Consider the following 51,198-nt stretch of genomic DNA (forward strand, 5'->3'; position numbering starts at 1 on the left):
TTTTAGGCATTTTATTCAGTTCCCTATCGACTATCAGTATCTAATATTATATTAATATTGGATAATAAGGTAGGAATTGATAAGTATTTATTCCCTCCTCGCACGCTTTTTTATCCTTGACAAAATTATCAACCTTAGTTACTTATTGTATAATCTTGTATTTCTATTAACCTTGGGTAGAAGTGAAGAGAGATGGAGAAGAGAAGAGGGGAAAGAAGGGAAAGGAGTTTATATTTTGGTCAAAAACAGTCTCTTAATGTCCTCAAAAGCCCAAAATAGAACGATAGGAAAATGCTTGGTTATTTTATACATCTACATGCTAAGTTTCAGACTGATCTGTTCGATTGTTTTGGATTCCATGTGTGATAACACCAAAAACATACTTATAAATATAGGTTCTAAGAGTATTAGCCTTGAACATGTTTACTTTTTACGTGTTTGCCTTCTATGTATTCGCCTTGAGGCGGGTTTGCCTTGTAACGCTTTGTCCTTGAGTAATTTTTGCCGTGCTACTCTTTGCCTTGTGTAATAATAGAGGGAATAGTTTTTATTCTTATTTATCTATTTGTTTTGAATTCTTACCGTTGTATTCAAGCTTTGAGAAATTAAAAACAAAAAATTAAACGAACTATACAATAACAATTCTTCAAACCTTAATTATATATAATACGTAGGTTTAAAAGCATTTGGATGGAATCACGGAATGCTAATGTTCCGTAGCAAAGATGTATTAACATTCATATGCAGACCATTTCTTCATCAAAATGCCATGAAGAGATATTGAATTCTCACTTACATCAAAATTGTACTAGAGTTATAGATCAAGATGGGGAACTCTTCCATGAAAGTCTAAATGTATTTGTGAATATGATATATTTATATTATACATAAACATACTTTATTAAATTATCAGTTATCACTGTACAGACCTCAAAATCGTATAAAATGAGTAATTGTGATGGTGTACAAGATATATAGATAGGGAGTCAGAAAATTGTATAATACAATTTTTTTTTATATATTTCACCTCTGTTTCTCTACTAAAAGAAACAGTATTGAATCATTTTAAGTAAATCAATCAATATTAACAATTTCATTAGTATATAGCTTGGGGCATGATTCAGAATAATTTATTGGTTCCAGTTTATTTTTATTCAACTTTCAATATATAGGAGGAAGATTGTATAAAAAGCAGTTCTCAATTTCAAGAGAGTTTCATTAAGGGCCTTTGAAATTGTTTTTGATGATGATTTGTCAAAGGAATCATTAAATCATATATGAACTTATATTGGTTAGATATAACTTACTGTTCACATCAAATCTTCAGACATATACCATGTGTCGAAAAAATCCTTCTGATAGATAAAAGCTGGAGTGAGGACTTTTACAATTCTTTATTAATTAATTGGAGGGTTGACTAGGAAGTATCTAGAAGATCTCTAAGATTTATTGTGCAATAGAGGATCTTGTTTGATAATTATTTATTATGGTGACTGAAAAGTAATTATCCACTTTGAAGTCTGATCCTTGCATCCTGTACGAAACAGTAGTAATGTTTTTTCAAGTATTAATGACTATAACAATCCGAAGTTAAATTATTTAAGATATAATTTATATTAAAAAAATTGAATGAAACTTTAAAAAAAAAAAACTTAACAGAAGTATATTTGTATATTTACTCTATAAACACTTCTATTTCAGCCATTGTCCCCAGCAGTCTTAGTTACCCTACTTAAACTAAAAGAACATGTACCAAAATGAAAAAGTACATCAAACAGCAGATTTAATACTTATATTAGGACAAAAAAAAGATTGGCATGAATAAGGTAATGTGAAACAACATTCTCTTACCTAGGAAAACTTATGTCAATATTTAAAAATGCTCATGAATATAATTTAGTAGAACCCACAAAAATAGACTTCTGTACTTTAAAAAAAAACAAGTTTTTATTAAAAATAGTATGTTTGTAAACGTTTTAATAACTGTATATAGTCGATTAATTGTAATAGATGTACTAAAATAACAAATAAAGAAGGGACATATAATCCACTCACTAATGATACATAACAATGATTTCATGAAAAAAAAAAATTTGAAACAACTATAAAAATAAATACATGATTCGAGTACTTTAAATCAACAAAAATCGAACTTAATACATCAATAATTAAAAAGGTTTTCGGTGATGTATCTGCAATCCATCTAAAAATATCAAAAACTATAGACAAATGAGATAGCTTATGCGATTTTGTTGTAAATATAATTATTGTTATATGTCTAAAGATCCCATGTTTTGGTCTTTATATTAGTCAGATGCCCTTCTCTCTATTTGAAGGAACTTAGTGAGACGGCTGGAAAGATAGAGATGCCAGATTATATTGTCCGACACAAGTTTATAAATTTTCGCCCATCAGAGATATCTCCGCTTCTAATATCCCAAAGAGAAGATTCTCTTGATTCTTCGATGTATTACCCGACCAATTGCGCGATTTTCTTAAGTTTCTTAGAATTTCATAGTCGTCGATGTCCATTGTCCCATCCTAGGCATGCACTCTCCGAGTTTCTATGAGTATGAAATTGACTGTGAAATAATAATTATAGTTTGCATTATATTAGTAAATTATATTCCAACTTTAAACCTCAAACTATGAAGGTATCCTTATACTATTCAATCCTCAAAGCTGGACAACTCTACAAATCCATCAGGCTCTTGTATTTACTATTTATCAACCACTAAAAAGGATGCTTTATAAGGTCTTGAAACTATGCTTTTCTTCCATTCGATTGGATCCAAAATCCTAATGGTAATAGGAATATGGTTAATTGCCACATAGAATCGCAAAATATGCATAAGATATAAACACACAAGATTGCAAGATGATTTACTCCCGAGGCACAGGGAGGGAAGCACAAGTGAAAGGTCGAAGCGAGTAGAGGCAAAATCTATTATTGTGATAACTGATAAGTTAACGAAGCATGTTGATATATAATATAAATATATCATATTCACAAATACATGTAGACTTTCATGGACGAGGTGCCCATCTTGATCTATAACTCTGATGCAATCATTGATGTAAGTAGAGATTTCAATATCTCTTCATGGCATTTTGATGAAGAAATGGACTGCATATCAATGTTAATACATCTTTGCCACGGAATGTAGCAGTAGCCTTCCTTGATTCTTCGCAACGGAATGTAGCAGTAGCATTCCAAATACTTTAAAACCTACGTATTATACATATATCATTAAGGTTTGAAGAATTGTTATTGTATAGCTTGTTTAACTCTTTGTTTCTAATTTATCAAAGCTGGATACAACGGTAAAAATTCAAAACAAATATTTAACTAAACAGAAGTAGTATTAGCTCTATTATTATTCAAGGCAAAAGGCTGCCAAGGGAAGATGTAGTAAGGTGAAAATGTCTCAGGCGAAAATGGCATATGTCAAAAACGTATCAATACGAAAACGTCACATGGCGAATACGTACAAGCAAAAATGTTTCAGGAGAATCCTCCTGACACGATAAATATATACTGGCGTTCTGCTATTTCGGCGTTCCATTCCATTCATATATATTTATTTATTTTCCTTCAGCATTCACCCATTATTTCCGTTTCGCGTTCCAATCATAAGGTAGTACCATATACACTGTACGACAGCAAATCGCGACTTCCACTTAGATATTGTCTGGGAGGCCTCATTTGAGAACTAGGTTTCAAGATTTTTTAACATAATAATTTGGTGAATATTAGGGTTCAAATGAGCTACAATTGACCAAAATCGGTTCATTCATTGTCGAGATGGAGGCCAAAAGGCAAAGTATTGCGGATTTGATTCGCACCCAACACAGCAACAAGACAAGAAAAACTGGACCGCGTACTAGTCGAGAAACTACAAGAACGACTGCTACCTCACCTACGCGGTCGATGATGTTCCGCCAGTTAACCAGATTTAGTTCCTAGCAGGCCACTGCCTCCCCCCCTCAAAGCTCAGAATCGTGGTTTATTGTTTTTCGGTTACATTTTCTCATATAACAATCAAAATAATGGCAATAGCTCCTTCTGAACACAAGGTCCACATTTTATTGATAACCAAATCTATTTGGATTTCTTTTTATGAATTACTTTGAACTGTATTTACGAAAATTGTGTGTTATATGTTCATCGATTGGTATGCATTCAAATGTAATCCTCCATATTCATTAAACAAATTACATAAGCTATGGAACATAGGAATGAATTTAAAATCCCAATCATTAGTTGGAGACATTAATTATGATTTACTAGATGGAGTTATTAAGTATAGGTAAAGTTTTTAGTATCTGACCAGGGAGGTCGTTAGCTCTTTTTTAGGGGGGCTCAAGCTAACACCTCGTAGACGAGAAAGCAGTCGTTCGTGGAGTTTCTCAACTAGTCCACGGACAAGTTTTTCTTTTCTTACTGTGTATGAGTCAAATCGGCTATACTTGGCCTTTTGGCCACTATCTATAATAAATGACATTTGATGAAAAAATGGAAAAAAAAAGGGAGAAAAAATTGAAAAATTATTCAGAAAATGACGGATATTTCAGTTAAACATCAATTTTTATGGCAAATTTATATGCAAACGAATCTCCAGACAAATTTCTACAAACTTTATTCAGTTTACTAATCCCATATTCCATTGGAAGTTCTTTTTTTTCCACCTGAAATGAACAAAATTGCAATTTTCGCCGATTTCTTTTTTTAGACCATAACTTTTTAGATTTTGAATAAATTTAGAAAACGTAGTAATTCGTAAATAACTCGAGCTCCTATTTAGTCTCCTTGAGCTGCAAAAAACGGTTTTTTGGGTATAGCATATAACCTCCCCGAAATTCGACACCCCCGTCGTAGTCTGTCTCAGCTCAAAAGAGGGACCCATGCAAAATTTCAGCCTCCTAGGTTCAATGGTATGAGAATATATAAGGGACATCTACACAAACACACATTCTTTTTATATATATATACAGAAGATGTTAATCTTTTGGACAACGTAATATCGTTACTTGTAAAGTAATAACGACAATAATATATTACGAAGTAATATACCCAACACTCCTTACTGAAGCATTTTTTCTATTTAACATAAATGAATATAAATTAAAATTATATAATAACCACAAAATATATAGTCTAAAAAGCTATTGGATTTCATCGTAGTTATGTACTTTAAGCATCAAAATCTGCAAAATAATGGAATGAGATATAGCTATAAATCATTTTTCAATGGCATGGATTTAAATTTTTGTTTAAAATTCCCGGTGTACTGGAAGGATGTGTTTAATTGGTTGAGTAGAGCGGCCTCTAGTGGTGTTACGTCTGATTCTGCTGTTCTTCAGCAGCATTTCAAATCCTTGATTTCTTCTCCTTCTTCTTTTTCTTTTTCCTTCTTCCTCTTTTATATTGATATATGTTCTAAAACAGAGCTAGAGAATCGTGACAAAATAGAAAAGAAATCAAAATATTAAATAAAATAGAAGTATTACTCCAAGCGAATTCTTTTAAACCCATAAAAGAAATGGCGGACGAAAGGAAAATGAACTTTAAAGCACTGAAGGGAGTGGATCCCTACATCGAGAGGATTGAGGATTTCGCAACTCAGGTAAGGGATTCTGATTGTCCATTGACCATCCTTTGATGTTTCCTCTTCTTTGCAGGTGGCACTCTACAAATACGCCTCATCCGAATGGGAAAAGCTGGATATCGAAGGAACGCTCTTTGTGAATAGGAGGCAAGATGACCCCAAATATGGTTTTATCATTCTGAATCGTCTTTCGGATAAGAATCTTGTGGAGCCTGTGACGAAAGAACTGGACTTTCAAGTCCATACTCCATTTCTCCTCTACAAAAACAAGGTGACCCCTCATTCCGCATTCCTTTCCTTTGACCTTGATTCATGCACATGTCTTGTTCATATCCCTTGGAACTCATTCTAATAAACTGTCTCAATATTTTATAGGAAGGATGTATATTTGGAATTTGGTTTTTTGATCCTAAAGAATGCGAAAGAATTCATAAGAAAATGGAGTCTTGCGTTAAAATTGTTGAGAAAAGGTTGTCATCACTTCAAGAGTCAAAAAGTCAAAATGGAGAGGAAAATATTATTGCATTGTTGCAAAAGGCCTCATTGGAAAATGAAGAAGAGGCTTCCTCCAAAAAGTCATCTGCTCCAGAGTCTCCTTGCAAAGAGGACGGTGATAAATTACTTCGTCTATTGAATGGTCCTAAAGCAGTAGTTGAGAATGGGAATGCATGCAAAAATGATGAATCTGGAGGAGGTAGGAACGAAGAGTCTCCACCTCCCACGACTGCGAATAGTGTAGCAGATTTCTTTGCAAAGGCTTCCAAAAATGGTAGTGCATTTTCGACTCCTTTGCTTACATCCTCCGCTGCTGCACCTCTGGGTGTTGCAACAACCTTTTCCCCTGCTGGAGTCATTCACCATCCTGCATTGATGCCGATGGCACCAGGGCCCATTCCTATGATACCTCTACAAGGTTTTCATGGTATGGGCGGAGCAGCTGGTCATCATCCAGTTCATGTGCCGGTTGCACTTCATCAATCCTGGCAACAACAACCTGAGAGCCATCCTTTGACAAGGAACGCCGAGAATGTCCCCCAGTCTCAGGAGCCCGGTCAAGATGAAAATCCCGTATGTGGTTATATAATATTTAGTCCCTTCTAATAATTATTTTTATATTAATTCCTACGATAGGCTACCCAAAGGTTGTTTTCCATCCCAGGATCTTACCCTGTCGAGTTTATTGAACGTTCTCAAAGGGGAGATAGCGGAACTGTAAGTTTTTATATCTTGTAAACTAATGAAATTTTTAAAATCAATACATTATTCTTGTATAATTGCTAATTAATAATGTTATGCCTCTAGGTTACAGTAAAAAATGCCTTTTTTCCTTTGCTTTTGTTATGCTTATTAAGATTTATAATAGGATGGATTATTTTTTGTGCGGGTGATTATGCTTCTGCATTTGTTCCCACATTTATATAATCTGTGAAATGATTATCCAAATATGTAGACTTGTATTTTTTACATATACTTTCGAAAAACATTGTGAAGTTTCGGTAATTATTCTAAATATTGGCGATTAATTTATTTTTAGTTTTTTTGGAAATTTTCTAAATGCCCATTTTTAATATCATAAGCTTTTCGAACAAAATTGATTGAAATGGTGATGCTCAAACAATATAACAAATGCATTTCGTCGCATATTGAAGGCCAAGTTCAATATTGGTTTTAAATTTACTCTGCAAAATATTTGATTACATTTGTCTTGAAACTTAAATAGTCAAAGAATAATGTTTCTTAACCTTTTAGTCGACTCCTCATTTCCAACCTATAACTCCGGGGAAGGGTCAGGTTCAACATAAACTAGTTAAAACCTCAAAAGGAACGGAACCTGAACTTATGAGTCCTATGGCTTTCGCTCATAACCCTGCTAAAAAGTCCATCTCAACTAACGTAATTTTTTGTTTTGTGAATAATTTTATTCCAGATATATATTTGTTTTTGTGTTATAGGAGACCGTCATCAATGGTGTTCATCTGAATGAAGGACAACTCGTTCAAGCAATGAAACATCTGTTGACTAACGACTCTACCTTTGTTACCAAGTTGCATAAGGCATATTTGGAAGTTGCAAAGTCACAATGATATACGAACTTACAACTTAATTTTTATCAGCTTACTACGTTTATAACAGTTTAAATATTAATATTTTAAAACTTGTTATATTTATTATTATATATTTAACTACTAAGATAAAGTTTATTATCTTATTTCGTTCAAGAAAAATATTTTTCTATTTAAGTTTTTCTTTCTTTTTTGCGTATTTTAAATGTATTTAAGATAGAAAATGTATAAACTTGTTCTTTCAAGCCTACATATGTAGTGAAAAATTTTAAAATTAAATTTAGCTTCATGCTGTCATTTATCCAACCTAATTATTGATTTATTCTTCTATATGTATATGCTGCGTATTCAGTCAATATTTGAATGATTTGTAATTTCAGTACTCAACATTAAAATTTAGTAAGAGTTATGTCAACAAACACTTTTTTTTTTAAACCGACAAAGATATTCAGTTCATCATAGATGCATGAAGTTTTATTATTCTAAGTAGTTATTTAGCAGGATAGTCATTGTTTCTGATAGAAATAGTTTTTATTTGAAATTCATATGTATTCATTTGAAAGTTTTTATTTGAAATTCATATGTATTCATTTGAAAGTTTTTATTATTGTAGTGCTTTGAAGTCGGGGTGAAGTCACTAGCTTGATAGCTAAAAACCATAATAAATTTACTCTTTGAATCAGTTATTTTCAATTAGTATTAAGGGGGGGAGGGGAATCGTGGAGGCGTTTTTGGTCACTATTATAATTTATAATGGGAGGGGTGTCAACAGATTCTGAGGTAGGCTATGTGTTATATTAAAAGAGTTTTTGAATACATAATTATTCTTATTGTATTTTTTTTATATGCAATGTGATGGGATTTGCGTTGTATTAACTATTTAGGAACGTTATTTCATTAATAAATATTATTTTTTTAAGTCACTAAAAATCTGATTGTGCAATCCCAAATTGGTTACAGTAAAAATAAAATTTGTCTTGATATACATGAGTTATACAAATTTATATAGAACTTAAACAGTTTAAAAACTGATAGTAAATGAAATTGGAGGATTTCAAATAATTTTTTTATAATTATCCAATTTAAGATTAAAAATATTAGGAGTAATTAAGGATAGATTATTGCCATTGAAGTTCAACCCTAATTATATACATATTTAAATGTATATAAATAAGGTCAGGGGGTACGTTATTAATACGTGGCATACCTTTATACGATGACATTTACGTTATTTCAAATGATAGAGTCTTGCATATTTCATACCATAAATGGTATAATATTAATATATAATTTAGGAGGAAATTGAATTAGTATTGTAAAGTTTTATATATACAACAATAAGGGGCAAAAAATACAATTGATATATATTATAATGAAAATCCAAATTAAGTCTTCGTTCTTTTTTAACTTCAATGTCATAAAACAAGTTTGTTCTCCGCTATTGAGAACGTTAGACATCCTGCATACGAATACTTCTAAAAAAAATAGGTAACAATGTTAAATTTCGAAATGATGATCAATTCTTAATGGATGTTTAAACTTTGTAGGAAATAAAAAAAATATATATATAAATCTTCCTTTTTTGTATGATCCAGTAATATCAAGATGGAATTTAGGAATACATTGAACAATCAATCAACAAAGACAATTGTGGAATAAGAAATTGAAAAACAAAAGTTATGATAATTCAAGGGCGGTTCAATGTCCGAAGGGGCTTGTTAATAACCACACCCAAGGTATTTAGAAATATGTAAAAAGGAGTCAACTAGTATATATATTGGGTACAAGTTACTCTTTCTACGTCTCACTACCTTTAGTTTCATTACAGCATATGTCATTTTTTTTAATTATTAACTAATAATGCTAATTAGATTATTATTTTATTAATTTATCATTATTAATCATTTTGATCATTAAAAATACTTGATAATTATTATTTTTTGAGTTGTAACTGTAAACATTTGAAAATTATAATGAGCGACAGAATACAAATCAGTTATTATTTTTTATTTAAAAAGTCAAAAATTACATTATTAATGTATTGGCCATTCATGGAATAATATTTCATTATTGCATTATCCTCATCGCAAGTACTATAAATTCTTCATTTGGTATGATGATTCATACCATTTTTAAGTTCTAACTTATACAAGTTACAACTTCTACATGACATATATATATTAGGTATAAAAGTGGGATAAACTATTATTTTAGAGTGATGAATACAACAGCTCTACAATGAAATGTCAATAATATACATTTAAAAAATTGCATCTCTTCTGTTCTAAAGGGTTATCCCCCATGTGATGATGGGATTCATGTACCTAAATAATATATATAGATTGAATTTACAATATATTATGTGCATAGGTTTGAAAACCAAACTTTTTGTTATTTCCGTCTTGACTTTGGCGTTAAAAATATGTAAATATTTAAAAAATCTGATTAACAATATAATTTTTATGCACATAACTCTTCCTATAGCTCAAGGTTTTATATATAGACTATAGAGAAAAAAGTACAAGTGATCCTCTTTTAAGGTCTTAATATACTAATTTTGACAAAAAATATATTTCACGAATAATGCGTTTTAGAAGACTTGTTTCTCTCTTGGTAGTCATTATCACATAGGTAATTTTATTATCATCACCCTCTGGAAAAGCTAATAAACGTTGAAGGTCACCAAATATAATGTATTAATTATTATATGCATTGTTTCTATATGTTATTTTTGTCGTACACACATATGCTAAGAGATAAATATATATAAATTAGATACCCGATAACATTAATTTATTTGACCATGATTTTTGAATGAGTTAATATTACCTTGATTGAGTTGATAATATATTATGATTTAGTACAACATGGACGACTTTTCTGCCTTCTTTCAAGTATCGAATGTTTACTGAATGACGATACTTACATCAATTTGAATATTCCAAAATCAAATAATGCTGTGTATTTAACTCAAGGTCAATGCTCCATTTATGATTTGTGGATTCACAAACGGGAGTAATTGTGATGATATTCGGCTTATTTTTTCATTAAATTGGTATGAAATGGATTTATATATTTTGGATTAATATACAAATCAGTCTCATGTCCTTTCAACAATAATATTTGTGTTTGTACAATATAATATATCCAACTTTCATTTTCAATTAAGGTTGGCTTTAGTAGTAGTTCTGCGTCAATAATGTCCGTAGCAACATTTTCTCTTTTTTTTATGAGTTTTCTCTTTTTGTCCTTAAATCATCTTATTGTACTCGAGGAAGGAAATGTTGCTAATAAAAGTTTATGTTTTTTATACACCATTTTGTGGTTCTCTCTATATTATACATTTATGATATGTTTATAACAAATCAAGATAAAACAATAACCTTATTGAGCAATTTAACGGGCTTATAATTAATTCAAGCTGACAAAATTATTTTGCTTTTTATTAAGTTTAATTTGGCTTACAACTAGTTAGTTTATAAAAGAAGCTCATACAATTACAGATTGAAACTTCTATTATTATATGTATACAAATTCGTTACTATATACCTGAAATAGAGAAGCCGGAAATAATCTAGTTTATTGAACACCTAACATTGTAAGAAAGATGTTGCAACCTTGAAGAACGAAACCAGGAATTATCTTTTCCTTCATACCTCCATTTGTAAGAAAGAAGAAAACACTAATACTAATGGGATATATATTCACAGGAATTTATTGATTTGTAAGCCACTATGAAAGCATTGGTTCGTTATAAAACAATGAGTAAATACTAAATAGGTATTTAATAACTGGATTTAAAGCAATTTGTTTTTCATACAATACTACAAAGAAAAATCAATCGACAGATTCTGAAGCTACGGAAGAAATAATTAACAATTCCTTAATCATCTTGAAGGACCTAAACGATTTTATTTGAGGTTTTCTGTAAACATACTTATTTCCCGTCGAAGGGCTAGAGGTACAGAATACTGTTCTGAGGCGTCATGGGAAGAGTAATGTCATATTGCTTAACATCTTAACTTCTGCTATTATATCTTTGTAGCGAATGTTCCACTAGCATGCACTGAATGAGAGTCGAAAAGTAAAAGTGGTGGTATCGTGATATCTTACCATTATACATACATAGAACCACTCAGTACTAATTACATATATCTCGTACATACACTTTTCGACTATCATTCACAAGTTGGTACAAGGGCTACCTGCTGCAAAATGCTGCCATGTGGAAAGGTTTTTTTTAGGAGCTCGCGCCGAATACATAATTCCCTTCCACGCCCTAACTAAGGATGTGAATGAAATACGTATACGGCATACCGTCATTCTGATATCAATGAATTTTTTCACCTTCACCAGTATGTTATTTTTTTATTCTTTCTGAGAGTGAAGATACTTGCCCGCTTACTTCAATGTAGATTTAAGATGTGATGTGATTCTAGCTGGAACCACGTCTTGAGTAGAACCAATTTATATCAAGGAAAGTGAACAAATACATATATTTATGTATAGTCACTGCATTGCAGTGTAGTGTTGTTGCTCATATTATTACTTTGTCATTATTTCTCACAAATGTCAAAGGTGATTTTATCTCCGGAACCTTTTCTGAGCTAGCAAAAATAAGAAAAATATTTTTCCAATATTAGTGCAATAGTGTATTCAACAAACCTCCAAACATTGCTCAAACATATTTTAGGATATGTGGGGACAGCTCCTTCTATTTCTTTCTCTCCTTGGATTATTAGAGGCTCAGTTCGGTTTTGAAGAGGAACATGAGGAATATAAAGGGAAGTTCATTGGCTCTTTCAACTCTTACCACCATCAAGTGAGTGGGAAAGTGTTTGCAGTGAATGAAAATACTCTCCTCATCACAGACTTTGTGTACGACGGCAATGGAAAAGATACTTTTTTCTGGGCTGGATCATCGAATCGACCCAGTCCAAAAGGGTTCCTTGTCCCGAACGAAAAAGGAAGAACCAACGTATTGGATCGGTAAGTTCAATTCATCATCATATATGAAAAAATTAAAATTCATTTGTCGTCACATGTTTTATTAATCATTAATACAATAGCTATTCCATTGTTTAGCTTTAACTTTTTGGTAGCTTAAGAAAAATAGCAGAATAGGAAAGTATTTTTCAAATATAAAGAATGAAAAACAAAACTTAATATAAAATAACTAGTTTCGTATGATTATAATCTACAAAAAAATGTATTAATCTTTGTAACCATGAGTCCTGCATTCAACTCTTCAAAAAGCAAACATCTTCATATTTTTTTTTTCAAGACCCTCCATAGATCATTACATTCACAAACCTTCATCCTCAAAATATTTCTGTTGTGATTTATTTAGTAGATGTGTAATATTATTTCAATAAATTTTTTTACAAAATTAATAATATTCCAAGTATATGAATTATGTTTAGAAATTGTTAAGGTTTTGTTAATTTCAAAATAAAGATATTTGGGAAATGTATTCCTCAAAAAGACGGATATGAATGATTTTGTAAACATACATGTTGCTCTTGTATGGAGAAAAACAAACAAGAAAAGTAAATGTATCCTAAAATGTAATTTTTAATATTAATCCATTAAAACTTAATATATAATAGGTATATATTTATAGACATGGGTGGTTTTAGCATTGTTTTTCTGGAGTAGTAGAAACTTAAGAATATGAACAGATATTTGAGAGAATACAATGTTTATCTTAATCTATTTTCAATATTTAATTTTGAATAATTTATTGACTAACATTATACAATTTGATGATTTATATTAGGACTTGACTGATATTGATTTTTTGGGGCTGATGTCATTGCCTATTTTTTGACGAGAAAAAAAGAATAGCCGCTCGATAGTTTTTTTCTCTTCTTCAAAATAACTCTTGAAAATCCAGTTACAATCATAGCCACACAAATGCGTCTAGTATTTTATGTTAATTTTTGAGTTTTATGACAGTAAATTATTGTCAAATAATCTTATTTAAACAATATAGCTCGTAAGGATTAATTATATTAGTTATAGGTGAGAAAAAAAGGAATGTTTACTCTTGACAAGTCTGGGGTTCCAAAAATTTAGTAGCTTAAAAACTATTGATATTCCTACTTTTATTTTTTTTTAAATAAAGATTTGGTATGTATATTTAGGGTGCAAATATCGTCAATATAATCGGTAACTTTTGGGCAATTACTTATTATTCTCAAACTGTCTATATAATCGAATTGCTGATGGTTGGCCTCGAATACATATATATGAAAGATTTTTTTTGGCATATGTCAAAATCTCCACCAAGTAATATCCAACCTATATATTCATAGATAATTTGAGAATAATCGATATTTGCCCAATATTTGCCAATTATTTCTGATATTTTTATCTAAAAAAACTGGAACAAAATTAACGAGGTATATCAAATCAAGCTTTTGATTTGATACATATGAAGCTTTTCTTAAGAGATCAGAAAAATTTGGAAAAGGAAAGGTAGTTTAAGTTACAATATGAATACAATAGATATAAAACAAAACAAAAAACAGAAATTAAATCTTTTTTTAAGGCATTATAATAAGCATAAGTTCAATTACCTTTATTTTGTTATACATTTTTGCGTGATAAAAAGATGATAACATCAAAGTATCAAATATTTGATACTTTGATGATGGTAATAATTGCATTGCATAAGCACTTAAACTTGAGTTTAAATATTTTTTCCCCTTTTTTTATTAACGATTTATATCTTACTTCAAGGTATTTAAATGAAGAATTCACGATCGTTTTACCAGACAAAAAGAAGATTACAGATATTAAATGGTTTGCAGTGTATGACTTAACAGTGCATGATCCTTTTGGAGATGTCTATATTCCAGAGGACTTTGAAGCTCCACAACAACAGATTTTGACAGATATCTTAGGAACTGGTTTAAGGTAATTACTACCTTTATGTGTAGGTATACGACCATACTTTCATTTGATGTTAATGAACGATAAAGCAAGCTGAAAAAAGTCTCCTTGAACTAAAATTAATCCTTGTATATTTTTACTCTTTTTCAGATCTGGTCCCGTTGTTATAATTGACTCTAAGACATTAAAATTGAATCAATTTACTTACGATGGACGAGGAAATGGTGTTCACTTTTGGGCAGGTGTTGGTCCTCAACCCTCATCAAAAGGTCATTTGGTGCCCGACGAGCAAGGATATATTACTTACTTGAGACGCTATGAAGATGAAGATATTATCCTCGAATTACCTGGAGATTTAACCATATTTGACATTCGTTGGTTTTCAATTTACAATAGAGAGTTGAAAAGGGATCTGGGACATATAATAATTCGAGATAATCTAAATGTACCTCCTTCATTATCTAAGGTCAGATTTTTTTGTTCTTGATATTGGGGAACAAATATTTATAATAACTTTAGTTCTTGATTATGATTGTTACAGGTTGTAGATTTAAAACCTCAGTATCCCAATTGTTTGATGCTCCATAAAAATCTTGCTATTTCATGGAGTGTTTTTGCTCCTGTCATTGCTATATCTATTTCTGCTTTGATGGACGAGGAAGATTACATGGCTTTCGGTGTCTCTGAACCAGGAAAATCCCAAATGGTAGGATCTGATGCTGCAATAGGTTATATTGATGGATATCTTGGTAAGATAGATGATTATGATATCACTGCGAAAACTCCTTGTTCTGATGTTTTGGGTGTAAAGAAAGGAGTTTGTTTGGACTCTGTTGCTGGAGGTATTGATGATGGTAATCAAATTCAAACTCATCAAAGAGTCGACGGTGTAACAACCATTGTTTATAGAAGAACTTTATTTCCAAGTGCTGATCCTAGTGATAAAGAAATTTTTCAAGACTTGCCAACATCAATAGTTTGGGCATTGGGTAGAATGGCTCAAAATGGACGTCGAAAAGAGCCTGCATTTCATTATGCTTATACCAAGCACCATACAGAAATTAACTTTGGAGCTAAAGAACCTATAAATGAGTGCTGGGCTTTTACTAGTCCAACAGGAAAAGCTAGACCTAAACCATGGGGACCATTTAGATTATTTGATCCAACACTTAGAACTTTTGATGCTCGTTTAGGACCATCAGGAAGTAGTAGAGGTTATTCTGGAATGACTAATCAGCCATCGACTGGTTTGGCTTGGTACATCAATGGATATATTGCTCCAGAGCTATATCTTAGAAGAGATTTAACCTATGCTTTTAGAGTTGAGGGAGGAAAAGATCCATACTCTCCAGAATACTACCACCCATTTGTTATCACTAGTGATCCTGTTGGCGGGTTTTCCCGTTTAAACGATGGTCAGAAGGAAGAAGTTCGTATTCTTGCAGGAGTCGAGTTTACTAGGCGAAGAGTAGCTCGACCCAAAGCTTCAGGCCGTTTATGCCTTTGGAAGCACAGAGAAGCAGATGATAGACGACTAGATGAGAGATTCAAGACCTTTGAGAGGTATCGAAATTCCCTTACCTTAGACTGCGAGCAAGGAGACTCTGCAATCTTGGAGGTTACTCCGAATATAACATGGCCTGATATTGTATACTACCAAAGTTTCACTCGACCATACATGGGCTGGAAAATTCACATCATTGATAGTTTCAATAGAAGATATATTCCTTCTAGCGCAGGTCCCTCTAGCAAGAACTATTCACTTAAAACTACATTTATGGCAACCCTCTCTTCATTATTCATTCATTATATAATATCATCCTTTTGAATCAAAATATGTTATCCCATAAAAAAGAAAGAACGAACGTAAAGACAAAGATTTAAAAGACTTTTAGTTATAAGATATATTTTATCCATAATATTAATAATAAAGACAACGATAAGTAATCACAGATTTTTCTTTCTTTTCTTTTTCTTAACTCATGAGAGAAACAAATTAATTATGATAATGATAAAAGTATGTAATTTAAAAGAATAAATGAAATTAACTTAAGAGGAGGGAGGTGATAAAGTAAGAAGTATAGAAAATAATAAACAAAATATATATATAAAGTTCAACAGTAATTACAGGTCTGAAGAAGAAGAAGAATAAATCAATAGCAATAATAATTATAATTAATGTATTTTCCTCCAAGTGCTCAATTCTAAGTGAAATCATTCAACAGATCATTAAATTCCCAAATATTGATAATCGTATCGCGTATGTATCAACGTGCAAATTATACGTACAAAGAATGCTTTTTTATCATCGTAAGAAAAGTGTTATAAGGAGTTTTTGTTGTAATGATAATGAATTTATTCATGAGGATCTGAAGTAGTTAAAGGACTTTTAGAGACATTTCTATCCTCGTTTTTCTCTTCAGGCACAAGGACACTACTGCTAGTATTATTATTATTTTCATTTTCATCACTTTCCTCGTGCTCATTATTGCTGATCGGGAGTGGAACAGCGACTTCTTTTTCTAAGAACTCCGGCTCCGATTCTACTTCTTCTATTTCCTCTGAGCTGCTATGGCCTCGAACAAGATGAGTATTAGGGATGACGGTTGCAGTTGGATTAGCAAGAATATTATTATTGTTGTTGTTAGAAGTGGTAGATGAGTTGTTGGTAGTTGTTGTATTGGTGGTGATTTCAGGAGCACCAAATGTAGCAGCAAGATCGTCAGATGAAGGTGAAGTGGGAGTTGGAGCAGTTCGAACAATTGTATCCTTACCTGCAGGAAAATGACGAGCCATGGCATGTGGAATATTTTGATGGGTTGAAAGGTGCTGCGGAATGGAGGCAGCACTATTAGAAGTGGAATAATTGGCTTGTGGATGCTGGCTCATACTCTTGCGCATTTTATCACTTTTTCTCCATAATACAATTTCCTTTAAAAAGTGAAATTTGAAGTACAATAATTTAAAAGGTAAGATGCTTCGAATATTTGAAATAAAAATGTGCATAAATAGAAGTTTAATGTATACAACATTACATTACGTATATCAAAGAGACTTGCCTGCTGTTTAAAATATCTTCTCTCTTCTTCATCAACAAGTACTAAGTTCAAAAAATATTTGACTGAAAATTTCTTATTAACTTCTCTCATTGTAGGGGTTAAATCATAGCCGGCCAAAAATACGCGAATGGGTATAGATTCCCCCTTTACTGGCGCGCCATCCATGATTTCATATTTTGCAATAGTATCCGTGTCACTAAATGAACTAGGACCTGATCCTGTCGATTCCCTCTTGATAATGGCGATTTCCATGTATTTTATTTTGATACGAACTAATAAAAAGTAAATCTTTCCAACTATGACATCCTTTAAGTGATACCTTGAAACATAAGTAAGATACAATCCCTTCAGTATATTTATTACTCAACTCAGGTCTTACTTTGACTTATTGTACTCAAACTCTATATGGAGACACTCCTCGATTCCGACTTCCATTTTTATAGGATTATTTGTTTCAGGGAAATGTGCTAATGTATGAACTAAAATGTTCATTTCCTTTGTAATGTCTGTTAATCTTCTTATTATTGTCACGCGTAGAAAGTATCTAAAAATAGAAGAGGATATAAATTTTGAGGTTGAAACTCCATTTAAAAGAAAATAATATTTAATAATTAATATCGTAATACATTTGACAAATTAATAATAATTAAAATTTGCATTAAGTCCGACTTTTTTTTAACACAACCGGAAAAAAAAATCAGGTGATAATATTTTAGGGTGCCAAAAAATAAATTCAAAATATATTTAAAACAGTCGACAAAAAAAAGTTGTTCTTTCTTTGATCACGTAGTCTGATTAAGACGGTTAGTGTCAGTATATATATCCTTTATTACAAAAGAGAGAAAAAGAAGTAATCCTAAAGTATGAATTCAAAGGAACGTAATATAAACCTAAGCCTAACATTGGCCCCAGTGTAACACTCATACGGTTTTTCGACCTTGCTGAATTCAAAGTCAAAACTATTATTTTGAGTAAGTTCTCCGGGACGAACGAGATCCTTGCATAGACTTAAAAACTCATGATGATTTCCCCGATCATAATACATTTCAATTTGCCCAATAAACTCAATTTTTATTCCCTGATGTTCCAACTTGTTCGTTTTTCGATGAAGAGTCACATTCACCTATAATAATAAATAAATAAAAAAAGATTACCACGAATCTTAAGAGTATATAGAGATTAAAATACCTTTCCTGCCACAGATTCTCCATCATAGAACAAGAAATATCGCTCTTTTCGGCCATTCTCGTCCTTTAATTCTCCTGTCTTGATCTTGTCTTGGTCATCCAAGATAATGTCAACTTCAGCACTTTGACCGAAATTTAAACCAAAAAAACTCTGAGGAGCAAAGGATTTAATCATAGAGAGATGAATATTTACCATGAGGAAGTCTTACCATATTTCACGGATTTATCAATGGGAGTTTCCTCCCCCTTCAAATTAATTGAGAAAATATTCTTTTTTGTGATGATGTTAATAAATGAGAACCAGAAGTCAATTACAGCTTGATTCAATACTTTGCACGTTTGGTCCACTGCGCATGCTGCTATATGGACCATTTTAGATACATCGTCAGCATACAGTTACAACTAGCATAACGCCAAAAGAGAAGATTGGCCGGGAAGTGTCGCTGTTCTTTTATCTAAGTATGTTAAAGCATTTCAAAAAATTTAGATTCGAAGGAGATAATTATAACCTCGTAATTTCACTGATGCCAGTATTTTAAATATTTACAATTGGACAAAAGGACAATTTGTTGCAAAATAATATAATTATGAAATATTTAATACATATTTGATATTATAATCATTAATTAATTTGAATTAATATAATATTTCATACATGTTATAATTATTAATTAATAAAAAATTGTTTATAATGTTATTATGTATTAAGATTTTAGATTAGTTACATTGTTCATTTTAAAAATTGAAACATTTTATAAATTAATAAAGTATATTTTATTTTAATTAAAATGATAATTATAAATTGTCAATAAGAATATGGAAATTTTAAGACTTAAGCTATCAACAATTGATTGGAAATCTTCAAGGTTAAATGTTTAAATGTCTATAATAAATGTATTTACATTCAGTTCCCACAGGTAATGTGCCCGAGTACACAAGGATTTGTTTGAAACCATGCTTCCAAAATCGAAGTAAATATGAATTTAATTGCCAACTCCACCCATTATAATCAATTGAAAATTACCAAGGAAGTTCTAAATGTTATGGAAAAAAATGGAATTAAATAATTCCGTAGTTATTAACCAACTACATGTACTAGGGTTAATTTGAAAACTATTTTTAGGGCCATGGGTGAAATAATTTTACACCTCCATTAATAACGCATTTGGAATGTAAATTGTATAAAAGTAAAAACATATAAAACTTTATTTTTTCAAATTATAAGCATTAATTATTGAAGCAATGAAGCAGCACCTAATTGATGAATATGCATTTCATAGTCAGTTGTATTCTTATACAATTCATTTGATGCCCAATAACCGATTATATATATTTATGTTTCTACATCCCAGTCTTCTATTTTAAAGTTTTATAGTTATTTTATATCAATTGCATTCCAAATGTGTGTACCACGCCTACCTATGTATCTACCATTTATTATGGAAATCAAATATTCCTTCATTGAATCACTAAGATCTGGGAGTTCAGGCATTACTGTTCTTAGATATATGTTTTTTAATTTACATGTATTATTAAAACTTCATATATATGTTATCTTAATAAATAAATCTGGAAGTACCATTTCAAACTACAGAATATATATTTAAACAAAAGAACTACTACGAAAATAAAACGATTATCCTTGACTAGAATTATTTATAATAATATTAATAATTAATTAACATAAATTGTTGCAGATACATTAAACTACATAAAATATATACACAAATATTAATAATTATCTACCAAAAATTATAATTAGTTAGAATTATAAAAGTTATTGTAACTAAGATTGTAAAAATAAAAAATTGGATAATTAAATTGCACAAATATAGTATGGCTTAGCTTCATGAAATTTTGTCAGGTGATATATGATAATTTCAATTGATTTGAGTTAAGTGGAAAAAAAGATTGAAAGTACCACTTCGGAAATATAAACAATTATCCGTGACTTGAATTAATAATTCCATAAAAATTCGGAATTTATTCCTATCTCATTTTTTTTTTAGTTTGTAGCGCCTCCTACAACGTTTTTAACATAGATACTTTTATACGGTCAGTTGTATGATTGTTCCCTAACTCATCATTATCTCATTCATCAGTATCTCACGCATTAGCTCCCTAAATTTTTCAGGAATGTTTGTCTAACGTTCGGCTCATACTAGACCATTCACTGTAACATTATAAATTCGGAATGTATGCACATTACAGGATTTAAACGTCATCCTTTCCCTTAATTATTTTTTAAATTAATAATTTATTTGTTTTAAAAAGTGCTCTGTGTACTACTCTATATACAAAGTTAATTAATATAATAATTAGAATTCTTTATGCATTTAATAAAAAAATATAAGTCATAAGGTATATTACAATTTAAAGAATTACAAATCTACATTATAGTTGGGATGAACAACAAGGATAGGATTAGATTCATCATCATTTTGGACGTCGGAGGATCCCTTTAGACCAGTTTTACTCAAAGGAATGAGCACTTGATCCTGATAAATTAACCGATCAATCACTTTTTCAACAATAAATTTCTTTTCAAGTAATTCTTCTTGGCTTGCAATATCGTTGGAAATTTCCTCGAGATACCAATTGATGACATCTAATTTACGTAAAGTTCCAGATGCTAGTTCTTCGTCATCACCTATTCTAGACTCAGTCTCTTCATATTCAGCTTCTTTCTTGCGAAGATAATGTATGATAATATTAGATAATGTGCGGTAATCCTCATAGGACAATCTAACTTGTTTCTTTTCAAGTCCACCGATTGTAGTGGTAGGACCCTCACTAGCCTGGGAACTTATTCCCCCACGACGTTCCTCTTCCTCTTCGTCAATGTCAACTTCCATTTCTTCGTCTTCATCATTTAGATGTATATCAGGTTGATCAACTCGGATGATGGATTTGTTAAGAAGCCGATAAGCCTCTTTGACGTGCTTGGTAAGAACATAGTCAGAACATGAAAGTCTAGCCATAGCTTCGGATAATCGAATCATAGATTCTAATTGCCGAACTGTTATTCGCCAAGAGGATTTCACTCCAGAACGTGTGTCTCTTTGACGTAAGTGTCTGTATTGCTCGACAAGGAAGATTCGAGATTCTTCTGTGATTTTGGGTTTAAATAAACGTGCAAAGTTGATATAACGAAGAATATCACGTGTTTCATACACCCGCTCGATTGATTGCTCAACTTTGGAGTGAAGATCGACAATTCTTCTTGCAATGGCATAGTCGGTCACCTCATTGCAATCATCTACAAGAATAAAGAAAAGATCAAATCTTGACATAATAGGCGCAGACATCATTATATTTTGTTGTAAAGATTTTGTACGATCATATCGACCATTAAGAGGGTTAGCAGCAGCTAAGATAGAACTCCTTGCATTAAGTGTGGCTTTAACACCAGCTTTTGTGATTGAAATTGTCTGTTGTTCCATAGCTTCGTGAATTGCAACCTGATCGTGGGGATCCATTTTATCGAACTCGTCAATACAGCAAACACCATTATCAGCTAACATTAAAGCACCTGCTTCAATAACAAATTCAGAACTCTCTTCGTCTCGAACAACAGCAGCCGTAAGACCTGCTGCAGAGCTAGCTTTTCCACTAGTATATACAGCCCTTGGTGAAAAATCTGTTACTTGTTTAAGTATTTGAGACTTAGCAGTGGACGGGTCACCCACGATACACACGTTCACATCACCTCTCAGAGTCGTTGATTCTAGTGTGCGCTTTGGTACTCCCCCAAATAGCATAAGAAGGACCCCTCTTTTGACCTCCTCATTTCCATGAATGGTAGGGAATAGACTGGAGATTAAATTTTGGTAAAGAGACTTGTCCTGCGACATTTTATAGATAACATCCCATTCTGCCGGTGTCATTTTATCCTTGATCATTTGAGGTGTAACTTCATCTTGCATTTCCCCACCTAGAGTTGCATTATTATGCACGTCTATAATTCCCTCTGTAGATGAAGATTGAACTGAACATCCCAAAAAGGAAAGACGATAATGTAAGTCCCTTACACCAAGGGACTTCAAACCCCTCACTCCTTCATCCTCGTTCTTATTACGAGATGAGTTATCCGCTCGTGCAACACCTGGAATACTCATGGATCCGACATCAGGAACAACAATGAGTGTACCAGTGAAGTCACAGCGGTCACCTGGCTGAGCTGATTCAACGGATTCTGCTCTGAGAATTACTTCTAAACTTCTAGGAATGCAACCTCGAGGCAACTCAGATTGTATTTCTTGGATTCGTACTTTTTGAAAATCCACAAATTGAGATTTATCAACAGATAGACTGAATCTGCTTCGATTATTACAGACAGGATTTGAGCAAATGGTAGGTAGAGTGTATTTAAATTGTTGAATTACATCTGGAACTTCAGTGGAGCAATCCAAGCATACAAATGTACCAGAAACAAGCTCTGGGTGAATGGGATGAGTTCGAACAACTTGCCCAGAAATACGAACTAAACTTCCTATTTTAAGTGAGGTCAATTCTCGGATCTTAGTTAAGGAATCCACTTGTGTTAAGCTCAGGAAAAACTCTTTGGCCTGAACCAAATTGGACCCTGAGGAACCTGCAGCACTAAGGACGAGTTCTTTGAGCCCACTGCACAAAAACGGAAAGATTCGATAATATTCCTCTTGTATCTGGGCACTCAAGTGCTGATTAAAACTTTCTAAATCCTTTAGGGATACGCTCAAGGTGTTTCTTTCAGGTTTCAACAATTCACGGATATCGTATTTCTCGGATTCCTCGGAAAGGTAGTCCATAAATAGCTTCTTACACCTTTCTCCAACTTGATCTTGAACTCGATTTCCCGAGGATCCATTTTGTGTATTCACACCAGATACGTCCATTCCACAAACTCAAGGGATATTATCCTTGGTAATTACTGAACAACGGAAAGTAAATGTCTATCAAGGAACAGAGAAACAAACTCAAACTAGTGGTTGAGTAATTTTAAAGAATCACTTTTTATTCCTTCTATTTCTTCTCTTTTTCTATTTTTTATTCAGTATTTCGCGCCAAATTAATTTATTTCTAGCTAAAAAAACTTTGAGCCACAAACACAGATAAATTATAGCCATTAGGTAGCTTGCTAGGTTCTTGTCCAAGGTTAATAGAAATACATTTTCTATTTCTATTAACCTTGGGTGTGAAGTAGACTATGGATCCAGGTCCACTACTAAGCTTATCGGGCTCTTATAATATGATAACTATTATATTTCTTAAACCAAGGTTTCCCAAACTTTACTACGCCAAGGCCCCACTACACTAATACATTTTTAGCTGAAGCCCCTTTATAAGAAGCATGTATACTGTGTATTTGTAGATTGAATGCAATCCTTAATTCTGCATCTTTCAGCTAGTAAGGAAATTGATGTAATTTGATTCAACTGACTCCATAACTGATAATAACTACTTTTTTGAATAATTATTATAACATTAATGATAATAATTAATAGAAGAGATAATTATTTGGTTGTACATAGTTATATATTAATATATGCAGTACCTCATGAATTTGAAATCATGTTTCAGATCTTTTTTCCTAATGCCAGCCTACTGTTGTACTCCAAATCTTCGCAATGAGGTGTCTGGCTTATAGAAATTCCTAGGCAACCTGGTAGATTTCTTCTCTTCTGCTCGCACGCTTTTCTATTCTTACCAAAATTATCACCCTTACTTATGGCATCATTGATTAAATAATATACATCTTCTTCTATCAATCATGAACGTTATCATTCCCGCCTTTATTATTCAATATTAATATAATATGAGATGGTGATAGTCGATAGAGAACTGAATAAAATCCCCAAAATGACGTCGCCTTCTGTCTGGATTTATGAAAATGGAGGCCCAGGAATTTGGAAAATACTTACCGGATGAGAAATAGATGGTTTGTCGGATTTGTCGATATAAATGTGCCTTTAGTCCCCTGTCCAGAATTACACGCCACTCATTATCCCCATCTCATAACAAGAGTATGGATATTCATCTATAAAATCAATTTGACGATAAATACATCAAGTCAGACTTTAACTTTGATCTCACAACGATGCTTATTGCATGTAATATAACCTTATCCATTGCTAATCATTTACGTTCAAAAATTTATGGAGAAATAAACGGGTAAACCTATCCATTCCCGAGGAACCATCATTGAATTAATGGAGGATGTTGGTACTGATGTCATATATGGAAATACATATAAAAATGTTTTGAGTCATCCACACCAAATGATGATCAAGTTATCAGTAAAAAGTATTTACGAATATCGAAATGGAACTCTGAATTTTTTACTATCTCACAGTAAGTATTCAATTTTTTTAAATCTAACCATAAAATATGATTCTATTTTAGCTAAACATATCAAGAATTATGATACACAACTCAGTAAAGGGCAAAAACAACTGCTTAAATGGTCACAACAACGGGGGTAGTAGCTTTGGATGGTTTGCAACTAGTTTGTCTGAGACTACTTATTTCGCTTTAAGACTTGGGTATGATAATTAGGTTTTCCAATATTACATAGTCAATAAATATTACTTTTTTTATCACTTAAGGCTTAGCTATGGTTGATGGGCTCCAAGAAGTGGTGTTCAAAAAACTCATAAAAGACAAAACAACTGTTTAAATGGTCACAACAACGGGGTAGTTACATTGGGTGTTGCATTATAATTAACAATTGTGTATATCCTTCATGATAATAGTATGTTGTTATATAAGCATACCTAAATAACGTGGGAAAATCTTTTTGATGCTCTTAATAGGAGTAATATCGCCGGACATTACTACATAATTAGCTTTTGCTCTAAATCTTTACGATGAATTTATTTCTAACATTTTTTTTTTATATATTTATTGTCTAATTTTATGATTTTGACATTTACTTTATTATTAATAATTAGTTCGATCTCATCGGTAGAGATATATCTATCCTGTGCACAATTGTATATAGCAACTTTCACATGAAGAAGAGGGGTGATTATCTTTTTGATTAAACTCCACGTCACGCTTGTGTATTGCAACCTAAATTTATGACATATTTAACTGAATTCCGATGTCAGAACAAGAAAATATTATTTGGATCAATCAATTATTTCAATATTCTGTATTTATAACTTATTATTATTAATAGTTATATGATTTTAATAGTTTAATTTTGTATATTTAACTTAAATGTTTAATGGTTTATTTTTTAGTATGTAGATTATATTTAATTAAAGCCTTCTTTTTAAACTTTGAGCTTCAAATATATTTAAAATACTCTACTTTGTCGTTTCATTAGCTATTATTCTGAGAATAAGGTTAATAATGAATTACAATTTCATGGAGTGTGACGTTTTCAAATCTACTGTAACGGATAAAAACGTCGAAGTCAATTATACGTAGTATATCTTCATCAAACATTTTGCTAATAAATACATTAGTTATAACCTCAAAAATCATAATAAAGCAGGCAGATGATAATCACATCAGTATTTTAAACAATGATACCATATATCTTTTTTCCCCCTCCTCCTTGCACGCGTTTTTCTCTACAATATTATCAACTATAGCTATAGTTGATAATATTGTATATCTCATATCAAGAGTATAGATATTCATCTATAAATCAATTTAACGATGAATACATCAAGTCAGACTTTAACTTTGATCTCACAACTATGCTTATTGTATGTAATATAACCTTATCCGTTGCTAATCATCTACGTTCAAAAAATTTATGGAGAAATACAAGGGTAAACATATCCCTTCCTGAGGAACCATCATTAAATTAATGGAGGATGTTGTTACTGATGTCATATATGGAAATACATATAAAAATGTTTTGAGTCATCCACACCAAATGACGATCAAGTTATCAGTAAAAAGTATTTACGAATATCGAAATGGAACTCTGAATTTTTTACTATCTCACAGTAAGTATTCAATTTTTTTTTAAATCTAACAATAAAATATGATTCTATTTTAGCTAAACATATCAAGAATTATGATACACAACTCAGTAAAGGGCAAAAACAACTGCTTAAATGGTCACAACAACGGGGGTAGTAGCTTTGGATGGTTTGCAACTAGTTTGTCTGAGACTACTTACTTCGCTTTAAGACTTGGGTATGATAATTAGGTTTTCCAATATTACATAGTCAATAAATATTACTTTTTTATCACTTAAGGCTTAGCTATGGTTGATGGGCTCCAAGAAGTGGTGTTCAGAAAACTCATAAAAGACAAAAACAACTGTTTAAATGGTCACAACAACGAGGGTAGTTACATTGGGTAACAATTGTGTATATCCTTCATGATAATAGTATGTTGTTATATAAGCAGAAATAACGGGGGAAAAATCTTTTTTGATGCTCTTAATAAGGAGTAATATTGCCGGATATTACTACATAATTAGCTTTTGCTCTAAATCTTTAAGATGGATTTATTTGTAACATTTTTTTTATTAGTATATTTATTTTCTAATTTTATGATTTTTGACATTTACTTTATTATTAATAGTTAGTTAGATCTCATCGGTAGAGATATATCTATCCTGTGCACAATTGTATATAGCAACTTCCACATGGAGAAGAGGGGTGATTATTTTTTTGATTAAACTCCACGTCTCGAATTGTGTTTTGCAACCTAAAGTTTTGACATATTTAACTGGATTCCGGTGTTAGAACAAGAAAGTATTATTTGCTTCAATCTATTATTTACATATTTTGTATATATAATTTATTGTTATTATTTATATGATTCCAATTGTTTAATTTTGTACATTTAACATAAATGTATGATGGTATATTTTTTAGTATGTAAATTCTATTTAATTAAAGCCTTCTTTTTTAAACCTGGAACTTAAAATATATTTCGAAATCCTCTACTTTGTCGTTTCATTAGCTATTCTGAGAATAAGGTTCATAATGAATTACAATGTCATGGAGTGTGACGTTTTCAAATCTACTGTAACGGATAAAAAACGTCTAAGTAAATTATACGTATTATATCTTCATTAAACATTTTGCTAATAAATACTTTAGTTATACCCTCAAAAATCATAATAAAGCAGGCAGAGGATAATCACATCAGTATTTTAAACAATGATACCATATGTCTTTTTTTTCCTTCTCCTTGCACGCGTTTTTCTCTACAATATTATCAACTTTAACTATACCCCAGATAAATTTATAATTTATGGGGTTTACTTTCTTTTTGCATAATTATTCGGTTCCTTAGTAAAAAAATCTTTGCACTATGTTTCTCCTGTATACGTAACTCGGGTTTGGAATAACCAGACAAGTTGTAAGGTTTATCTGATCCCCACGACAGGTCTACATATTGTATAATTTTATAATATTGTTATTTTTTAGATGTATATATCATAATTGCTTTGTTTTATCTTTCCATGTATGGTTTGAGATGTTTGATTAATAATTTTATATAACTTACTCTACGTATTTTCTTCCTCAAGGGTCGATCTCGAACAGGAGATTGACACTCATGAGTCGATTGTATACACAACTCAGGGACCGTCAACGTCTGCTCTAGATTTCCAGCACGTCCAAATTGATTGGTCAATTTAGATTCCACCATTTCTTTTTCAGCAACGTTAGACTCTAATAGAGCAATTTGTCTAATTGAGCCTATATTTTTTCTCCCATTTGTTAAGCTTAGTATTGTTCAATTGACACTGTTGCCCAGGTTTTTATGGACTACAGTAATCCTTGTCAACTTCAATGAACTTTTTTCTAGGTTTTAGGATTACTATATCAACCTTTTTGATTGAGTTGATGTTAGACTTTAACCATTTTTTGCTAAGCCTTAATTCATTTAAAGATTCTTGTCTCCATCTTTCCAAAAACCTTTCATGATTTTTTTCCTTGACAAACACATGTTAACGTATTGTAACGTGGACAAGATTGATTAATTTAGAGTGTTTATTACACCCTTTTAACGACCATGAATAAGGAGGTTTGGAGTAATAGCTGAAGCGGATAGGGATCGGAAACTCCAAATTATTATTTATGATACTTGTTATTTCTATAATTAAAGTTTTTAAAAGAAATCTTAAAATATCCATATGTGATTCCTTTTTTTTTAAAAGTTTTATTCGTTTGGATATAAACATTTTCGGTATATCTATTGTTGCAATAAACTTGTACATTTATAATGAAAAATTAATTGTACAATTTGTGATAATAAAGAAAATGAAGGTTGGTAATTAGTTTTTCTTGTAACTGCGTTGAAATTGTTTCCGCAATTACGTTTTTGATAATGTCAATTTGATAATAGCATAAAGATCTTCCTATGGTATTTCAATAAACTAGCATCTTTGTGAGAAATTATACACTATTGTATCATTATTTATGTTGTTAAGCATTGAATTCTATAGCTGTAATTGATTTATGGTTTACAGGTTCATGTGGACGTATCTCCACGTTTTCTCCTGACCAAAAGTTGTTAAAGTCAAATTTCTTAACTATATCACTTAGAGATGAATGTTATTTCATAATTTAAATGAGAAAATTCTTTATAAAATTGTATTATCACTTTTGTTACGTTGTCAATTCCTATTGCACTTCTCAATACCCAACGTAATGCTGAAAGTTTAGCAGAGGGGATTGATATTTCTGGAGAGAGTCTTTTCTCTTCTTTCATGAGTTGCGAATAATGAGGTTTAGTAATCAGAAATTGGGAAGGGTCTTTTAACTTTAATCCGATAACTTTCAGTAAAAGTAATATCTTTTAAATGATTCTGAAATGGTTGAAGTGGTTCTCCAATTTCACTAATTGTAGTAGCCGTGTCATACGTTGAGTTACATATTTTTTGTAACATTAATTAAATAATGAAATTTTGAATTAGAATGACCTATATTCACATTCTTTGAGGAGTTATTTTTTAACTTTATATATTTATTTTCGTTCTACTGATCATTTTACATAGAATTCTTTTTATCTAAATCATATTAATCCTTAACGTTTTTAGAGGTATAGTTTCTAGGAGACATTAAAAATAGTATAATCCTCGGACCATGACGGCAATGCCAGAGATTGCAGTTCCTTTTACAGGAATGTCCTAGTCCATATGTAATGAGACATTTAAAATAAATCCCTTTTCTTCAACGAACATACTTAAATTGTTTTGTAGTTATTGTGAGGATATTTCATACTTGTGTGGAGATTATGCATTCCACAAATCACACAATTTATAATATAAATGGCTTTTTAAACTAAATTTTGAGCTCTTTATTGATAGTCGCTTCTTCCTCCGGGGTTGAATTAATGGAAGTAGATTCTTGGAATAATTTCCAAGGCTCAGAATCCTTAACCGATATCGGGGTATAATGTTTTACTTGATTCATTTTTTTTTAAATTTGATTCAAATCAAAACTTTTATTTCTATCTTCTACCCATCTATTTGAGGATTCTCTTTTTCTATCTCTTTTGTCTATAATGGACGGAAAGTTTTTTTTATGTATTTGTGACTCCTTTTCTATCTTCTCATCTTTTAATTATGTTTATTATTTAATATATGTATAAAGAACTACCCTCATTATTATTCTTATAAAACGGCGTTCATTTTGTATGTTTGTCAAAGTAGTAATGAGTATCTATTAATACGAATATATACGTGTTCCTATTAGATTACACCCATGCCTTATTCCTCCACATCTATTTCTCTCCTTATTTCTTTCGGTCGTCTTGGATTCCTTTATTTAATAGTTTGTGACCCTTCAACCTCGTCAAGAACAAACGTTTTAATCTCTTTTTTGACGGATGCTTCTTTCTCCGAGGTTAACTTGGTGAAGTTATGTTCTTGAAATATATCTCATAGTTCAGAACTTTCAAGAGATCTCGGGATTGAATTATTTTCTTCATTCATTTTTTTGTTTTTAATATTTTTCTATAAAATATAAATAAAACTATAAGCTTGAATTATTACTTCAGCTTTCAAACAAAATAATTTTAATTATTAATATTTTTATCTTATTAGCGGTATTTGAATAGAATAGATAAATGGTTTTCAAAATCTCGTTAAATAAGTTATATTAAAATATTGGTACACAATGAACTCTTTAAGTTTCCAATACCACACTACAATCCCTTCTTCTAATATGCTCAAAGAAGTCTAAATAAGTATGTGTGGTGTACCAATGATTTTTTTATCCATCAAGGTCCACGCTTATGGTTTTATAAGGAGCTCTTTAAGCTTGAATTACCATACTAACAGTCCTTTCTTCTAATATACTCAAAGAAGTAGGATCGATTGGATGAGTTTAGTTACAGTGAGCCCATTGCGTTGATTTATTCCTCCAATATACTCAAGAAAGCCTAATTGAATGTGTTTGCTTTTATAATGAGCCCTTTCAGTTTCAAATACCCCCGGTATGGGTTTTACAATGAACCATTTAAGCTTCAAGGTACATGTTTTCTAATCAATCCTCCGAAAATATATCGAAATCGTATAATATCAAATAAATCGACTCAACATACTTAAGGGAAGCCCGATTGAATGTGGATGGTGTTACAATGAGTCCTTCAAATTTCAATTACCCCAACGTCTGGTTTTATAATGAGCTCTTTAAGCTTCAAATACCACCGGTATGATTTTATAATTATCCTTTCAAGCCTCAAGGTCCATGCTATTCAATCAATCTTCCAAAAATGTATCGAAATCGCATAATATATAATAAATCCGGATCCCTAAATATTTCCAGAAACTACGATCCAACTTAGGTTCTAAATGGGACAAAGGACTATGTGAGGATTTAGACCTCTTTCAATAAGTACGGATAATTAAATTTATGGATGTGCGAAAGACTCAGACTCCAACACCTCGTGAGTAGTTTGTATCTATGCTCAAGAATAAAATTCCTCCAGATCTTCCACAGAATCACACTAAATTAAAAAAAAAAAACAATTTTGAAATATGTTCAGATACTTCTTCCCACCCTGACAAGATTTTAACTCTACACTATCTCCTTTAAGATTTGGGGAGGTGGACTTGGGTTTTGGAGTGTTTTGCACAAAAAAAAGATCAAAAATCTATAGCCATTTACAAAAAATTAAATTTTTTGAAAAACAATTTCAAATCTTATATTCTTTAAAAAACAGTTTCAAATCTTTATTGTAATTTTTCTTTAAAATTTTGATGATTTTTTTTTCTTAATTATATATCAAGTTAAAAATCAAACTGTTAAACACTCACTGAAATTTTTTTTTTTTGGAAAAAAAATATAATTTAAAAAAATAATGAAAAAATTAACAGCTATTAACATAAAATAATTTTTTTGAAAAAAAAAAAAAAAAAATATATATATATATATATAATCCTGCAGGGGCCCTTGAAAGTAATTACTGTGACTTTTGCCTAAATTGCATATTACTTGATCAATAAAATAAATCTACATGATATGTAAGTCCGCAAAAAGAAAATAGGTTACTACTCTAGTATTATTGGAAGAGTATAGGATTTAATTATTGAGGGTTGGGTTCTACCATTTTAGGAAAGAACGTAATTAACATGGAAAAAAATATACTGGAGATTATTATTAAAGTTACATAGTATGGCTATGTATAGTGTCTTTATGCTGGTCTGTCAACACAAAATCAAGCTCAAATAATTTTTCTTAAAATCATATATTTTCTGACAAATTATTTTGATGACTCCATTAGAGGTGCTGCAAATTGAGCTTAAAATAATGGAAATTGTCAAGTCGGAATGGAATGTGAGCACTCATTGCCATAAACCCGTTTGGAACTATTTGCATAAGGATGGTCTTAACTATGTTAATTTAATTGTCAAAAAACGATAAAAACGCTGAGAACTTTTTAAATCAGCTAGTACAAGTATACACGAAATTTCATCAAGTTATTAGATGCCATCGAAAAGATAAAAAGACAGGTTACCTTTTCTTTAAATTATACAATTTATAATTAATCCCCACAAATCATCACTACTCTTAATTTATGATTTTCATGTACACACTCACACGTAACAGATGAGCTGAAATGTTCCGGGATTCACACATTAGATAACCCCGAGGTTAATAGAAATACAAGGTGAGATCATCATGTAGTCGGGCTTGGTAGAATTTTCAATTTTATGTAGCGTACCTACTACTGGGCAAGACATACATATTTTGACGAAACCCCGAACCAATCATACTCCTTTGACGTCACTATTAAAAACATGGAGGAAGTCAAAAATCAGGCATACTTGGGCTATGGACTATGGTATAAACTTGTCATTCGATTAACCTTGGATGACCCTATTTTTTTATTTTTTTTATTTACCTCCTTTTTGGTTAGTACAAACCTTCAAAAGACAGTATGTCAAAATTTCATAACAATCTGTTCTTTAGTTTGAGTTATTGTGCTATGCGATACGTTACTTTTTTCATTGCATCTTGATTGAAAAAAATACCCTGCTCAATCTAAGCAATGGCTTGAAAAGTTATGCATTATTGGAACTCCACTCTGTAAAGCAAATAATAAAAAATAATAATTTTGAACCAAAAAGAAAGTGTTTTCTTAGTTAATACAGGAGGTTTTTAGGCCATGTGATAGTTAATAAATATTTAAGAAAGAAATAATAAGAATAGCAGCTGGAGAAAATAAAAAAAAAAACACAAAAGACTTATTTATTTTTCTCTAATTGTCCTACATTTCTCGTCCCTAATAAAAAAAAACAAAAAAAAAACAAAAAACACAGTTTTATCTAACTAATTCAAATAGCACTGTTTATCAAATACATTCAAATGTATTTACCTATTGCCAATATTAAGTCTTTTTTACGCTTAAAGTCATTTTATGAGTTTTCATCAAGATTTCTTGGAAATTTGTTCATTATTGAGGTACAAATACCAACTATGAGCACACAAGATGGCGTTGCCTTCAACTTTGATGCAATTTATGACGTTAGTGAAAAAATTTATTCTAATTTCCTAATGTTCTATATTAATTGAGCAAAGAATTTTGCTTGTTAGATTGTCTGGGAGAACTCATTTTAAACAACGTCCTATTAAAAAAGAAAGGAAAATAGAAATAAATATATTTAAGGTTGTAAATCCTCAGCAATTTTTAGTGTCCAAGTTTTGATGACGTTGTTGGGAACCTGAATAATATTATTATTTTTTTTCTCCAGCTGCTATTCTTATTATTTCTTTCTTAAATATTTATTAACTATCACATGGCCTAAAAACTGAATACCCACACTGACAAGTTGTGTTACGATATTCTAGTAATCCGTCACGAAATTCATCGGAGTTGATTATTTCACTTATCAAGTAAACTTTACCTATATTTTACGGTTGCTTCTGTCATACAATTGCTTTGAGGATAATACGAGCTCGAAGGTGACCAAGTAATTCCATTTTTTTGTTGAAATTTCTTAAATGTACAAGCACTACCCTGATCTGCAGTGCCGTATCTCAGGAAGATTTTTCGGTCCACTTTACAAGGGTGAACGTGGGATATTTAAGCAGGGCAAATGCTACAGCATAGATTAAATCTTGGAAGAATATCGTCCAATGGACTGTTTGACCATTATTTTCTTCAGGCAAACATTGGGAAAAATAAAATGAAGAGGAAAAACTCTAGACGGAAAGTCAATGCCGACCTATTCATAAAGGAAGGAGTATAATGGAGTATAAAATTGCACGGTGCAAGAATGAGAGAAAATTTTTGAACTATACAATTAAGTCAAACAACTTAAACCTCCTTAAATATTTTTAAAATAATAACGGATGAAGTTAGTGAACGAGATTATAATATACCATGAAACGGTTACATCGACAGAAAATAAATTATGTTCACAAGTCTTGATGTTCTTAACTCGCATGTATACGTGGTGATGTGTTTGAAAAAATGAAGAAAAAAATGCATGTGTTCTTTATCATGATTAGAAGAAGAAGTTTTTCCTCTCTTTCCTTGACGCAAAGGTGTCAATCAAACTGTCCATGTCTTCATGGAGCACCTTGTCCACCATCACCCTGTCCATGTTCAAGAGGGTGAGGGAGGAGAGCCAAAACGATGTGAGTTTGTTGTAATCTTCTTAAGTCAGTGCTCAGCAAAGTGACTATATATAGTCACCTTTGTCCTTAATCACAAAAGAAACGGATCCCGAGGACTGAATTTCTTTGAACTACCCTCTAAATGAGTATGGGAGCCAGTCGAAATTCATTTAAGAACTGTTTCCGAAGAAACAAGAAGACTTAGGCAAGGAGACAAATAGGTAAATTCGGAATTACTCTTTGCAAATGAATGTTTGAATACATGAGATAGATTCTCAGATTTAAAAAATTAAGATAAGCGAGAGCTTTGGCTTCTTTATATCTAACAATGTTCAAATACTAAGATATAATTGCATTATGTACCAAATTTCTCGAGACTTCCTCAGAAACAATAACGTCAAAATGAACATAAAGCAAATAATTTAAATTCAAAAAATTAGAATATAAGGCCAATGCCATCCTTTAAAAACAACCTATTATATTAAATTTAATTTTTACATAGTAACAAATAGTTAATTATATTACTTGACAAACTCTTAAGCCTTTGGTTGGATTCCAATTAGCAAGTTTGATGACAATTCATCTACAACTTCCTTCTATTTATGTCTTTTGGAAATTTAAACATATTCATCAACGAAAAGCCTAGATATTTTTTATCTGTAGCTGATTTATTTTTACATTATGAAAAATGTATAGCAATAATTGGCTAATTATAGCAAATAATTATATTAAGCCAACAAAATAAAACCATTAAAACCTATCCAAGACAGTTCAAATTGATCTTATGGCAGCTAACATTTTTAAGCCAATCAGCAATGAGAAGTATTTTATTGAGTGTCTGCTCCAAGGATGGAACTATATAAAGGGGGACTTACATCTTATTTTCATACTATACCGTATATACCTAAGTAGATATAGAAGAAAAAGAAGAAGATGAAATAAGTATGATTAGTATTATGGTGTTATATAATAGCATTGCATGGATATATTAAGTCATTTATGAGCATTTTTCAATACATTTATTTTAATTAAGAGAAAATATATCATTATGTTAATATTATGTATATATTTTTAATGAATAAGTTAATGAATTTATATAAGAAACTTAAGAATATTAAATTAAAATCAAATAATAAGCATGAATGTGAAAATAGAAACATCATATAATTTGTAAGCACTGATCCAAATGTTCCAAAAACATATATATTTATTTTCATATTCAAATTTTACTATGGAAGAATCTTAAGCCAATCCTAGCTCTCAGTTGACAATAATAATCTTTTGAAGTCTTCGGATGTTTCAATCTGTAAGGTCTACAACCTGTCTTTCAAGGAAGCAGACGATCATTTTGATAATCCGAAGATGCATTTTGAAGGGAACGAAAAAATTTTGTAGAGCTCAATCTCTTCCAAAAAATTTAATTGCAGGCATTGTAAGGGAATATTCGATGATTATCAGCAACTTAGTCGAAAATTCTCGGTTCCATGTTTTAGAGGAGTATATTGAATTTTACTAAAAAAAAAAAAAAATGGAGACCATTTAGACAAATGTTCCAGTAGGTATTATCCGGCAGTGCGAAGCAAAGCCATACAGTACTTGTAGGGGTCAATTGACTAGCAGAGTTATTCTCTAAAATTACTCTTGATATGGTTTAAAGCTCATCCGCTCCCTTGAAGGACAAGTTGTAAAGCTTTCAAAGTCGACCATTCTAGGCATTCATCTAATCACCATCTTGAGTACCTATTTGTACGAAACACTCTTTAGTGACTTCACTTATTCATTAATAAGTTAATGCTAATTATTGGTGTATACAAGTCGAGGATTACTATGTCTTGTGTCGCATATTGTTGCAAAAACAAGTATTCTGCTGGCAATTCAATTTCATATCATCGTTTTCCAACCCAAGATCCAGAGAGGTGCAAACAATGAGTAAGGAATCTCAAGCGAGATGACTTTACTCCTAAAAGTTTTCGACAATTTGTTCGGAATGTTTTACTCCGGAATCCTTCAATCGGACTCTGGACGTTGTAAGGATGAGAAAAAATGATGTGCCTACTCTATTCAATATATTCCCGCCTCGCCTTCAAGAAGTAGTTGCAAGAACTCTTCGAAAACATAAGTCTCCTCCTCACCTCCTAAAAAGGTCAAACCATCTCCTGGGCTCAAAATAGATCCTTCCTACTTTGAGGCTACTTAAAATGTGAAATTGGATCATCCCTATTCTCTCCCATCAGCTCAAGTCAAGAAGCTCCAATGGCAAACTAATATGATTTCCGAGCTTGCAGACCATTCTAAATATACAAATGTCAACGGAATACAATCTCCAAGAAGTTAGGAAACTTGGTTGACGTTCTAAAAGACCTGAGGTCCAAGAGAATGCTATCAGAAGAGTCTTTATCCATTCTTGATTCAATATCTGACGTTCCTAAAAACCTTTTAAAAATGATGCAAATCGGAAGTGGTATAAAGGGAAGTGGCAGTAGTTACTCACCTGAGCTCCGAGCATTTGCTTTGACATTGTAATTCTACTCGACAAAAGCATATAGCTATGTAAGAAAGACCTATGACTTATGCCTACCTAGTCTCAGTACCATTCGAAACTTGTATTCAAATGTGGATAGGGATCCGGGTTTTACTCAATCTTCCTTTGATATTCTTAAATCGAAGGCCAATAAAGCTCTCGAATCTAAGGAAGAAATTCTCGTCAATTTGACATTAGACGGAATGTCAATTTTCAAAAAAATTCAATGGAATGGGGAAAAATTTGATGGATATGTTAGATAACCATATCCTTAAATACAAAAACGTATTATCTTGACATATTCTAAAATTGGGCTTAATCATGAAGCCAGCCTCATTTCTGAGCATTTAAAAAAAGAATTTATACAAAAGTCTCTTTCGAAAAAGATTTTTTAAAAAAATCAATGATTCAAAGGTCTTAAATATCATGTGTATATTATATTTGTATTTTCTAAAAATAAATAGTTGCAAAGATTGTTGTAATAAAATGATTCTAGTTTATTGTTTGTTCTGATGCAACATGACTTCTCAAAGAACACTGACTTTATTGTATAACATTTGTTATCAATGTGAAAGATAAGGTAACGGATCAAGATGTAAGTGACATAATTTGTAATTTGTACCATCAAATTAAATAAGTTGCATCAAAAAATCAGATGAAACATTAAAGAAGAACTTAAAGTACTTGTAATAATTATTATTCACTTATTAAAATTATATTAGATGTTCAATATATTAACAAGGTTGTAATTTTTGACAATGATGAAAATTACTATTTACTACAAAGTATTCTGTTATAAGTAAACATTATAAAGTTTCAGTATCAATAGTTATTGAAGTTATACAACTTTGGTTGGGAGCCTTACGGGTTATTTGATTCAGAATAAATCCTGAAGAGAGTTGAGTTCTGTTTTAAAAGAGTCTCCATGTGGAGGCTTTGTTCACATGATTATATATTTTATTATTAGTAAGTGTATTTATTATTTAATTAATGGCAAGTAATATATAACGAAAACTGCACTTTGTGGGTAAACTCAAAACATCTCTTGGAGTCCTCATTGGATGAATTGGTCCATAGACTTGATCATTCAATTTTTTTTTATCAACACAAAGTATAACTTCCCCATTTGGTTTTGGAACTACTACTAATGGGTGACACCATTCAATAGCCTCCTCCCCTACTTTACTTATCACTCCCATTTTCTCCATGTGATCAATTTCTTTCTTCACTTCACCTCTTTAGGCAAATGGTATGGGTCTTGCAGAATGAATTGCTTGAGGTATATAAGTTATAACCATCCGTTAACAAAATTTTCATTGGTTCTCCATCCATTGGTTCTAACTTTTGTCCACTATAAAAAAGATCAACGAATTCCCTCATCTGTGACTTTTTAATTTGCTCCACATCTCCATTCATTTAATTTTTTAATGTTGCTATTCAAATCTGATTGGGGAAATCCCCCGTAATTAACCAAAGCTCTCTTTAAACTCTTCTTGACAAATATACTTCAGTAACATTGTTTTATTCTATAACAGTTTCTTCTACTTGCATATTATTTAACACAAATGTTAGTTGTATTTTCCTCATAATTCTCAACTTCGACCCATCGACATTTGATAATTGTTCTTCAACATAGTTCTCTAGCATTTTGGACCATAACCCCATACTCTTCAGATTATCAAGACCTGCAACAGTTATTTCAGTTCCAGTATCCGGCACTGCTTTTATCCTTTTACTTTTTCTTTGTCTGTATGTTACTTCCAGATATACCATTCTTCTTTACACCACTCACTTTTACTGCATTAGATTTGAAAAATACTCTCTTTGATTTACAAATTAAATTAAAATTACCTATTTTTTTGACATTGATCATTTCTTCCATAATAAGAGCATATTTGAGTTTCTCTTTTCTGCTCCTTTTTATAATTAGTTTTTAAACTTGATATCGAACTTGATTTTCTGGTCAAAGCTTCCTCCTGAATTTTACCCCTCTTACTCCGGGAAATAGATATAACCTGTAAAAGTGACAACTCAAGTATTTTTTGGTTTCTTCAATATTTATTCCAATTAAAATTAGTGTTGATATCCGGTCTTCAAATCTCATCTCCTTTTCCAGCACTTTTAGCTTGGCAACATAAAGCCGTATAAAATGAATTAAAGCACTCATCTTCATTCTGCTTCTTTTCCACTAACTTGACCGGTTCCAATGCTACATTCATTTGCTTCTTAAGGTAATTTTCAAAAAGATCAAAGATTTATTTTAAAGAATTTTTTGCATCCATTTCGATTGACGTGGTATGCTCTATCTTATCCAGCATTTCAGGACAACACATTGACTAAAAAACTACTTCTATCTTTTTTTCATTCTGATTCCCAAATCCAAGAGCAAACACATCGCATACAGTCTTCCAATTTACAAATTCTTTATATTCTATGTTTTCTTCTAGTTGAAGTGAAGATTTTATAAGTATTTTCATTTCTTGATTTATTTTTGTGATACTTTCTTCCTCCAAATTCCTCCTTATATTTTGTCAGAATTTTTACTATTAAATGCTTTAAACATTCTTTCCACAATTTCACGGTGCTGCTATCTCTTCTGATAAGACTCTTCACGAGCTCGCTTTTGCTTTTCCATCAAGATCATCCTCATCCTTATTGTCAGATCATCCTTCTAATTTTCATCGACCGATGTTAGATTTCCTTCTAACATTTTGACCTCCTCTATCGAACCTCGATTTTCTTCTAACATTTTGACCTTCACTATCAAACCTCAATTTTCTTCTTCTAATTCACCCTTCGTAGGCATTCTTGAATCTTTCGGTTAACTTGATCTTCAAAATCCTTTAAACTGCACCATGTTATGTTTATAACAATCTAATAATGATGACGACTGATTATATTATAAAACTCTAATAATCAGTACAATCTCATGTTTAACTTATATAAGTTAATTAACTCAAATAAGTTAAGTTAACTTACATTAACTAGTCCAACTCTAATTTTTATTCAGTTATATTATAACTAGATATATAATAAATAAGTAATTTAAAAAGAAATACTTGATGATATCATCAGTGTAATATTATTGATAAAAATGGTTGGTGATATATGATAGTGTACTATATTTAATTAAAGTAAAATAATAATACAACGAAATTGTCATTTATACAAATTATGACTCGTACACCACATTAATGTATATTTTATATTTTTAATATGTTCTTTAAAGGTCATGATTATGTACCAAATGTGAAAGAACGTTCATCAAAAAATTTAACAATTAATTGATATGACGCTGCAAAATTAAGGAACTACGTCAATTACTTTTAAAACCGACATAACCTATTTATGAATCATGATTTTTTCTACAAGAATATAAGTAGACCATAATTTATTTGCTAAGTAACTCGTGTCTGAAATTCCTCTTCAGATCATTTTTAAAAAGTAGTACAGATAAAAATTCGGATTAGAAATAGTTCACTAACAATATGACTAAGGTTTATCGATATTATTTAGATCTTGAAGGCGATATTCGTACATAAACTTTCAAAATTACTTCGGTGTTAAAAATAACAAAACTCGACAAGATAATTAGGTGGAATACAATTGTATTTTTTACTTATGTAATATTACTGAACTTCTTAAAATAGGTCAAGTATTTTGTATCATTATGTTGAAAATACATCTTTTATATCATATATAAATTAAAAGTTCAGATTGCTAATAACTTTTGTACTATAATGACTTTGAAATTGGATAAAGAAACAAAAAAAATGAGAAAAGCAAGATATTTTGCCCCCCGAGTATTTTTTTTGCATTTTTGTGTCATTTTTAAAACTATTTTGAATTTGAAAGGAATGACTTGATGTATTGTCCTAAAGAATTACAGAAACATTCATTATAAAGAACATAAGACAAAAACAATGTTAGCAGAACAAATATGAATGATTTAGTGTAGCATAGAAACCAAAATATTATGTATGTACTTTACGTTCGACCTATTGTGTACTTTATTGTATACAGCAAACAGTTGTTTTGAAATTGGATTGAGGTGGAGCAGGAAGCTTATCATCTGGGTATGATACAATTTCTGCTTTAAATACAGGCTGATGTTGTTCTTGCTCTGCCTTTGAGAGTCTAAGAATAGAATAATGATAATGAAAGGTTTAATTACTACTAAAGAATAATACATATATTAGAACATCAGTATTTCTTACTTTATTCCCAATAGCTCAGCTGAAATTTTTTGAAAACAAAGGTTGACACCTTCTCCAGTTTTTGATGAAACTGCAAATGTTGATAACTGATTTTCCTGTTAAAAAAAAAGGAAAATAAATAAACTAATTAATTCGAGAAGGAAACAATTGCAGTATTTTTTTTGATTTTTACTTGTGCAAATTTATGATGACGATCAGATTTAACCTTCCTTAAATGCTCAAGATCTATTTTATTTGCAACTAGAGCGAAAACAGGGGGGTTCTTTTGTCAACTTTTTCCTACATGCTGACACCCACTTTTCCAAATTATTTATACTTTCAGCATTAGTAACATCATACAAAAATATTAACGCATTCGCTCCATAAATGTAGTTATCCAGCATTTTACCCTTTAGAGCTGTTCCCTCAATGTCCCATAACTAAATTATAAGGGAATTTTGTAAAAAAAAAAGGGCCTGAATAATAGTAACTTAGATTTTTTAAAATTATTTAAGATAAATGCAATTTAACAACAAATAATATCTAACACATTTTTAATCAATTAATTATAGAACATCCGTGCCATATGGATTTAAATACATTCGTATGCCATGATTTCAAAACATTTTTTGGTGCACATTTGAGACAAAATTGAATGGCAAATATGAATAATTCGTCTCTGAATAATTACTTTTTATTGACATACATACTATATGAAAAAGTTATTCTTGAATTCTACATATTTTATCCGCTAAATAATCAAATGTATTCTAATAAGTGTAGTGCAATAGTGTGCAAAAATACCAACTAAACAAATTGAAGTGCTCAAAATCGTAGGTGTGGTTGATTTTACCTTTAAAGTAATATATTTACCACCTGTAACTATTGTTCTTTTCAGGTAAAATTCGACACCTGTCGTAGGCTTATACTGTTTGGAAAATTTATCTTTTGTATATTTTGAGACTAAAGACGATTTACCCGTTTCAGGATCACCAATTATAATGATCTTATACTGCTTTTCAGCTTTTTCGTCCTCTTCAGAATCAGACATAACCTTCAGGAGAAAGAGAGAGCAAACTATTAAATATAAGATTATATTTCAAATATATGTATTGAAATATTTATTAATTATGTTAGAAAAATAAGTACAATGTATATAATTGATTAATTAAATTTATGGATAAAATAACAGAAAAAAGATACGAAAAAATAATTGTAACGTTTAAATGCACTTCCGTACTATGTATCATATATTCAATATTTAGCAATAATTATAGTTAAGTTTCGAAAGAAGAATAATACTAAATTTTTGAAAAAAACAACTTCATATTCAAAGGTGTTCGATGATCCTGGGATATAGAAATGTATATATATATATACTTAAAAATAAATTAATAATTACCCTTAAAAATTCATATAAAAAATATATATTCGAAGACTGTTCCTCGATCTTTTTTAGCATTATAACATTAACATCTTCGGAATGATATTATATCATAACGAATAACTCAAAAAAAAAAAAAAAAAAAAAATTACATCATCATAGCTCAAAATACAATGTACAAGAACTAAAAGAAATGTATCAATTCAAGTATAAACTACTTAAATTAAACATATGTTTATTGGGCAAACATGGATTCTAAAGTTTTTGATGGTTTAAAAGTCTTCTGCATATATATTGGCTTTACTTGAGTAATATTCTTTCAGCCTCAGCTTTCCATAAGTTAAAAAGTCAAATTCAATTTTTGAAATATTAGTTTGAACCAAGGACCATATACCCCAAAATAAATGAGACAAAATCATATATTTTTTAACAAGCAAGTAAGCAATGTGAACATCTTCATTGGATAGAGGCATATCCATGCTCTCCATGTAGTGTAAAATCCATTTTTTCTGAAAATCCTCTTTAGGTATACAGTTTTCAAAGTCCAAAGATGTTGATAAGCCAACAAATTCACAAAAATGATTTGCGATATCATACCATTGATAATTGTCAAATAAATACTCAAAATCAATTAGACTAACATTTTTCAGCGATTCATCATAAATTATATTCCCAAGAAGTAGATCATTGTGGCAAAGTACAACTTTGTTCAACTGTGCTATTTTCTTATACTTATCATTCAATCCAGTGAAATACTCATAACATAATTCAACTTCTTTATCAAGACCATGAAAATGGCTTGAATTACGAATAAATTTGACCATTTCTCTCATCTTAAACCATATTTTAGATTGCCGTGTACATTCTGGATTTAAATTAATTTTATGAAATAAAGAGAGCTTTTTGGCGAGAAGGGGATAAATATTCGGATCTTTTACAGAATCCATATTTAGAGTGACTCCAGGTGAATATCCATAAGCAAATCCATTCCCATAGATAGCATACACTGGTGCAGAAAGATCTAAAAAGCAGAAAAAAGTGAAGGTGCATTATGAGATCAGAACTCTAAATTACCCAGTGGTCCATCAAAATCTGAACACTTTGAATTTTACAATTTAACAAGATATAATTTATTAATTAAAAATATAATTTCAACAAAATTAATGCTATAAACGGATGTGTGCCTGAGCTTTCTTAATCATTAATGTAACCACACTTGGCGGTAATGATGGCTTACAGGCGGCGGAAGATCTGGCACGTGCTGTAGATGTAGTCTTCTGTCATAATGTGCCAGTACTGGCTGACAGTGGCTTTGACGGCCTCGGTATTTCGATGTCGGACACTTCTTCTCGACATGTACTTAAAAGGTGTAGTCGAAGGGGTTGGCATCAGGGATGAAGAGGTACCAAACGTATCAAAAAGGAGTTCAAAACTCATTCAAAAGAGTCTTGTAATGGAAGAGATAGGTTTCTTTCATTGTTGATTTCAAAAATCGACTCCCCACCCTCAAAAGGTTCTTCCCAATCCCTTCTTTGATAGCTTTCTGGACAGCCTGGTGTGAAACTCCGAGATCTCTAGCATGGCTATCATGGACTTGAGGGTATTATCCCGGTCTGGTTTCTTTAACTCCTCCTGGTCCCGTTTAGCCTTTTTGACAGAGCCTTCTTCCTCTCCAACGTTTCGGACTTGCTGGCAGCGTAGACAGTTGTCCTAGAGACGCCAAACTGCTTGGAGTGCGCGAATGGAAATTCGTTGATCACTTTCAATTGTCATTTTCTCGACTTGTACGTAAGCTTGAGAGCTAACTAATTGTTTATGCTTTTAAGTTTAATATACAGAAATATGAATTAATTTCAATCATTCAAGCTTAATTAATATTGAATTAGTAATTGTTGAGATTTCAATGAACCACATGATATTTGGATTACATTTTCATAAGGCATTCGGAAAAATAGTTTACAACATGCTAATAAAATAAATAAGCAAGGATATGATGAATATCAATTAGTATATATATTTATATAGTTCTTCCAAATTTATTAGAATAAATGACTTATACGAACTAGTCCTAAAAAACGTGGATAATTACCTAATGAATGAAGAATATTGATAAATTTGAGCTCTGATTTCCTATCAATCAGCTTATCAGTTCCTTCTCCATATACTCGAACAATAATCATTTCAGAAAGTGACGTTCCTTTTGGGTAAACTCCAATAAGCTTATTTGTAAGTCCATCATTAAATATTTTGTACTCATGATTATCCCAAAGAGGACGAATTTTTGACACAATACTAGAAGCTCCTTTTTTAAGACTGTGTAATGATTCAGAGCTAACGTGTATGTCTTTTAAATCAATAATATGATTTTCTTTATGTGAGATCATGTTTGCAATAGATTAGTAATCAATCTACGGATAGATTTCCAACCATACTTAAGTAAAATAAACTGACTTACTTAAAAACGGAGGAGTAGATTTCTTATTAAACTCGCACGAGCTCAACATTTAATGTACAACTTAAGATATACGGTATATCATATACCGTATACGGTATATAGAATTGAAATATTTTTGATTTGTTGTAGAGCAGCTGACGTGTGACGTAGATGGATCATGGAATAATATATTTTACAAAATTACATGACATTAATTAAAAAAAGAATTGATGTCAACAAGTTTTCCTCTTCGAAAAATCTTCCAAAATTTCTAACTCGTAAAATGGATACTCGTAAAAGAAATGCTATGATTTGTGCTGTGGCTACTTGCTTTTCTTATCACATTGATTCAGATCAGGAATATTCTTACCATCGACTTCCTAAAAATTTGATTTCCATATCATCTTTTGAAAAAATATACGAAGATTTAGATCTTCTGGAATAAATTACATCCTTACTTCGCGGTTGAATCAGGATTGCTTAGAAAACTTTTTTTCGCATTTGAGGGCCCTTGGAGTCTCCAACAATCGTCCAACTAGTGTTGATTGTATAAATCGATTCCGATTAGTTATCCTTGGGCAAGCTGATAGAATCTATCTTGTATCATCAGCAGCTCAAATTGAAAATAAAGGAAACGATAACTTCCTTGGTTGTTTAATTAAGGACCTGGAACAAGAAGTGAATGAGCCAAAAATGGATTAGAAAGAATATGATGATGATTTACTATTAGTAGGTGAATTAGCCTTACATCCTAATTTAAAACACAAAGTATCAACAGATTCTTCCATTTCTGGCTTGGACTGTGGTATTCAAGGACTTGGTTACATAGCAGGATACCTGGCTAAAAAGTTTGATGCTAAATACCCTGGATATGGATGCAGAACACAAGATCATCCTTCTTGTACTGCAGATTTAACACCATGGATATCAACTTTATCCAGAGGAGGGTTGACTAAGCCAGAAACCAAAGAGAGAAAAAGAAAAAGTAGGGGAGAAATTTAAAAAAAAGTGAAATGCAATTGCCAATCCATCCTGAGAGTGTATAATTCGAATTCGGTATCGGCGTTCATCAATGGAGAAGAGTGAATTTGCAGGAAGGAATCCCTGCTGAACTGCCCCTGTCCAGTAGGGTATACTCCGAGGACTCCCTTGAATTTCCGTTTTTTTTTAATCACTCACTCACTACGCGTGTGCAACAAGTCATCCAGTGTCCATGGAGCTTGAAATTAGGATGTATGAAATCAAGTCATAATTTATGGATGTCTACAAGGAAGGCTAGATACATGTACCTTCTTTGGATGTCTATATGAGGGATGTTCATAGTCCAGAATAAAAAGTTATGCTTTGTAATCTTCATTCTATTATTTGCTTAAAAGACTTTATTTATTTTGATGAGTCTCGGATATTAATTAATTTATTTTTAACCATTCACAAATGTGTAATGGTGAAATGCCATCTCATGGCATTGAGTTAAAAATGTGTTTAGTAAGTTGTAGATTTATATAAATTGTAATTTATATTAAATAGTTTCCATGAAAACAAAGATGTATTATACAATTCCTTATAACATTAAGCTTCATGCATCGACCTTTATAAATAAATCTAGAAGAAACTCTTTGATTCCAGCGAAAATATTGCTTTGATACAGAATTTTCCCTTTTCTATAGAAAATTTTATTTTTCAGAAACCTGCAAAATGAAATAAGTCCATTTCTTATTGATTTTTAAGCATATTTATTTAATATCCTCTACATATATTAATATTAATGTTCCTTTATATATTTTTATAATATATTCTTTGATTAATTTTATCAACAGTGTGATAGTTGAAACTAATATATAGATTGAATATAGTATATTGTGATAAGTAATTGGATCTTTGTTTTTGTGGAATGTTCGTATCAACATGGTTCTGCGAGTCAGTTTTCCCTCATATTAATGTGGTGAAGAATAAGGGAAAAAATAAAAAATAGTACTAGACTCACTCATGAGCTCATATATCAGATAATGAGGATTGCCACAATCAGTTTGGATGCGAACTTTAAAACGTGCAAATAACAGTCAAATAACTTAAAATATGTAAATATATTCAAACGTCAATGACTTATCACGTTTAAATCTCAATTAAATTAAAGCCAATTATCATGGCCTACAAGATGATTTCTTAATCTCATTTTGCCAAAGATTTTAGAGAACCTTGAAAAATCTATCCCTCTATTGCTTAGTTTTGTTATATATTATTAAATGTATTATTACATCGTTATACATTTGTCTTTCTGAGTTGAAGATTAAGATAAACTATTAAAATGGAAGGAATGCTATATTTGTATCTAATATCCGATCTTTCTAGTCTCTAATCAGGTATTACTGATGACTGTATTTACTCACTAAAATCAGTTAATTTATTGTCGAGATGGAGGCCAAAAGGCAAATAATAATCGATTTGATTCACACCCAGTATAACAATAAGACAAGAAAAACTGGACCGTAAACTAGTCGAGAAACTCTAATAACGACTCCTACCTCACCTACGTGGTCAATGAAGTTCTGTTGGTAAACCAAACTAAGTTCCCAGCCTCTGCTATGATGCCGGGAATCGTGGCATCAGACGGGAACAAGATGTACCGTATAGGTTCTCGAAAGGCCTGAAAATCGGGGCCATGGAGTACCAGTAAGTCCTCAATGAAGTAGTCCTGCCCTAGGTGAAGTCCAACTATCCAGAGGGAAACTACGTGTTCCAGCAGAACTCTGCCCTCGGGTACAAGGCCAGGACAACGCAACATTACATGTAATGGCATTACTTTTTTTGTCATAACATAAGTATTACATCAGGTGTTTGATGAACTTTTTCATTTTAGTACATGTTCTTTTAGATTATGTAGGGTAACGAGAATTGCGGGGGCATTGGCTGAAATAGAAGTATTTATTGAGTGGATGAACAAATATACTCAATGCTAAGTATTTTGTTTAAAGTTTCATTCAATTTTTTAAATATAAATTACATCTTAAATAATTTAACTTAGGATTGTTATAGTCATTAATACTTGAAAAAACAATTACTACTCTTTCGTATGGGATGCAAGGATCAGTCTTCAATGAGGATAATTACTTATCAGATTCATTGTAATAAATAATTATCAAACAAGATCCTCTATTACTCAATAAATCCTAGAGATCTTTTAGGTACTTACTAGTCAACCTTCCAATTAATTCATACTGCATTGTAAAATTCCTTGCTCCGGGTATTATCTAACTAAAAAGAAGAATTTTTTCGACACATGGTATATGGGTGAAGATTTGAAGTGAACAGTAAATTATATTTAACTTAAATCAGTTCATAAATGTATTGAATAATTCCTTAGACAAATCATCTATTTCATGATTTCAGGAATTATTCAATACATTTATGAACTGATTTAAGTTAAATATAATTTACTGTTCACTTCAAATCTTCACCATGTGTCGAAAAAATTATGGTTATGTTAAGGAAACTCTCATGAAATTGACAACTGATTTTTATACAATCTTTATCCTATATATTGAGAGTTGAATATAAATAAACTGGAACCAATGAATTATTATGAATCATGCCTCAAGTTATATATTTTATGAAATTGTAATATTGATTGATATACTTAAAATAATTCAAGGCGGTTTCTTTAAGTAGAGAAGTAAAGGTTAAATATATCACAATTGATTGTAATATAAAATGGAAAGGGTTTTCTGACCCCATATCTATATATCTTGTACACCATCACAATTACTCATTTTATGGAATTTGGAGGTCAATATAGTGTTTGTGATTGATTGAGTATATGAAATAGTTCACTGAGCAACAAATTATCTTTCTTCAAAATGAAAATTGATGATTTTCTTCTTCTGTATCCCTTGAGGAAATGAACTTTCAGGAAACTTTTGAAATTAAGAATCATAACTTTAAAATTCAAAATGACTAGAGGTCATAAAAACTTTTCAAACCTATTTTTTTCATAAATACAAATTTATCCTCGTAACAATTTATCCCCATCTTAAACTAATTACTTTCGACATTCATTTAGGATATTTTTTTTTACATAAGTATAAAAATAGTTATTATTTCGTATGTAATAATAAAAATATAATATTGGAAGTACAATTATCTGTTAGTCGAATACAGTTTGGCAATGTTTCTGATGTTGTATTGATGATGGCAAATATTTTATCTTCAGTAAGCAACGCAAAATTCTTCACCAAAACGTTGAAAAGTTTATCAATATTTTTGGAATATAGGTAGAAAAACATTGACTAGATTTGCAAGTTGTTGATGGTTTTTCATAAGATATTGGATATAATACAGGGTAAATACTCAATTACTATTACCTATTAAAAACTATAACAATACCCTCAACTAAAAGTAAAGAGATTATAGAATATGACTACACATAGTATAAACAAAACTGTAGACATAATAGGAATCTCTGATCATTGTTATAAGACTTGAACGTATCTCACTTCAAGTTTCTAAGAAGTTCATTTCTAGTGGAAGGTATTATGATAACTAACGGTAGTTGAGTATTTACTTTTATTATTTTCCTGATTTAAGGTCATAATATAGTTATATACTTTTAGAGATGTGTAGACATAGCAAGTTTTTGGATAATGATTGTGATATATGTCCGACAATATAAATACTATTTCTTGCTGGTGTTGAAGGTCCTCTAGAGAAAGTTATCTAGTAGGGAGATTCCCTTATGATTTCTTAATGTTGGCTAGATATTTTTAATTTGATAGCAGTATAAATCCTCGGTTATGTTAAGGCGATTTCCTATATAAAGCACTATTCTTCGCTGTTGTTGAAGAACCTGGTAAGAACGTTTTAAAGATGGTAGAAGTGCTAATCAAGGTTTGATTTTTTTTAGAACAAGTGCGGAAGAGGTAACTATTTATCATAATTAATTTTTCTTATTAAAAATTTTTAAAGTCATAATATATTTATAGGTATAAGCTTCTCCTTTTGAAGTAGACTGAAGCTTTTTGCTGCTTTTCTTTCCAAGTCTCCTCGTCTTACTGTGGCTCTCTTTCTATTTGGCACGGGAATGTTATCGTTTAGTTAACAGTCATATTCTTGGCCATAACATTGAACAACACTTGAGATATTTTGTTGAAGAGACAAAATCCCACTTGTGATGTAGATTACATTATGCATTTACCATTCCCTCAATAGCTACCTCCGAACGATCAAGCATTCTTTCATTGAATGTAGCAAAAAATGATGCTGTGGGATTTGGGGTATTCACCAAGTTGTTCTTTTCTTCTTCATTGTTGATAATGAAGTCAAACTGTGAATGAGCATAGACAGGTGAGGAAGAGCATATCTGATGGAGTTGATAGTCCACCCCTGTTCATAACATCAATGAACCTTCCTAACTCAACTTTCTCCTCATCTGAGTGTGCCTTAAATCTGATGAGGTTATCTGGAGGAGTGCATTTCAGAGAAAGGTATTTTTACACGATGTACATTGGACCTTTTTGTTAAGAGAAAAGGCAATATATCCAGCAACAAAGTACAATGCATTGATCTCTCAAATGGGTGTGACTGTCTCCAACTCGCAAGGTTGCCAATCCGTGAGAATGTTTTGAGCTTTTGATTTGGCATCATCAGCCAGGAGTTCTTTGACCTTGGAAAAGTTGAAATTGGAGAATTTCACCAGTTACAATACCCTGATTTTCTTCTCTGCCTCTAGAATTTGCATTTCACTAATGAAATAATTGCCACCATATATTATACCGATGCATCCTTTGCATACGTCAAATGGGAATTTTCGTCGGAAAGGAAGAC

The 51,198-nt window shown here is 31.2% G+C and overlaps 6 protein-coding genes and 5 long non-coding RNA genes across 17 annotated transcripts; 4 read left to right on the forward strand and 7 right to left on the reverse strand.

The window, feature by feature from the left end:
- Positions 1-1,928: 1,928 nt before the first annotated feature.
- LOC121119047 (uncharacterized) lies at positions 1,929-5,095 on the reverse strand. Of its 2 annotated transcripts, XR_005864654.2 has the most exons (3): positions 2,868-5,095; positions 2,641-2,799; positions 1,929-2,582 (listed from the first exon to the last, which is right to left on the reverse strand). It is a non-coding gene; the product is annotated as an uncharacterized lncRNA (long non-coding RNA). The 2 variants fall into 2 exon arrangements; XR_005864653.2 differs by having other exon boundaries at positions 2,641-5,095.
- Positions 5,096-5,309: 214 nt separating this feature from the next.
- Positions 5,310-7,978, forward strand: DCP1 (decapping protein 1). Its single transcript, XM_040712434.2, has 6 exons — positions 5,310-5,627; positions 5,683-5,880; positions 5,985-6,677; positions 6,741-6,821; positions 7,359-7,502; positions 7,562-7,978. Exons 1-6 carry the CDS (start codon positions 5,544-5,546, stop codon positions 7,691-7,693), a joined length of 1,332 nt encoding a protein of 443 aa, XP_040568368.1. The 5' UTR covers positions 5,310-5,543; the 3' UTR covers positions 7,694-7,978.
- A 1,686-nt stretch (positions 7,979-9,664) lies between these two features.
- LOC139905403 (uncharacterized) lies at positions 9,665-11,258 on the reverse strand. The gene is made up of 2 exons (XR_011780109.1): positions 10,502-11,258; positions 9,665-10,421 (listed from the first exon to the last, which is right to left on the reverse strand). It is a non-coding gene; the product is annotated as an uncharacterized lncRNA (long non-coding RNA).
- A 115-nt stretch (positions 11,259-11,373) lies between these two features.
- Positions 11,374-16,516, forward strand: knk (protein Skeletor knk). Its single transcript, XM_040712743.1, has 4 exons — positions 11,374-12,661; positions 14,417-14,593; positions 14,720-15,035; positions 15,111-16,516. Exons 1-4 carry the CDS (start codon positions 12,369-12,371, stop codon positions 16,395-16,397), a joined length of 2,073 nt encoding a protein of 690 aa, XP_040568677.1. The 5' UTR covers positions 11,374-12,368; the 3' UTR covers positions 16,398-16,516.
- Positions 16,449-19,164, reverse strand: Vps26 (vacuolar protein sorting 26). Of its 2 annotated transcripts, XM_040712745.2 has the most exons (6): positions 19,025-19,164; positions 18,817-18,966; positions 18,519-18,751; positions 18,008-18,172; positions 17,629-17,947; positions 16,449-17,500 (listed from the first exon to the last, which is right to left on the reverse strand). In XM_040712745.2, exons 1-6 carry the CDS (start codon positions 19,025-19,027, stop codon positions 16,925-16,927), a joined length of 1,446 nt encoding a protein of 481 aa, XP_040568679.1. In that variant the 5' UTR covers positions 19,028-19,164; the 3' UTR covers positions 16,449-16,924. The 2 variants fall into 2 exon arrangements, with proteins under 2 accessions (XP_040568679.1, XP_040568678.1); XM_040712744.2 differs by lacking the exon at positions 19,025-19,164 and having other exon boundaries at positions 18,817-19,011.
- Positions 19,165-19,198: 34 nt separating this feature from the next.
- Positions 19,199-20,448, forward strand: LOC121118195 (uncharacterized). The gene is made up of 2 exons (XR_005864365.2): positions 19,199-19,274; positions 19,724-20,448. It is a non-coding gene; the product is annotated as an uncharacterized lncRNA (long non-coding RNA).
- A 685-nt stretch (positions 20,449-21,133) lies between these two features.
- On the reverse strand, positions 21,134-24,172 carry Mcm6 (minichromosome maintenance 6). Its single transcript, XM_040712742.2, has one exon. The coding sequence runs from the start codon at positions 23,690-23,692 to the stop codon at positions 21,197-21,199; it is 2,496 nt and encodes an 831-aa protein (XP_040568676.1). The 5' UTR covers positions 23,693-24,172; the 3' UTR covers positions 21,134-21,196.
- A 2,310-nt stretch (positions 24,173-26,482) lies between these two features.
- LOC139905410 (uncharacterized) lies at positions 26,483-27,706 on the forward strand. The gene is made up of 3 exons (XR_011780119.1): positions 26,483-26,761; positions 26,815-26,954; positions 27,017-27,706. It is a non-coding gene; the product is annotated as an uncharacterized lncRNA (long non-coding RNA).
- Positions 27,707-29,723: 2,017 nt separating this feature from the next.
- LOC121118873 (uncharacterized) lies at positions 29,724-33,038 on the reverse strand. Its single transcript, XR_005864596.2, has 2 exons — positions 32,825-33,038; positions 29,724-31,730 (listed from the first exon to the last, which is right to left on the reverse strand). It is a non-coding gene; the product is annotated as an uncharacterized lncRNA (long non-coding RNA).
- Positions 33,039-37,784: 4,746 nt separating this feature from the next.
- Positions 37,785-47,957, reverse strand: LOC121117298 (ethanolamine kinase 1). Of its 5 annotated transcripts, XM_040711681.2 has the most exons (7): positions 45,037-47,957; positions 42,966-43,968; positions 42,417-42,912; positions 41,757-42,003; positions 41,585-41,679; positions 39,219-41,504; positions 37,785-39,164 (listed from the first exon to the last, which is right to left on the reverse strand). In XM_040711681.2, the coding sequence occupies exons 1-2, from the start codon at positions 45,329-45,331 to the stop codon at positions 43,220-43,222; spliced, it is 1,044 nt and encodes a 347-aa protein (XP_040567615.2). In that variant the 5' UTR covers positions 45,332-47,957; the 3' UTR covers positions 37,785-39,164; positions 39,219-41,504; positions 41,585-41,679; positions 41,757-42,003; positions 42,417-42,912; positions 42,966-43,219. The 5 variants fall into 5 exon arrangements, with proteins under 5 accessions (XP_040567615.2, XP_071744633.1, XP_071744631.1 ...); XM_071888532.1 differs by having other exon boundaries at positions 42,542-43,968; XM_071888530.1 differs by having other exon boundaries at positions 42,417-43,968.
- LOC139904707 (ras-related protein Rab-28-like) lies at positions 41,378-42,614 on the reverse strand. The gene is made up of 3 exons (XM_071888092.1): positions 42,417-42,614; positions 41,585-41,679; positions 41,378-41,504 (listed from the first exon to the last, which is right to left on the reverse strand). The coding sequence occupies exons 1-3, from the start codon at positions 42,612-42,614 to the stop codon at positions 41,378-41,380; spliced, it is 420 nt and encodes a 139-aa protein (XP_071744193.1).
- Positions 47,958-51,198: the final 3,241 nt, after the last annotated feature.

Source organism: Lepeophtheirus salmonis, chromosome 5 (assembly GCF_016086655.4).
Source record: "Lepeophtheirus salmonis chromosome 5, UVic_Lsal_1.4, whole genome shotgun sequence".
NCBI classification, from domain to species: domain Eukaryota; kingdom Metazoa; phylum Arthropoda; class Copepoda; order Siphonostomatoida; family Caligidae; genus Lepeophtheirus; species Lepeophtheirus salmonis.

Bases quoted from the DNA above. Each gene is read 5' to 3' on its own strand.
- DCP1 (XM_040712434.2), top strand. From the start codon at position 5,544: ATGGCGGACGAAAGGAAAATGAACTTTAAAGCACTGAAGGGAGTGGAT. The intron at 6,678-6,740 runs GTATGTGGTTAT...TTCCTACGATAG, and splicing joins CCGGTCAAGATGAAAATCCC to GCTACCCAAAGGTTGTTTTC. The intron at 7,503-7,561 runs GTAATTTTTTGT...TTTGTGTTATAG, and splicing joins AAAAGTCCATCTCAACTAAC to GAGACCGTCATCAATGGTGT.
- knk (XM_040712743.1), top strand. From the start codon at position 12,369: ATGTGGGGACAGCTCCTTCTATTTCTTTCTCTCCTTGGATTATTAGAG. The intron at 12,662-14,416 runs GTAAGTTCAATT...TCTTACTTCAAG, and splicing joins AGAACCAACGTATTGGATCG to GTATTTAAATGAAGAATTCA. The intron at 15,036-15,110 runs GTCAGATTTTTT...TGATTGTTACAG, and splicing joins TACCTCCTTCATTATCTAAG to GTTGTAGATTTAAAACCTCA.
- Vps26 (XM_040712744.2), bottom strand. From the start codon at position 19,011: ATGGTAAATATTCATCTCTCTATGATTAAATCCTTTGCTCCTCAGAGT. The intron at 17,948-18,007 runs GTAAGACCTGAG...TTATGTTTCAAG, and splicing joins TTTGAGTACAATAAGTCAAA to GTATCACTTAAAGGATGTCA. The intron at 17,501-17,628 runs GCAAGTCTCTTT...CACTTTTTAAAG, and splicing joins GAAGATATTTTAAACAGCAG to GAAATTGTATTATGGAGAAA.
- Mcm6 (XM_040712742.2), bottom strand. From the start codon at position 23,692: ATGGACGTATCTGGTGTGAATACACAAAATGGATCCTCGGGAAATCGA.
- LOC139904707 (XM_071888092.1), bottom strand. From the start codon at position 42,614: ATGTCTGATTCTGAAGAGGACGAAAAAGCTGAAAAGCAGTATAAGATC. The intron at 41,680-42,416 runs GTAAAATCAACC...TTTTTTTAACAG, and splicing joins GTAAATATATTACTTTAAAG to GAAAATCAGTTATCAACATT. The intron at 41,505-41,584 runs GTAAGAAATACT...TTCTATTCTTAG, and splicing joins GCTGAGCTATTGGGAATAAA to ACTCTCAAAGGCAGAGCAAG.
- LOC121117298 (XM_040711681.2), bottom strand. From the start codon at position 45,331: ATGATCTCACATAAAGAAAATCATATTATTGATTTAAAAGACATACAC. The intron at 43,969-45,036 runs GTAATTATCCAC...TCTGCTTTTTAG, and splicing joins CAATATTCTTCATTCATTAG to ATCTTTCTGCACCAGTGTAT.